The sequence below is a fragment of the Eretmochelys imbricata genome, chromosome 8, assembly GCF_965152235.1.
Source record: "Eretmochelys imbricata isolate rEreImb1 chromosome 8, rEreImb1.hap1, whole genome shotgun sequence".
NCBI lineage: Eukaryota > Metazoa > Chordata > Testudines > Cheloniidae > Eretmochelys > Eretmochelys imbricata.
Genome location: NC_135579.1, coordinates 79,300,278 through 79,366,751, shown reverse-complemented (window position 1 = coordinate 79,366,751; position 66,474 = coordinate 79,300,278). Strand labels below are relative to the sequence as shown.

Here is a 66,474-nt window from a genome sequence, read left to right as displayed (position 1 = left end):
ATATGCGGAGAGCTACAAACAGAACCCTGGTCTTCTTACTCCCAGTCCTATGTTTGAACCACAAGCCCATCGTTTCTCCCAATACCCAGCTAAGACAGCAAAACACAGAAATCCTGCATCTTTTCCAGTTTACTAACCTAGCAACATAAAGCTTTTACTTGTGAAATATTTTCCTGTTTTTGAAGCATGTTAATAGATATAATCTGTAAACACACTATTTAAGGCATATATTCTCAATGCATACATATAACTCCTATCAGTAATAAATTAGTTTAAATGAATGGATTTAAAAGGTGAATATTTGTTATATTACATTTTAAAATAACTAGATCCAAGGGTGCAGAGGATAGAAAACTGGTGGGGGAAGGGGCTTTGGTTTGTGAAAATAAAAGTGAAGGGTTGGCCATGGGTTCTGGATTGATAGCCCTCTAGAATAAAGTCTCCTATTCATCCACAAGAAAGGCGAACCATAGGCAGCAGCGGCATGAGATTTCACACACTGTGTCAACGCTCTTTTGGACAGATCGCTACTCAAGATGAGGAGAGGGATAGTTCATTCTCCCTATTACTTCTCACTTTGACCTGTCTGGGTTGACTATCAACATCAGCCAGGATAGTGTTATTGTGATGTGTTCACTAGGAACTGTACTGAGATCCAACGGTTTTAATGCAGAAGATTAAACAGCCATCAGATGGTATTGACTTTCAATAATCTTGGCACAAAAAGTGAGAGTGTGCTAGTAAAATCTGCAGAGGACACAGAGTTAGAAGGTATTGCCAATATGGAGGAGGAGTGGAATTTCATACAAGAAGATTTGGATGACCTTGAAAACTGGAACAACAGAAATGGGATGAAATGTAATGGTGCAAAGTGTAAGGTCATGCACCTAAGGCAGGAGTGGGCAAACTATGGCCCGCGGGCCCAGTCAGACTTTTTAATCCGGCCCTCAAGCTCCCACTGGGGAGCAGAGTTGGGGGCCTGCCCCGTTCCTGCACTCCAGCTGGGGAGGGGGGTTGGGGGCTCCACACAGCTCCTGGGAAACAGCCAGCATGTCTCCACTCTGGCTCCTACGTGTGGGGCAGCCAGGGGGCTCCACATCCTGCCTCCGCCCCAACTGTCAGCTCTGCAGCTCCCATTGGCCAAGAACTGTGACCAATGGGAGCTGTAGGGGCGGCGCTCAGAGCCGCCTGGCCACACCTCCACGTAGAAGCCAGAGGGGGGCATGCTACTGCTTCCGGGAGCTGCTTGAGGTAAGCACCACCCGAAGCCTGCACCCCTGACCTCCTCCTATGCCCCAACCCCCTGCCCCAGCTCTGATCCCCGTCCTGCCCTCCAAAACCCTCAGTCCCAGCCTGGAGCACCCTCCTGCACCCAAAACCCCTCATCTGCAGCCCCACCCCAGAGCCCGCAACCCCAGCCGGAACCTTCACCCCTCCGACCCAACCCCCTACCCCAGACCAGAGCCCCTCCCCTGCACCCCAACCTCAGCCCCCTCCTGCACCCACCCTGAACCCCTCATTTCCAGCCCCACCCTAGAACTCACACCCCCAGTCCAGAGCCCATACCCCTCAGCCTCCTCCCAAATGCCAAACCCCTCTGCTCCACCCCAAGCCCACAGCCCCCTCCTGCACTCCAAACCCCTCATCCCTGGCCCCACCCCATAGCCCGCACATCCAGCCAGAGGAGCCCTCACCCTCTCCTGCATCCCCCAATTGCGTGAACATTCATGGCTCACCATACAATTTCAATACCCAAATGTGGCCCTCAGGCCAAAAAGTTTGCCCACCCCTGACCTAGGGTCTAACAACAAGACTTTATGCTATACGCTGGGGATGTATCAGTTGGAAGTGACAGAGAAGGAGAAAGACCTAGGTGTATTGGTCCATCACAGGATGACTATGAGTCACCAACATGATGCTCATAGTCATGAAAAATGTTAATGATAGGATGCACCAGTTGACGTATTTCCAGTAGGGATAGGGAAGTGGTATTTCCATTATACAAGGCACTGGAGAGTTCTCATCTGGAATAGTGTGTGCCATTCTGGTTTCCCATATCTAAGAAAGATTAATTCAAACTGGAACAGGTGCAGAGGAGGGCTACTAGGATGAACAGAGGAATGGAGAACCTCCCTTATGAGAGGAGACTCACAGACTTTGCTTGCTTAGCCTAACAAAACAAAGACTGAAGGAAGATATGACCGCTCTCGATAAATACATTAGAGGGATAAATAAATGCTAGGGAGGGAGGGGAGTTATTTAAGGGCCAATGTTAGCCTAAAAAAAACAGTTACTCACCTTCTCGTAACTGTTGTTCTTTGAGATATGTTGCTCTCATCAATTCCAATTAGGTGTGCGCATGCCGAGTCATTGGAAAGTTTTCCCACTAGCAGCACTCATTAGGTGGGCTGTGGAGCCCCCTGGAGTGACGCCTCCATAGCACTCTATATATGACCCTGCAGTCCCGGTGCCTCCTCAGCTCCTTCTTGCTGGCTACTCCAACAGAGGGGAAGATGGGTGGGTATTGGAATGGACATGAGCAACGCATCTCGAAGAACAACACTTATGCTCATATCGATTCCAATTAGGTGACTCCCAAGCCTTACCTAGGCGGTGGGGTCAGAGTTATGGAATTGCTGACTGGAGCACCACTCTGCTGAAAGCTGCATCATTTCTGGCATGCTGATTTAATGAGAGGTGTACGTACGCACCAAGGACAAAGTTGCTGCCCTGCAGATTTCTTGGATTGGGACTTGGGCCAGGAATGCCACCGATGAGGCCTGTGCCTGTGTGGAGTGTGCCGTAAGTGTCGGAGCTGGGATTTTGGCTAACTCATAGCACGTGCAGATGCAGGACGTGATCCAGGAAGATATTCTTTGCGATTATACTGGGAGCCCTTTCATCCGGTCTGCCACCGCTACGAATAGCTGGTTTGACTTCCTGAATGACTTAGTGTGCTCAGTGTAGAAGGCCAGTGCCCACCGAAATCCAGTGAGTGCAGCTTCTGCTCGCAGTTACTGGCATAAAGTTTAGGATAAAAAACAGGCAGGTATATGTCTTGACTTGTGTGAAAATGTGACACAACTTTAGGAAGAAAGGCTGGGTGAGGCCTAAGTTGCACCTTATCCCTATGGAAGACTGTGTAAGGTGGGTCAGAAGTGAGGAACTTCAACTCAGACAGCCTGTGTGCTGAGGACATGTCGACCCAAAAAAGCTACCTTGTACGAAAAATAGAGGCAGGAGCAAGTCACTAGCAGTTCAAATGGGGGCCCCATTAGTTTAGAGAGGACCAAGTTAAGATCCCAAGCAGGGACTGGCTGTCTAATCTGGGGATGGAGGCAGTCCAGGCCCTTGAGAAAACATCCCACCATGCGGTTGGCAAATATGGAACATCCAGATACTCCTGGGTGGAAGGCCGAAATAGCAGTGAGGCGTACCTTGATGGATGACGCTGATAGACCTTGTTGTTTTAGCTTAGGAGGTACTCTAGGATGAGTGGTATAGGCACCTGGATTGGAGGTGTGTGATGCTGGGCACACCAGCAAGTGAACTTCTTCCACTTAGCTAGATAAGTGGTCCTGGTGGATGGTTTCCTGCTGCCAAGTAGGACCTCCCTTTCAGTTCAGAGCACAGAAGTTCCATGGGGTTTAACCATGAAGCTTCCAAGCCGTGAGATGGAGACTTGAGGTCTGGGTGGACCTGAGTGAGCAGGTCGGGGTGGAATGGCAATGCAATTGGGGCGTCCACTGACAGTTCCAAGAGCATAGTGTACCAGTGTTGTCGAGGCCACCGGAATTACCTCCGCTCTGTCCCTGCATACCTTGAGAAGGACCTTATGCGCCAGAGGGAATGGGGGAAAGGCGTACAACAGGAAGCCTCTCCAGGGTAACAGAAACACGTCCGTGACCGAGCCCGGGCTGTGATTCTGGAAGAAGCAGAACATTGAGCACTTCCTGTTGCTGCGGATGGCAAATAGATCGACCTGGGGAAACCCCCACCTTTGGAAGATGGAGTGTATGACATCCAGACCGCTCGTGATTACAGAATGATGTGTTGAGGTAGTCTGCCAGCTCATTCTGAGCCCCTGGGAGATAGGATGCTTGCAGGTGAATGGAGTGGGCTATGCAGAACTCCCAGAGCCTGAGGGCTTCTCGACACAGGATGAGGAATGGGCTCCACCTTGCTTGTTGTTGTAAAACATGGCAGTGGCGTTGTCCGTCCCCACTGCCATGCACTGGCCTTGCAGCTGGGCCCAAAAAGCTTGGCATGCTAGACGTACCGCCCTGAGCTCCTTGATGTTGATACGAGGGGAGAGCTCATCCCAAGACCATAGGTCCTGCATTTGTAGATTTCCCAAATGCACACCCCAACCCAGAGCTGACGCATCCATTACCAGGGACAAGGAGGGCTGGGGGCTGTTGAAGCGGACTCCTTCACATACCATCCGAGGGTCAAGCCATCATTGGAGGGACTCGAGTATGTACTCTGGTACAGTCACTACTAAGTCCAGGTTGTTGCGCCCTGGGCGATAGGCCAACACAAGCCATGCTTGCAGGGGTCTGAGCTTCAGCCTGGCATGCCTGACCACAGAAATGCAGGCTGCCATGTGGCTGAGGAGACGTAGGCAGCCCCTTGCAGTAGTGATTGGGAAGCGCCTGAGGCCGTGAATGATGTTTGACATGGCTTGGAATCGTGTGTCTGGCAGAAACGCTGGTGCCTGCACAGAGTCCAGCACAGCTCCAATGGACTCTATCTCTGGGTCAGAGACAAGGTTGACTTGTTCACATTGAGGAGGCGGCCCAGTCTCTCGAAAGTGGATCTGATGAACCAGACCTGAGATTCCACCTGCTCCTTGCATGCCCCCTGAGCAGCCAGTCGTCAAGGTTGGGGTATACCTGTCTCTTGTGAAGGAAGGCTGCTACGACGGACATGCCCTTGGTGAAAACTCGGGGGGGCTGTCGACAGACCAAATGGGAAGACCATGAACTGATCGTGTTTGTGGTTGACCACAAACCTTAGAAATCGCCTGTGCACCGGGCGAATGGCTATGTAAAAGTACGTGTCTTTCACGTCGAGGGCGGCATACCAGTCTCCCGGATCCAGGGAAGGGATAACTGTGCTCAGGGAGACCACACGGAACTTCAGCTTCACCATGAATTTGTTGAGTCCTCGCAGGTCTAGAATGGGTCGGAGACCTCCCCTTTGCCTTGGGGATTAGGAAATAGCAGGAGTAAAATCCCTTTCCCCCAGGGATCTCAAATACGCAGCCTGCGGGTTCTTTCGTGCTGCCCGCCAAGCTCCCCGTGCCCCCCCGCCCCTCTGCCTACCCCGTGGCACCATGAGCCCCGCACCACTCCCTGACGTGGCCGGAACCATGCCCCTGCGGCCCTGGGGGTGTCAGAGGGCTCCGTGCATTGCGCTCGCTTCCAGGCACTGCCCCCCGCAGCTCCCATTGGCCGGGAACGGGGAACCACAGCCAATGGGAGCTTTGGGGGAGGTACTTGGAGGAGTGGCAAGAGCAGCACATGGAGCTGTGAGCCCCCCCCAACCCCCAGAGACATGGTTCCAGCTGCTTCCTGGAGCGGGGCAGAGTGGCGCGGGACCAGGGCAAGCAGGCAGGCAGGCAGCAAGCCTGCCTTGGCCCCGGTGCACGCCACTGCCACCCTGGAGCCACTCTAGGTAAGCGGCGCTGGGCCGGAGCCCGCACCCTGATCCCCTTCTGCACCCTGCACCTCAACTCCCTGCCCGCCCCTTGCTGCACCCCGCACACCTTCTGCACCCCAACCCCCTGCCTGGAGCCCCCTGCCACACCCTGCACCCCAACCCCCTCCTGCACCCCTCACCCCAACTCCATGCTCTGAGCCCCTGCCACACCCCGCAGCCCTCCTGCACCTCCTGGGGGTAGGGAGGGGGCAGAGCTGGGGTGGGGATTACGGGGAAGGGGTTGGAATGGGGGCAGGGAAGGGATGGGAAGAGGCAGGGGAGGGGCAAGGTCTCATGGAAGGGGTGGAGTGGGGACAGGGCCCAGGGCAGCAAGTGGGGGGTGTCAGTGATGCGGCCCTTGGGCCAATGCACTAGTCCTCATGTGGCCCTCGTGGTCATTTGAGTTTGAGACCCCTGCCTTAGCTCCTGAGGAACGTCTTTCACCACTCCTATGGTGAGAAGGGACCACACCTCCTGGGTAAGGAGCTGCTAGTGAGAAGGGTCTTTGAAGAGGGATGGGGAAGGGGGCTGGGAGGGAGGGTAGGAGCAAATTTGGAGAGAATATCCCATTTCTACCATGCGAAGGACCCAGCAGTCCTATGTTATTTGGGACCAAGCACAGTAGAAGAGAGATAGATTATTCAGAAAACATGGGGAAGGATCCGGTGCTGAGACTGGTGCTCAAAATGACTGCTTTGAGCCTGATGAAAGTAAAAAGTCAGGCCCTAGCTCTGCCCAGACTGAGGATGGGAGGGCTTGCGCCTGCCATTTCTGCCCTTGCGTCTGTAGGGATCCTGCTGCGGCTGAGGAGGATATGACTACTGTTGCTGCTGTTGGGGCTTAAAGGGCATTCTTTGGGTTGCCAGGGTGTGCATACCCAAGGAGTTCATTGTAGCCCTGGAATCCTTTAGGCTATGCAGCATCGAGTACGTCTGTTCAGCAAACGGACCCACTCCATCGAAAGGCAGGTCCTGCATAGTTTGTTGAATCGCGGGCAGGAGCCCCGAGGCCTGCAGCCATGAGCTACTCCTCATGGCAATTCCTGAGGACAAGGTGACTGCCGCCAAGTCCACAGCATCCAGTGAGGCTTGTAAAGAGGTCCATGCCACTGCCTTGCCCTCCTCGACAATAGCCCCAAACTCCTCTTTGGACTCTACGGGTATGAATTCCTTAAACTTCAGCACAGAGTTCCAGGAGTTGAAGTTGTATCTACTCAGGATTGCCTGCTGACTGGCAATCCTGAGTTGAAAGCACCCTGTGGAGTATACTTTGCACCCAAATAAATCCAGGCATCCTTGGACTTAGGTGCTGGGGTTGCTGCCCCTGCCTCTCCTCCTCATTCACTGCAGCCACCACCAGGGAACAGGGCTGCGGGTGCATGAATAGGTATTCGTACCCTAGGGGGAATGAAATATTTCCTCTCTGCCCCCTTGGCGGTGGGAGGGATGGAGGCCAGAGTCTGATAAATGGTCTTTGCATTTGCCTGGATAGTTTTGATGAGCAGTAGAGGGACCCTAGATGGTGCTTCTGGTGCCAGGATATCCACCATAGGATCCTCAGACTCTACCACCTCCTCAGCCTGCAGGTTCATATTCCGTGCCACCCTGCATAGGAGTTCCTGGTGGGCACAGCTATCTATAGGGGGAGGCCCAGAGGTGGAGGTGCCCGCCACAGCCTCATCCAGGGAGGATGACGAGGAGGCTAGAGGAGGAACTGGGTCCTCCTGTCCTTCCTGGTCCTCCGGTACCTCCTGTCCTCCCTCTAATCCAGGGTCAGGCTGAGGAACAGGGATGTGTTCCGGGGGAGGTGGTAAGGCTGGTAGCTCCTCCGCAGTGGGATGACTGGCTGCTGCCTCTGGGACCCTTGCCTCGGATGCCACCGAACGGGAGCCCCTGGACTGGATTCCCTGTACCTGGTTCAGGGGTTCAAAATGGCCCCTGTACTGGCTCCTGCCACTGTGCGGGCCATGGTGCCACACCAGTCTGGTCTGCCCCTTGCCAGCTTGCATTGGGCCTGCTCCCCATCTCTGCCCAAAGATGTGGACCGAGACCACAAGGGCCAGGGCCGTGCTGGGGTTTGTTGCGCTGGGGAGCTGTGCCGCGAGGCTGGAGAGTGGTGCCACAAGTGGGGTCTGCGCAATGACCGGGAACGGTCCCAAGACAGACTGCACTGGGACTGGGACCTGCTGCACGACGACAATCGATGCCATGAACGGGAGCACTTGCAGGACTTGGAGCGGTGCCGCGAGTCAGACTGGCACCATGAGTACAACCAACCAATGGGTTCGCCGGGGACTGCAGTGCCGTCATGTCTATGAGGTCTCTCACGGCCTCAAATGTGTCTGGGGTGGAAGGCAGTTGTACCTCCACCACCACCTAACACGGTGAGTCCCATTGCACCGGACTCAAAATCTCCCTTTGTGGGACCGAAGTCGACGGTGCTGGCTCCGAAGTTTTTGGCATTGGGGGCTCCTCCCTAGCACGCGCCCCAATGGCCAGTTCCGAGGGGTTGGGTCCTGAAGTTGGGGAACCACTGCTCACTTGTTTCCGGTGCTGCTTCTGACCCGGGGAATGGGACCGGTGCTGAATCGTCTCGGATTGCTTCTGCACCAGAGAGCAGAGGTGCCGCGGGTCTGGTCCAGAGTCCTTCTGCGGTGCCGTCTCCGCCGCTGCCGAGGCACTACGCGCCGCCGCGCTCAGTGCTGGGTGCCGCCGCGCCGATGCTGGTTGCGGTCTAACTGCCGCCTCCATCAGGAGCTGCCTCAGTCTAAAGTCCTGCTCCTTCTTTGTTCTCAGGCTAAACCCTTTGCAAATCCTGCACTTATCCACCTGATGGGTTTCCCCCAGACACTTTAAGCAAGTGTCATGGGGGTCGCCCATTGGCATAGGCTTGTTGCAGGACTTGCAGGGTTTGAATCCCTGGGACTTAAGCATGCCCTGCATCCCCAGAGAGAGCACAGTTGGGGTGAAGGGGGACCCCCCAACTCCCGACAGCAAACTATTAACACTACACTACCTAATAACTAAACTAACTAAGGAAACGAACACTAAATTAAATAGAGCTAGGGAAAGGTGGAGACCTTGCTGAGCAAGACACCACAGTTCCAACAACCATCACTGGTGGTAAGAAGGACCTGAGGAGGCGCCGGGTCGGCAGGGTCATATATAGAGCGCTATAGAGCCACGACTCCAGAGGGCTCCACAGCTGACCCGATGGGTGCTGCTAGGGGAAAAACTTTCCGCATGCACACGTAATTGGAATCAATATGAGGAATCACTTGAAGAACAACAAATGGATATAAGCTGGTCATCAATAAGTTTAGGTACTAAATTTGACACAGATATCTAACCATCAGAGGAACGAAATCTGGAACATCCTTCCAAGGGGAGTAGTGGGGGCAAAAAAATTGAACTTGTTTCAAGATTGAGTTTGGAAAATGTATGGAGGGGATGGTATGATGAGATTGCCTACAATTGCCTATGGCTCATCTGTGACTACTATTAACAAATATTGCTAATGGCCGGAGATGGGACACTAGAGGGGAGGGGTCTGAGTTACTATAGAGAATTCTTTCCCAGGTGTTTGGCTGGTGGATCTCGCCCATATGGCCAGGATCTAACAGATCACCATATTTTGTGTTGGGAAAGAATTTTTCCCAGCTCATATAGGCAGAGACCCTGGAGCTTTTTCACCTTCCTCTGCAGCATGGGGCACGGGTCACTTGTTGATGGATTCACTGTCCTTGAAGCCTTTACAGTCAAGATTTGAAGACTTCGGTAACTTAGCCAGAGGTTATGGACCTATTACGTGAGTGGGTGGGTGATGGTCTGTGGCCTGCGATGTGCAGGAGGTCAGACTAGATCAGCGGTTCTCAAACTTTAGCAACCCGAGGACCCACATTTTTATTTAAATTTTTTCGTGGACCCCCAAGCCGCCCCGCTCACCCCCAGGCCCCGCCCCACCTCTTCTGAGCACCATCCTCTTTATAAACACTGCCCTAAACTAAATACCAATGCAATAATTCACTGCCATGCAGCAGAGCTGGAGACCAATGCTCCAGACTGGACTCAGGTTAAAATCTCCAGAGAAGTCAGGCACAAAGAATGTGAGGGCAATGGAACTTTGCTGAACACACCAGGGCATGGTGCAGACTGTCACTCCATAGCACTCCCCACTTGGTAGTTTATTCAACAGCTTGTAAGTAAAGATGCCATATGCCCAGCCTGTAAACTAGTGGAATAGGCTAGATTACCACTTTCCAGAGTACAAAATATATACCAAACTAAGGTCTGCCCGTGCCCCTTTCACCAAAGCACACCTTTATGCTTTTATCCCTCTGCACCCCTCACCCCCTTTTCTCTCTGCCTATTATTGCCATGGTCACAGGAGCTGTATGCATGCTACTCTAACACTGCCAATCTGTTCCTGTTCTCCCTACACATTACTCCCCACCCCACACACACACAAATCACAAGCAGGAACCAGGAGAAAAAGAGCTCAATGTGAGGGAAAGACTGAAGAACTGAAAAGCAGGGAACCTTGTTAACCAGAGGGCATTGAGAATGAACAAAGGATGGCTTAGGGCAGTGGTTCTCAAACTTTTGTACTTGTGACCCCTTTCACATAGCAAGTCTCCGAGTGTGACCCCACTAATAAATTAAAAACACTTTTTTATATATTTAAACACCATTATAAATGCTGGAGGCAAAGTAGGATTTGCGGTGGAGGCTGACAGCTCGTGACCCCCCATGTAATAACCTTGCAATCCCGAGGGGTCCCAACCCCCAGTTTGAGAACCTCTGGGTTAGGGGGAACATCTCAGCTGCCTTTCCAGGCTGAATAACATGGCAGGAGAGGCCAACTGGGAAGAATGGGTGGAGAAAAGGAACACCCAGCCCGGGAGCTGGATGAATACAAAGAAAACTGAATCCTTTGACTCCTACTGGCTGATTCCCCACTAGAATTTACTCTGACCAGCTAACAACAACAACGAACTTGTCTTCACAGGATTTAATACATATTAAACATATTAGTTAACATATCTAAAATACGCCTTTTTACTTAGAGTAGATGTGAACTCTAATTTACTTGCTTAGCACTGTTACCAGATAAGATTGGAAGATGATTAGGTGGCGGGAGGCCAAAAAGAGGCTGACGAGGTGAGATGTTGTGGCTACGGCTTGTCTAGTTGCAGGTAATTTTTGACAGGGCTGGTTTAACATGACAACAATGCTTTAAGAAGTTATTGCACATTTATGCTCTTTGAGCATTTGATATTTTATAGCTTCTCTTTCTTTTAAAAAAAAAAATCTGAGAAGGATGGAGCATTTTCCATCCAGTGTAACATGTAAAAAGTGCAAAAGGTAATGCTTATGTGCCTAGAAATCTGCCTTCTTATGCTAGTTCTGAATCAGTCTCTCTCTCTCTCTCTCTCTCTCACTCACACACCTTCTCAAAATAAAGGGTCTCCTTCCTACAGCTCTTAATTTGAGGATGTTCTCAATTTCTGGCAAGAGGAAGCCTGCACTAGGTCTACACCGCAGTCATGAGTTGAAAATTATGTCATCCCTATTCCCTCCTTCCATGGCAGCTAGCTCAGAAAAAGGTTGGAAACAGGAAGATCATTACAACATATCATATTTTGAGGTCAAACCACCAATTTCTAGAGCTCAATACCTTCAGTGTTTCTCCCCCCACCCCCGCTCCCCCGAGATTGAGCATTACCTTCAGCAGTAGTATATGTTGCTCAATAGGATTTTTTTCCACATTGGCAGGACCATAACACAGCAACACAAAAAAGAACTATACACTTTCAATTATCTAACAGGAACTGCTATACCAGATTAGAGCAGAGGAATCCTGTTTCTGATGGAGACTAATACCAGATGCTTCAGAGGAAAGTGCAAGAAACCTCACAGGCCACAGTCATGTAATAACCAACCTCTTGAGGAGGTTTCTTCCTAACCCCCATCAGCTGGACCTTGGTTTATAAGCAGAAGGATGAGGGTTTTCTAGCCCTTTTCTTTTACCTGTGTAATGTAACTCTGGATAATCTCATTGCCATAATAGTTTGGATAAACACGGAGTGCCCAAATCAGCTTCTCACACACATTTAGCCAAATTCTCAGTCCATTTACACTAGCAAAATCCCATTTAAAATCACCAGAATAAATATGGGGGGATATTGTCCCAGTATGTTTAAGAGCTGTTGTAAGGCTTCAGTGTGGTTAAGTGGTTAGAACACCAGAGTAGGAGTTGGGAGACAGTGTTTTATTCCCTATTGTGACAGACTCACTATGTGTCCTTAACCTCTCTGTGTCTCTGTTTCACCATCAGTAAAATGGTGATAATAGATGGATATCTACATAAATAGAGACATACATAAAGCACCTGGAAATCCAATGAAGAAATGTGCTTCACAAATAGAAACTATAATTTATGGCACTGAGTTGTCTCTCTATTTTGGCCCAATAGCTGGGACAAGCCTCCTGAACTCTCATACCTCACGGTTCTTCTAATTAAGCAGTCATTCGAGCTTGCAAAGCAGTGTTGAGCGCCAGTGATATCTAGCCACATATATGGGTAAAGGTAAAACTGAGAAAAATGTTAACAGGGTGCTGCAGATGGAGCTCAGAACATTATTACTGAAGAGATTGCCTAGGCAATCATTGTCCAAACTGCTATTGTCAGAACTTGAGGTTATGCCTTAGGGAGTACTGCCTCAATGAGAGATCTTGCTTGCATAGTCATTCCCAGAAAAAGAAGCTTTCTGTCTCTTCTACTTCACAAAGATATAATGTGCTTTCAGTCTTTAAGCTGCCCTTCATTTTTCTGGTTAGAAAATTGATGCCATAGCTCCTTTACTTTCCAATGTTGTAAAGACATTATAGAATGCCCTCCTCCTGAGATTGGTTTCAAAAACTGAAGTTTGGAAAAATGAAGACTGGTAGGGACCACACAGTTCAATCTACATATAAAAACAATATCCATTTACCCAAGTGTGAGCTAATGCGTTTTCTAAACTCCACCTGGACGCATATGAAATAACCCAACAGCATGATTGCACCAATAACCCAAGAAATGCATTCAGCTCAAAAAGAACAAAGAAGGGTGTGTAATGCAGCAGAAGCCAAAAATGTTAATATGTAACCATAACAGGGAATTTAAAGAGGTAAACACTTTGGGGTTTGTTTTTTAAATTAACTTGATCTTTTAAAAATAATCAATGAATAGATTACAAGTACAACTGAGAGAGAACGTCTCAAAACAAGTTTCAATTTACAAAAATCATGACCTATCTATTTGGAACTAAAAAACATGTAAGCTCATCCCAGAATGTCTCAGAAGTTAAGATAATGGCTTTTCTATGTTACTATCCCTGGGAGTTGACACGACCTTTGTATGGAAGAATCTGGAGAAGCACAGGATCTCAGAAGATTCATTTTTAGCATCTTAGTTGATACCCTTAGAATTCCCTGTGGTTGGATTTTGAGATACTTAGTCCATTTTTCATAGAACTGGGAATATACTTTTTAAAAAGCATTATTTAAAAAACACAGCTTGCACAAATTGGAATACAAAAGGGCTGTAAAAAGTGTAACCAGATAATATTTTAAGCTCTTACTCCTAACCTTTTTATGTCCAATTTTGAATAGCTTTATTGCTGTTTCCATTAAAATGTTTCACCTATGTAATATTAATTTGGAATTATTCTCTAATTAGAGAGCCCTAGATTCCTGTGACAACCCTATGCATTTCTGAGGTAATGCAGTTTTTTAAAGCATACTTTTTTTCTTTTTTTAGTTAAAAATCCATATGGCATCACAATTTGATGTATGAACAACATAAGTCATTTGTCCTTGAGTTATTGTCTTTGGTGCCAAACATCTGAGGTTTTATTATTTAGCAAATAGCCTTGTATTGTACCCAACATATGTAGAGTCAACAAAGGTCCTTAAGAAAAGACTACTAGGTTTCTATACCCTATTCTATCCCAAGATAGATTAAAGATCAAAACTAAATATGTAATTGCACGGGCCGTCAGAGCAATGCTACCAGCCACCCACAGCAACTTGTACAGAAGACTGATAATGATTTATATCTAATGCAGGTAGCAATATTATTGGGACTCAAGTGGAAAGTGCTATTCTGTGCAAATGATACTTCTGTTCCTTTATAGGAAGTTGCAGACTAAGATGGAAGGTCTAGAGCTGCAAGGCATGTTTAAAATAGCGTTACCAAGGCAGAGCTAGTCTGAAGTTTAGGCTCTTTGAGCCTTTAAACTTTATTAATGTCTAGTTTAAAGCTATCTTATCACAGAGTCATTTGCAATGCTCTGATCCACTACAGAAAACTGTTAAAGGCAGATACCCAGTAACTCACTAGTTACCACAAGATTAGGTTCCAGGCTTTGGTAATTTAAGATCTTCTGAAATTATGGTTTAGGAAGTCTCCATATGAAGTCCAAAATAAAAACTTCATAGCAAAGCTTTCCTTTAAAGTCTTCCCAAGTGGGGCTCTGAAAGGAGCTGGCAGGCTATCCTTTAAATGTGGAAACAATCACCGCATTTTAAATATTTAAAAGCCGATCAGACAGCTTTTATATTTTGTTACATTTTTTCAGGCACATTTAACAAATACCTGTCCTCTGGCTTTCAAGCTGTAGCGCACACATACCATTCTGTTCTTCCGTCCTTTCTGCCCAACTTACTGATGATCAACAATTCTACTTTTTTAATTATTTACTGTTTTGTGCATAACTAATGTACAATGAACACCCAACCCACCCAGAAACAAAGCCTCCCTTAAAAGAAAATGTAATCAGTACAATTAAACTAATGTGATTCTTTGGATAGGGTTGCTTTTATCATCCCTCAAGGAGATGACTTTGATCTATGGTAGGTACATAATTGTAGGTGACATAACATTCATGTCTCCTCAGCTCTGGCTTTTCCTCAGAATCATATCATTTGAAATCAGAAGATATATGGCCATGAATCTGACTTATTAGGAGAGTAACTATAGTTCAGGGAGGAACAGATAACTTTTCCTTACATGCCCACCCAAAAAAAGGAAGATAAAATATGCAAACCATTTTCCAAAGCAACTTCCAGTAGATTTGGTCTTACTGTGTCTATCTTCTACTACATCACATATATGCCAGGGAAAACATTGTCTTGATTTGTGTCGTGTGCAGCACTGATCCATCAAACTCAGAAGCTGTATTTGGGTAGCTGATAATGTACAATTGTGTCCACTGGGGGCGGGGGGAGGTTCCAGATATTACTGGACTTCACAATAGCATCAAGAGGGCAGGCATGCAGAGTCTGGTTTTTAAACACACAGGTCTCTCACATTCATAGGTACTAAAACTAGGGGTGCTTGAAGTGATTTCCATCAGATACAGTGTTTACAGTTTGGTTCAGTGGCTCTCAGCACCCGCACTGTACAAATGATTCCAGCACCCCTGCTCACATTACTGACAGAAACCAATAAATATGATCCCTTCATGCTGATAGCAGCTGTCTTGTTGCTGAATGCTCCTGATTAAATTGCACTGAAATTAAAATAAAAACCATTGACGGTGACCTAGCCAACTCTCATTTTTGCACAATATCACATTTTCTGTCATACTTCTGAGAACTGTATAAAAGGAGGACAAAAACCAAAATGCTTGCCGGTTTTCTCAGTGTTATAGCACAGAAGTTACATGTCTGGCTACAAATGGCCATTCTGGATTAAACAGCGTTCCAAGCGTAAGGAGCAATGTATTACAGCCCATACAATGTTCTCTTCTAAATTTTCATTACAGCAGGATGGATAATATGCCTACCTGCCTGACCCTCCATTGCAGAGAAAAATAAAATACGAAGAAGCAATGTTTCCTCAAGTACACCCTTGACAAACATATAGCCAATTAACGTCATTGCTATTTTTCAATTTACTTTTCATTTGTGGAAAGTTGCCACATTCTTTAATGAAGCCCAAACTTGAAGCAGCAATTTATCTAAAACAGCTAAAACATTTTATTTGGAGTAAAATAACATAACATAATATTGTAGTGACTAGTCCGCTGATGCATGAGTTTTGGAAATGTGATACCGTAAATTCAAATATTTGCATAATAGACAACCGAAAAATATATGGTCATATTTACATTACGTTGTGTAAACTAATCACTATCGCCAGCGATGATAAGAGTGTTGCAACAGTTATTTGTGCCAAATCATGCAATAATTTGTAAACAAAGAACGACAATTTCACACAGCTGCTAGTGAGTATAAGTCTTTAAAACAATGACTTGTTTAAATAAGTGACTTGCCCTTCCATTCACCAGTAAGTGGTATAGATTTCACAGTACATTAGTTCACATCATCTTTTTAAATTATTAATTTATTCTTAACAGGTCAACACAGGAAGCACACGTTTTGCTGTTATGGCTTAATTGAGTGCTTACACTAAGTAGTTTATTTCATAGTCATAGCATTAATAATTTTATCAAAAAGGTACTCTTGTAATGTGCCACCTCTGCTGCCAGTATCAGTATCAGGCTTTTCAGAAAGGTAGGTTTGAAATAAGGTGCGAAATACTTGCTCCTCCTAGTGAGATAGTGCTTATCTATCCTGACAATGGGCAAAACGCTGCAGAACAATGTGTCTAGAATAGAATTACAGGTGATTAGATTTCTGAGCACAGATATTCAAGTTATCCGAGAGCAGGTACTGATTACGCCTTGCATGGCTTGAGCTATTTGTTCTAGCTATCCAGGTTCTCATAGTGCACCCATCGCTGTGCTATCACTGCAATAACGAATAACAAAGTGCCTTGTACAGGAGCAGAGATTTTGGTGGTCAATTTCCCGCGGACAGATCAGCCACTACCTGTGTTTGACAGTCAAGGTACAATAGTCAACGGTTGGGCTTTTCAAAGCAGTGCCGGGGGGGACCTAGGTCCATAGCTCCCTTCCAACGTAATACCAGGGGAATATTACACACCCACCCCGCCCCGGCCTGGATTTGAAAGTTTCAGCCACTGTCTTAGGGGCACTGGGTGAAATGCTGGCCCCACTGGCGCCAGTGGGTGTTTTGCCAGTGACTTCACTGCGGGCACGACTTGCCCCGGAGAGGTCCCCAGCACATCCCACTCCCCGAGCAGCCGCAGAGCTGCGGCCGGCCAGGGCTGGACTCCGCGCGGCCCCTGCCCAGAGGGACTTTCCGCAGCTGGGCTCGCGGGCTAGCGGCTCCGGCAGCCCAGCCCGGCCGCGGCACCCCCCGCCCCGGCCCCGGCAGCTACTCACCGCCGGCCACCTGCTGGGTGCAGTCGCCGTCCCGCTTGCCCCGCTGGTGGGAGCCCGGCGTCTGCCCGCCCCGGCATCCCGCGAAAGGGGCGGGGGCAGGACGGGCGGGGGCCGCCTGCCCGCGCAGCGCCAGGCGAGTTTGGCAGCAGCGCCCGGCTCCGGCCGAGGGCGTGAGCTGGCTGCGCTCACCCCTCGCAGCCCGGCCCCGCCGGCGGGGCTGGCTGCCCAGGCAGGGGAGGCGAGGGGAGTTAACCCTTGCGGCGCTGCCCACGCCTGCTCTCTGGGAGCGCTGCAGGAGCCCGTGGGCTGCCCGGCCCGCGGAAGCGCTGGGCGTTCGACACAGCTGTGGTGGGAGGGCGGGAAACGCTGCGCCTCCTCTAGCGGCCACGGGCATTGCACTGGGCAGATGCCCCCTCACCGGGGCCTTCCAAGCCAGGCCTGGCGGCCTCCCCCAGCTCCTTTCCCACCACAGCCACCTTCCGTGATGGTTTTCCGTCCCTGCCCCGTCCTCCAGCAACTCCCAAGCCAAGAGGAGTATCCAAAGCCCAGCCTTCCCTGCAGGGGGGTGGTGAAGGTGGGCAGGGCCTGATATTTCCTCAGTAAAGACCCCAGGATCTGGCTTAGGGAAAATAGCACTGAGGGTGACATTCTGCTTTCGGACATTTGCTTGGAACAGCCATTAATATCAATGGGATTGAGCCTTCCCAAGAGAGGTCAGAATCACTGAGCCCAAATTAAGGGACTAGTGATAGGCAATGGCACCACCATTTATCTCCCAGAACACCCTGGCAAGATGTGGAAGTGGGAAAGTAAACCTTTAAGGAGCTACTTATTGTAGTTGTTGAATCACATTTATCATGCTATCTACGTAACTTTACCCACAATATTAGGTAATTCATTGTTCTCTAATCATTTCTCCTTGACTTAAACAAACACTTCAGGCATAAACTGGCTTAACTAAGGAAGGCAGCAGCTAAATGGTATTTTAAAACTGTGCTGTTTTCATGCTTTCAGAGGACAAGGCAAAAATTAATGCAGCCAAAGGATCTGTGATGCACCTACTGTTGTTACACTTCTAAATGCAAACGTTTAACTGACCTTCTAGTGACATCAGATGACCATTCTGAATGTGGACATAAGGGCATCTTATATTTTTTTCCAAAATGTTGTTATTAAAGGCCTCCTGTCTGAATGAATTCCCTGTGCATCACTCAGCATAACATCTTGGTGGAGTGTGCGGGGGAGTGGAGGGGGTTGTTACAAATGCTTCAACCCTTTATGACTATACAGAATAATTAAAAAAAATGTGAGAAGCTTGATTGTCCCTCCCCCTGCCCAATTTCTCAGACGTCTGATAAACATTGGCTTCACTCTGGCAACAAAGTACATGGCTTTTTTCCCTAAAATGTTGTGTAATTCCCCAAATGGAAGCACACTGGGGCATGAGGAGGTAGGTTTCTATTTTAGTGGGTTTCTTTTCTGTTCCATTTGCTATTGTGTATGTGCAGTGGAGGCTAAAGTGATCTGAATTGTTTGGTGAAACTGACTCTTAGGTGTGCACTCTGAGCCAGTTTACAGCAGCAGGTAATGATCAGAATGTATTTGATTCAAAACAGGAGGCGGCTCTGCCTGCTCAGAGGAGGCAGCATGGTTTATGAATTGTGAAGTGTGGGGTAGTGGCTGAATTGCAGGAATACTTTCAAAAATGCTGCCTTCTTTAAGTTTTGAGGCCTGAGACACTTTGGATGTGGGTACTTCAAGATTAAGAAGTCATTATTATTTAGACCTGGCTTATAATTAGCCTGTGGAACTCATCACCACAATACACTATTGAGTCCATCTGGTACGGATCTCTGTCAAAGACAAGTTATCAAACCACTGGTCTGATCCCATATGGCAGTTAGTGACAATACATGAAGCCAAACTTATCAGGAATACTAAAGATGGTGAATGTTAAACTTACCAGTAATGGAGCAGATTGGTTCTCCAAAGCAGTGCACGCAGGAAGGATGCAGAAGAAAATAACTCCAGTGACAGATAATATCTGCACAACACAGAAGAGGAAGCAACAGAAACACATACAGGAAGCTAAGTAAAATATGAAGTACACAAAAGCATTACTCTCATTCCCCAAAAACTCAGTGATGTGAAAAATGTCTGCAAGGATATCAGCTACACTTATGAGAAACCAAAACCTCCATTAGCAGTTAGCTTTGAAAACCACATCTTCACATTTTTACAGAACTGTGGGCATGACTATTTCCGTCCATCTTGGACCTCCGTGGCCAATTATCTGTTTGCAAAGGGTTTTGTGTGTTCACAGATCAAATGCCATAAAATAATAAACATGTCTGTTGACACCTGGAAGGGTATTTGTTTTATAAGTGCCTCATCTTTCTTTTCTCATTGACTAAATTTTTACTGGGAACGACAAACTTTGTTTCTCGCCCCCTTTTTTGCCATTGCTTCTCCAGAGAGTTTTGTTTTTAATGAGCAAAAGAATATATTAAAAAGAAACTTGACAAAGAGTAAGTTTTAAAATCCATACACAAGATAGAAAATTGGGAAAATCTTTCATTCCTGACCCCACTCATAGCAACAAACTGCTTTATCCCAGAGTTATCCTCCCTCTTTCTGCCCAATTCATTTAGTCACAGCAAAGTCCAGCATAATGGATAAATCATCATCCTGGCAGCAGATTTGATGCCAGACACTAGCTGTTGGTTTTGGGGAATAAAATGGGCAAGAAGAGCATTGGCACAGCTACAGTGTTTTAAGTGTAGACCTGCCCTCCGTATATGGGCACTAGTGAGACTGATGCTGGAGTACTGTGCACAGTGATCGTGTTCACACACTAAAAAGGATGTTGAAAAAATTGGAGAGGGTGCAGCATGGAGCCACAAAAATGTTTCAAGTGCTGGAGAAAATGTCTTACAGTAAGAGACAAAGAGCTCTGTCTGCTTAGTTTATCAAAAAGAAAATTGAGAGGTGACTTGATTACCATGTACAAGAACCTTCAGTAGAAGAAAATACCAATACTAAAGAGCCCTTTAGTACTACCAATCAGTTAAAGGCCTAACAAATACCAATGGCTGGAAACTGAAACCAGACAAATTCACTGGTACAAATAATTAATATTGTTCTGATATTTAATCGCCTTCAAACTTCCAAGGGAAGTGGTGGACTGTCTGTCTCTTGATGTCTTCACATCAAGACTGGATGCTTTTCTGGAAAATATGCTTTAGCCAGGCAAGTTATTGGGCTCCATACAGGGGTAACTGGGTGAAATGTAATAGCCTGTGATATACAGGAGGTCAGATTAGATCATCTAACAGTCCCTTCTGGCCTTGAATTACAGTAACTCCTCGCTTAACGTTGTAGTTATGTTCCTGAAAAATACTACTTTAAGCGAAACGATGTTAAGTGAATCCAATTTCCCCGTAAGAATTAATGTAAATGGGCGGGGGGTTAGGTTCCAGGGAAATTTTTTTCACCAGACAAGAGACTATATTTTTATTTACACACACACACACACACACACACACAGAGTATAAGTTTTAAACAAACAATTTAATACTATACACAGCAATGATGATTGTGAAGCTTGGTAGAGGTGGTGGAGTCAGAGCGTGGGATATTTCCCAGGGAATGCCTTACTGCCAAAATGATGAATTCGCACTGAGCTGAGACCTCAAGGGTTAACACATTGTCGTTAATGTAGCCTCACACGCCAGAAGGCAGCACAAACAGAGAGAGGAGATTCAGCATGGCAGTGGCTGCAAATATTCCCTATGGAAACTGAACGTGATGAACCACCCATGCTATCCCACTGGAGCGCACCCCTCCCTCCCCTTTCCAAAGTGCTGGTGGGGAGGGTGTGAGTGTGAGAGAGACAGAGAGAGACATAGACACACACCATGGGTGTGTGTGAGAATGTGAGAGAGAGACAGACACACCGTAGGTGTGTGTGTATAAATATATACTATATATAAAACAGAGAGAGACCAACTGAGTGTGAGTATGAGAGAGAGAGAGAGAGAGAGATACATGGTGTGTGTGAGTGAGAGTATGAGTGAGAGATGCGCATTTCCCCTTTAAATACTCTGAGCCCACTCTAAGTACACTGCCTTTTTAAGTAGAACAGCAAATTGAGACAGCAGCTGCTGCCAGCAAGCTCCCTCCATCCTGAGCCCTGTTGTGTCATCTGTAGAGATGGGGTAAAGAAGCGGGGAGAGGAGGCACACTGACATTAGCACCCCTCTTCCCTGCACTTGCACAGCAAGCAGGAAGCTCAGGGAACAGCTCCAAGGCAGAGGGCAGGAGCAGCACATGGCAGTGAGGGGAGGGATAGCTGAACTGCTGGCAACTGATAGCCTGCTGGGTGGCTGCTGCACAGGGAACTTAGGGGAGCTGATAGGTGGGCTGCCTGGTTCCAAGCCCCCATCAGCTAGCTGCATCGGGCTGCTCTTCCTACAGGCAGTGGACAAAGCAGGCAGCTGCCAAACGACGTTATAAGGAAGCATTGCACAACTTTAAATGAGCATGTTCTCTAATTGATCAGCAATGAAACAATGTTAACTGGGACTTAAGTGAGGAGTAACAGTATCAATCTGTGAACCCGCACATCTGTTTTCTGCTTTTGTCTATTTAGGCCCTGATTCTGCATTACGATCCAAATTGACGGATTGTTGAACCCATATGGGGGCCTCACTGACTTTGATGAGGCTCTGTACCGATCAGTCAGGGCTTGGATAGAGAGTTCTTTGGGACAGTGATTGTGCCTTCCTAAAATGGTGATTTTTTGTTTTGATTTTTTAAAAATAATGTAAACAGTGCCCACATATTCAGTAATAACAAACACTACAGCAACCTGATTAAATTAAGACTTCATGGTCTAGATTCAGATCTACGTGCTTTTGCAAATATATCCAGGGATAAAGAAACACTGGGAGAGAAAGTAGGTCAATTAGTGAGGGGGATGCAGTTCATGACTACACTGATTGACATATTGAACTGTTTATTTTTTGTTAGTAGACACAAGTTTGGGCAATTAAGAAGGGCAAAGAAAGACCTTGTAAAAATAGCTATTGATAAAAAGTAGTTAAGGGAACATGAAAAAGTTGAATATATAAAGAAGTAGGTCAAGATTTCATGCAGCATAGGCTAAGGGGCTCTACTAACAAAACCAACAAGTATTGTTATTAATATTAGTTATTTCTGAAGCCTTTTGGAGGACTGGGAAAATACAATACAGATGCTCAAGAAGAGAGAAGAGGAGCGATCCTAGCAATTTCCATGTGGTAAAGTTCACTTCAATATTATGTGAAATTACATCTGTAAAATCTGATAGAGTAAGGGCAGCACGAGCAATAATCACTCACTCAGATTGAGCAATATGTAGAAAACTGGACGTTTAATATGTGTTTGATGAAAAATGCCACCCCTATTTTTAGAATATAATTTCTGAAAACACAAAGCCCTGGTATTAGTTCTATCAGTAGTTTGGGGCTTTATTATGATCTATTATTTGTATTGTGGTAGCACGTAAGAGCCCCTACCATGGACCAGGACCCCATTGTGCTAAGGACTGTACAACAGAATGAAGAGACGGTCCCTACTCCAGAAAGCTTACAATCCAAGTAAATTCTCCCCCCACCCCACCCATGTTACACCAATGCATCTGTCTCTTTTTCCAGAATCAGCAAAGTAAGGGGTCTAAATTAAAATTTAAAAAGCAGGGCTTGGGGGCCAAAGAAATCTGGGAGTTTGCTAATGTAAGACATAAGATGAATGTGGAAGTTTACACAAAAGCTGCCAGTTCTATAGTCCACCCTGCTGAAGTCAAAACAAAAGAGCAGAGCATTCATTTGCAGCATGAAGGCATCTTCCTTCTCAGAAAGGCGAGGAATTGGGAGATTTTAAAGAAAATGATTGTTTACAGCCCATGTAAATTGTGCTCTGCTCCCAAAAATGTCATGATTCATGACCAACCACCACTGAGACATTAATATAGGTTAATTCTAAATAAAAGGTCCCATTTACACCTGTGCCATCAGCATAGAACATGAGGTAATACAGCAAACACCACATAAAGACTCTAAATCTGGGCACATACATTCATTGTCCACCAGGTCAACCCAACACTTCATTGTAGATAGTGTAATACCTGTGCATGATGCAGTGAGCTAAAAAGTTTAATTCTCTCTTGCTGATATTTGTAGATCACCAATCACCGTGGTATCTAGGCACTAGCTTTCAGTGCTACCACTGCCCTTCCTTGCTTTGAAGTATGTGTCAAACCCTATGTATTTCTTTAACTTTCATTAATTTATTTTTTTCTAAGTAACATCTCAATAGCTTTGGAATAATGTTACCTTGCTTGTTAATGGATGAGAGTAACTTTCTTGCTGTTTCAGGTTCATCAGCATTTTACTTCTACATTATGACGACCTCATCCATTATATTTTATTCCTAGAAGTGCACTTAAAAAACCCCCAAAATCAATAATGCTAAACTACATCATCAAATGTCAAATGCAGACTCTTACTAAACCAGGAATTTAGAAAGTTGCTGTTCTTCTTAGCTACGCACTGCCCTGCACCTCCCTCCCTGACCTGGAACAATTAAATATTGATACCTCCACCTTGTCGCCCCACCCACAGATATCTAGAGAAACCCATCACTTCATCCTGCTTTGCAACCATCATTGTACTCACCTGCCAGCCAAGGCCACTGGAGACTGCAGAAGTTACTGTTAACACCTCTTCAATATTTACCCCTCCACTGCCGGAAAATAAGACCTTGTCTGCAAAGGAAACTTTTTCGGTATAATCTAAAGGTTTGAATTTAAACTGACAGTTATTCTGGTATAACTCTGTTGACACCCTTAGGCCAGGTCCATACTGGAAGCACTTTGCTGGCATAGTACACCAATATCCATATCCAGGCAAAACCTTCTTAAGCACAGGGCTGGCCTTGGTAAGATTATCATGAGGGCTGCTGCCCTGCACTTAAAGGTGGTGGTGTCACACACACACACAGCCTGCAAAGGACTGCTTTAAATATTGGCCTTGTGGTTTTCAGTTCTTTATGATGTATAAAGAAGGCCCAACAACGAAATAACAAAATTATGATTCTGTGTGGCTTTCTTACCTTAAACTCAGGAATATGAAGTCTGGTCTTTGCTGGCAGACCACTGGAAGGTAGAAAGGACATTTATTGAGGGCTCTGAACACTGTCATTGAAGGGCTGCAGGTGTTACACTTCCTATATTTAAAGTGCTAATCATGACAAATGGGTGTTACAATGAAGTTTGACACAGTATGGCTAATAATCCCTTCCCCCACCAAACAGTTTAGTTTATACCCTCCTGGCTCTTGTGCTGCAACTCTTGCACTACTGTTCTAGCCATCAGAGTCTGCCAAAGACAGGAGCTGAATTTCTAATATAAAAAGCAGCACAAAAAAGGATTTATTTTTCAGAAACTCAACCTTTTGCTACTTCTTGATGCCTTAAAATGTACCACAATCAGGCACAAGCCAGGTTTTTTGTTCCTTTTCAGGACATTCTAAAAGTAAGGTATGAAATACTATTAATTTGAATAATTTCTCTCTCAAAGGCAGGAATATGTCCAGTACCAGCCTACGTGTCTCCCCAGTCCATCATGACAGAGCCAAAAAACCCCCTGTTTGTTTGTTTGTTATATTTATGTACTTACAAGAGATGCACGGAAGGCAGCCAACCATCTAGGGCAATCCAAGTATCGGGAGCATGGTGGGAAAAGGTCGAGAGTCAGGAGTAGGAGAAGGGTCTGGTGTGCCAGATGAGTTGAGGAGCACAAGTAGGGAAGTAGCAGGAGTGATAAGAGGGGGCTTGGAGACCAGCACTATCACATATTAGGATCACTTCACCCACTTTATATGGCAACAACCGTCATCAGTAGCACAACAAATGGATCAGGTTTTTTTTATTCAGTCTTTAAATGCCAAAGACGTATTAGAAAGTTATATACAATTTGACATTGCCTTCTCTAACAAATTGATAGTAACATATATATTTAAAAAAACTAAAAACCCTACCAAAACAAAAAACTCCACCACACATGCTACTCCCCATTGGGAAAGGATGAGAAAATCACCACCACATGACAGACATATGGCATGTTACTTAATGCTCTACTGCAATGCTCTCATTCTATGGCAGCGGTTCTCAAGCTATGGGTCGGGACTCCAAAGTGGGTTGCAACCCAGTTTTAATGGGGTCGCCAGGGTTGGCGTTAGACTTGCTGAGTCCTGGGGCTAAAGCTTCGGCCCTGGGTGGTGGGGCTCAGGTTACAGGCCTCCCACCCGGGGCTGAAGCCCTTGGGCTTTGGCCCCCCTGCCCAGGGTGGCAGGGTGCAGGCAGGCTTAGGTCCCCACTCCTGGGGCCATGTAGTAATTTTTGTTGTCAGAAGGGGTGACAGTGGTGCAGTGAAGTTCTCTGTTCTATGGTGATGAGCATGGTATAAGAGCCTACAGGGGCTAGACCAGCAAAGCATTCAGGATTTTGGTTATGCTCATTTTCAAACCCTCCTTGCCTTTCTCTCTCCTTCCACCCCACAACCAAGAGCCCAGGGATGCTCAGCATCCTCAGCACTTATGGATTATGTAGCTCAGTGCAAGGCCCAGCTGCGAATGCTGTAGCAACAGGGTTAGCTCCCACAGCTTGAGAGAGTTCTTTCGGGAGTGCCAGCCTGCAGCTTAGGAGGAACAGTACTTAGCTTTATGTAGCACATTCCATATTCACCATTTCCCTAAGGTGCTTTGCAGAGCGAGGAATAAAGTTAATAAATCAATCTATTTTCTTAACTCCAGTAGTGGGTTTGCCATCGGAGCATCCGTCAGTTAGAACCTGGGTTCAGACCATCACAGCTGTCATTCATTTTCTACCAACATTAGATTGTAAGCTATTTCCAGGAGGGGCAGTAGCTCAAATCCAGTTTACAGGAGTAAATCCAGAGCAACTCTAGAGACATCAAGGGAGTTCACTCCAGTTACACAACATAAATTGTACATTGTACAAATTGTACACAGGGAATTTACCCTGTACCGCCTCACATGGTATGTTCATAAAGTGCTGTGCAAGTTACCAGTAATTCAAGAAATAAGAAAACAGGTTTGGTTTGATTTTTTGGCAACACATCTTGCAGGACCACCATCTTGGTACAAAGGAACACATATGTTCAGGGATTGTTTAATCAAGGTGCTTCTGCTGGAAAACGTGGGGTCTCGGCTGCCCAGCCCCAGAATTAATATATGCATCACTTAACAGTCTCAGCAGAGTTTCATCCTTCGTCTGACAACTATTTGTAAATAAATCACAGCCAAAATTTCCTCTTAACTCGCTAGACCATATTTAAAGGCTCTCACCAAGACATGAGTTACAGTCAAACAAAATATGGATAAACATTGTGTTTGAGATTTTTAACAGTAACTAGAAGTTCCATACACTGAATACTGATTTTAGCACTTCTTTATGGAGATTTTTTAGTAAAAAAGCTTTTTAATGCAGAGGATGGTATGCCTAACTGGGGGAGACAGCTTCATAGTAAAGTGCCCATTGCCTATAAAACATTTCATTTTTTATAGCATCTTTTATCCAAAGCTCTCAAAGAGTGTTTTACAAATGCTTCTAGGGGTCTCAATGCTCCCGTTACATCAGATGTAAGCACTTTCCTTCCCACTGGGAAAGAGGACCTAAGGTCAGTAGCAGAGCCAAGAATAGAAATGCAGAAAACCCAAGTCTCAGTTTGTTGCTCTGATCACCAGAGCACACAGTCTTCCTAACTTGTGACTAACCACCTTTGCCATCAGGCACTGTATGCTTGCTCAGATTAATCAAGACGCTTGAAGCAGTAATCCATCTCATCTGAGGACTGTGGTTACAACCAAGATTTTCAAAAGTGAGTAGTGATTCTGAATGCTTCAATTTTGGGGTTCCAGGCTTGAAACACCTTAAGAAACCTGATTTGCAGAAAGTGCTGAGCACCCTCCCCTCAGAAAATCAGGCTGTTTTAAGGGGTCTCAGGTTGGGCACTCATATCAACACAAAATCACCAGCCACTTGAAAATCTTGGCCTGTATGAACAGTCTTTGAATCTGCCACTATATATTCTCCTTCTCTCAACCTGTGCTTGGAATAGAAACATCAGTAAATCAGTGCCCCAAGTAATGTACTTTTAAAAGGGATTTATTCAGTATGGAACTACCATGTCAAACTTGAAGGGTAAACTCGGCAGAAATTAGGTGAGTTTTCATTAAAAAGTTATCCCTTGTGTGATATCTGTGCTGAAAGCTTACATTCACATCATATGTGACTTATTTGCCAATAAGTAATGTGATGAAGTACCCAAACGAATACACTATGCGTCTATCACACACACTGAAGATTTTTTATATAATGGAGTAAGCCCACCGCCAGAAGACAAAGGAAGTGGGCAACTACAAATTGCTTTTGTTTCGTACAAACAAACTGGTAGGCAAGTTTAGCGATATATAAATGGCTTAACAATTAAATCAATCAATTTAACGCACATGAAGACAATTATTTTGCATTTTTGAACAGCTCTGCATTACACAAATTTATTTCAAGCAACTGAATCATGTTTTATGTCAAATAGGAATTACAATCTCCATTTCCAATACATCACTTTAAATGAATGACCTGAAACACCCCTTACCAATAACTGCAATATTCAACATTCTACTTAAAAACAAGTGTGTTTAATCCTTTTTAAATATGTTCCTTAATATAAATATTTAAGAATCAGAAGATTAGTTTGGGGCCTGATCTGAAGAAGGTGCTGAGCAAACGACAGCTCCCACAGACAGTGTCTCTCAGGTTCAGGCCTCAGACGGTAGAACACAGAGTGGGAATGGTCATCAGTTCATCATTCTAGTCCAAAGAAAGGTAGCTTTTGAATTTCCAATGTGGTCACCCAGCTGACACCAACCATTAGCAGCTTTTTGCCCTGCTCGCCTCCCCAAACTATTGAAGTAAATAGGATCATAATGTTTACAAGGAAATAGCCCCAAATGACAGATCTTCTTGAAATCTGGGGGGCTGTTTTTCCACAGCTGTTTGTTCCTTCTGAACATTCTTGAGCAGTGAATTTCAGCAGTAGGTTGTCAGTTAATAAGTATCAAGTTGTCATCACTTCCTCGTCTGCAAAAAGGGGGCAGAGAGAAGAAAAAAAAGAAGTTGGTATTTTTAAATTCTGTACTTAATAAGGACAACATAAAATCCTTGGTATATTTAAAGTTAACCATGCTGAATTTCTCCTCTCCCTCCTTAATCATCAAAAAGAGAATCTACCTATACTCCTTGCCTTTATGACACTCTCAGAAAAAGGAAACAGGTTTTTTATGGATTGGCCTTTTGCAAGAAAACCGAATATGCTAAGTACCCATGAAATCAATTCGGTCCCGGTAATTTACTGTGGTCACTAGCAATCTCTGATTAGCCTGAAGTCACAGCACCCGATTTGTTCATTCATCAGCCAGATGGATGTTCAGAGAAACAGAAAGTGCTAAAAGTGACTAAGCTGCACAACTGAGACAACAGATCCACCAGTCCGAACTTGTTGTACCATTTAGGGCTCCCCTGACTGACATGCTCAGCTAAAGACGTGTGGAGGCGTATAGTTTAAGAAAATATGCCCTTCACTGGGCAGCAGTACTGTAAGCCTGCCCATCTTGGTAAATGCAGCAACATGCCTTGCTCCCTACCTCCAGGGCAGGAGATAATCCCCCTCGTACCCTGTTGCAATTTGTAATTTCCTACTTCAGCGCCGCAGCGCCCAGCTCCAACTAGTTTCTATACCCAACAGCAAACCAGTGCACTGGAAATGCTGGGACACCAAGGAACCCAAGGCTCTGAGCCCAAAAGAAGTGCCAGGTTTCAACCCAGCTGCAGGTCTCCTGCTGAGGAAGCTGAACTCGTTTCCTTCTTTCAGCGAACAGTCCGTTAAGGAGAAAAGGATCTAGAAGCTTGCTTGCAGCCTGCGAGAGTAGGTTTGAAGCTGCACTTAAGTTCACTGTACCTCCACCTTTGAAGTGTCCACAGCAACTATCTGGAGATTTAGGTGTTCTTTTATTCCCCTCTCCCCCTCAAGCCAGCAGTTTTTCCTCAACTAAAAGACACTTCAGCCTCAGCCCGGGGCACAGCAAAAGCAGAAAGCTGTGGCTCACAAGAACCTTACTGTACAAGATCCATTGGTATAGATTTAGGAACACAAGATTGGCCACACTAGTTTGGGTCAGTTGATCACCCAGAAATGCTACACTCCTCACATGACACCATGCCCTCAGGCTCCATCTGCCTCCAACCCTGCTGTGTATAAACCTCAATGCCATTGCCACCAGTGCTACAGCTGTCAATGCCAGCAGGCAGCAATCCACAGCCATCTACCTACCACTTTAACAGGGATTAAGAGGTGGGAGTGAGCTCAATACTATAGGATGAATGGTCCCTACTCCTCTTTTTCCCCACCGAGAGAGAACATGACAGCCTGCTACTGGCCCCTTAACCCCTATAGGGGTCTGAACCGGATGAAATGCCTTCCAGTCCCATCCACATGGTCCCAACACAGGCCCTGCTCATAAATAATGGGCACTTCCAGGCAGTTCAGTGGAAGTGACCAAGGTTCTCAGGGAAATGCTCCCATTAAAACTAGAGGGGAGATAGCTGGGAATAGTTTCATCAGACAAATCTCAAGGTTTGGGATGGGGGATGGGTCACTTAAAATGAAAGAACAAGTTCTCTCTTGCTCCTTTCTACTGCTACCTGCCAACAGGTCTCCCACCTGGAAGTCAAGGTGGTCTTGGAGCCTAGCTTTGCTCCTAACAGTTTTCAGTGCTTCCCTGACCTGATCAGCACAACTCACTCCTTTAGAAATATGATGCTATTTAGCTCTTATATAGGGTTTTTCATCCGTAGGTCTCCAAGGGCTTTATAAAGATTACAGCCAAACTCAAAAAGGTATCTTTCCCTGCCCCCTCCCCTTAACAAATTCGCTATTTTCTAATGCTAAATACAACAGAAAGGGATAAATATATTTAAGAGTCTGAACATGCTATAGTTAGATTTACGGGCGTGCCTACCATAGTGAAACCCATACTTTCCAACGGACAGCTAACCTCATGGGTACTTATGAGAATTACATAGCTCATGGAATCACACTGCCATACTGACCTCCTACAACAGCAGATGAAAGGCATGGAAGCCTGTGGTTCTTTGCTATAGTCTGTGCTACTGCATTCTTTAAGGAATTCATGAAGATCTGTTACTGGAAAGCCGTTTTGCTGGTATTTCTGAAAAACAGGACACCTTATTTCCAGTGCATGAAAAAACCATTCCTTTTGTCATTGCTCGAAACCAGCCTCCATTCCACACTGCTCTCCCACACTTTTATCAGCTTTAACATCTAGATTAATAGTTGAATCAAACCGTCACTACCGCAGCAAACAAAGTGAGGCTAGGAGAGTGTGGTCGTGGGAACAGAAGAATGAGCTAAAGGAAACTTATATTGAAAAAAGAAAAGACACTGTTCAGTTATTTCTTTTCGCAGGTTACTTGCATAACCATCCAGTTCATTCCTGCGTGGTTCTATTTAACTGTTTATATGTTGACTTTTTTCCTCCTACATAGTCACCATAAATGAGTGAGTTCTCCATAAATTAAAAATCCCAAGCTCTAAAGACCAACAGATTTGAAGCAGAGATAAACAGCAGCCACTTAGAAGTTTAGTCAACATTTTCATTCAGAGGAACTGCTATACAAAACAGATAAATCAACCTATTCTTCTCTGGGAAGTTTTGGGAAAATTCTATGGCCTGTGTTATACAGGACGTCAGACTAGATGATCACAATGGTCCCTTCTGGCCTTGGAATACTGAGCGGCTTCTCCTTTAAACCATTGGATCCACCTGAGATGATTAGGCAAGGGGAGAGAGAGAAAACAGAAGTGATCTCACTTTGAATATCAACAAAATTACTGCAATCCTATACCGAGAAACTTGCAAAACAGAGTCCTTGGTCAGCTGGATAGTTGTGGTCCAAATACTGCCACTATCAATTTACCACTATGCTGCACATGTATTCCCATGAGAACTAAAACAAAGAGACAACAGCCAAAGGCCAGTTACTGAATGCAGCCTTCTCACTGGTCACTCTAACCACCAGGACTTAAGTATATAGAAATACAAGTGACTACAAATGTAAAGAAAATACTGATGGAGGGCAAGAATGCAGGGAAGAAATCTAGAGAAGGGGATGTTTTTAATTCCACTCCATCTTTCACCGGAACTGGATAGAGTGGTTCCAGATCGCAGTTCATTAGTACTAGACTCAGTGGGTCTCTTTCATACCATGCACTCTACTAATTATCGAGCCAGTAATTTCTGTGAAGCACAGGGAGCAGAGGTATTCAAATCTGTACTGCTAAGCAATTTTAACTGAACCGGTTACCCCCTTGCCTCCTTCTCCCCCAGCAGTGTTAACAGACATCTTTCAAACATCACTCTCTCCTGGCCTCAACGAGACTTTTTGATACTGCAGGAACACTCTTGCACTCCATGAAAGAATTCTCTAGCTGTAAGCAATTGCATTCAATGATTTTAAGCTTAATATACCTCCCTGCATCCCACTCAAGTCACTATTCTGACCCAAATGTAATACAGCCAGAAGAATAGATTGTGGGAAATTGGGGGGGGGGGGAGGTGTGATACCTTAGGTAAGTTTTCCAAACTAATGCCTGGATGGAAATCACTTAAGGGAAATTCTCTTCTATTTTTTACCAGATCTTAAGCTAAAAGCTTTGAATATCTTTACCATACATCATAATCAGTCAACATCTGAAGAGAGCTTCCATTTGTCCAGCTTTATGGTTTAAACTAACATGAAATGCTAAATAATTGATTAGAAGAAAAATACCACAAAAGACAAAATGATTTACCTTTATGGTGTCATAAGAGTCTGTAATGAGTGCAATAAAAAGGCTGAGGATCATGTATATAAATAGGCTAATGAAGGAATACAGATATAATCGACTGAACAGCCACACCAAGGTGCTCTTCTGCTGGATTTGAGCAAATGTTGCAAACATGTCATCACCATTGACCAAAGAAAACAGACATTCAGCAACTGTGTTCAGATCTTCAAACTAGACAATATTGAAAGATTAACATTAGAACCCGATCTCCACATACAGTCAGGTTAAGGGAAATAAAGACAGACGTTTTCATTAACAGTTTTCCCACAAATTTTTTACCCACAGCCACTACTCTCCTGCCCCCACCTCCCCAAAAAACCTCCCACAACCACAATCTCTCTCTTTTGTGTATTTTGTACATTTAAGACTGGCATGATCATTTGGCTTGGGAGGCAGAGAATTCCTTTTCCATCTGTACCTGAGTGTTTTGCATTGGCATCAGTTGTAGGAAAGGTGCCAAGGGGTAAAAGCATCTAATAAACAACCACCACTAATGTTTAATGCTTTCATTAAAGGATCTCAAATTACACTATGCATGCGGGAAAGTATGCCCAATTTAGAGATGAGAAAATTAAGGCAAAGAGAGATTAAGTGACCTAGGTCACACAGTGAGTATGTGACAGAGCTGGGAACAGAATCCAGGTCTTCTGATCCCCAGACTCTTCTTATTCTTTCAATAAAATATTTTAAAATCCCCTTCCAGCAGCACATTGGTAAAGATCAGTTTCGTTTTTTCTGCACTTGGGAGAAATAGGACATAAGTGGAGCCACTACAGTTCCTCTAGCCTTTCTGTGGCGAAATTAGAGACCATACTTCTCTTTAACAAAAATACTGATATTTGAAAGAATATCCTCCAGCTATATTATCTCATTCCATTATTTGGTGAAGGGGTTGGGGATTATCTTGCAAATGATCAGGTACATTTGAACCCAAATTTAGGTTTTATTGATAAAAGGTTTTCTAAATCCCAGTATAGCAGCAAGAAAGAGAGTTATGGCAAATGGTAAAGATTTTATTCAGTGGGTTAGGGTGCTAACGGCCCTTCATAGCAATAGCTAAAGACAGTGCGAGCAGGTTCAGGCCTTATATCAAGCTCCACTAGGCAATCTCCAATTTTGCCTTTTCACTTTGCCTTATCCAACTCTACCTACTATCAAAACCGCCCATAGTTTCACATTTTCTGGGTCCAAAAAGAATGCTGGATAGTCCAGAAACCCTAAGTAAACAGCATTTACGTCAGGCATTCAGAGTAGCTGGCTGATGCCATGTCAAAACATGTCTTCAGAGAAGATCAAATGCTATATATGGGCAATTCCCATATGACCTATGAGGAATGGTTGAAAAAAATTGGGCATGTTTAGTATAGAGAAAAGGCGGCTAAAGGGGACGTAACGGTCTTCAATATGTAAAACGTTGTTATACAGTGAGCAATTGTTCCCCAGGTCCACTGAAGGTAAGACAAGAAATAATCTGGTTAATATTCAGCAGGGGATATTTAGGTTGGATATTAGGAAAATCTTTCTAACTATGAAGGAAGGATAGTTAAGCACTTGAACAAGTTATCTAGGGAGGTTGTGGAATCCCCATCACTGGAGGTTTTTAAGAACAGGTTAGACAAACATGTGCCAGGAACGATCTATGTATATCTGGTCCTGCCTTAGCACAGTGGGGGCAGCAGGAGGACTAGATGACCTCTTGAGGTCTCTTCCAGTCCTACATTTCTAGGATTATGTATTCTATGAAGTGTGGGGAAGGAGTAAGACAAATTTGCTGTAAGGGATAATAGGAAAGGGTGATTTTAGAACACGAGTGGTCCAATACACTGCCATCTAGAGATCCATGTTCAGCTCTCTTGCTTCTGAGCTGGCAGGGCTGCTCAACAAACCATCTCGCAAAAGAAACAGCTAAGAAGGCTTCACCTTGCTCATGGTCACTCCTTGTAGTTGTCACATGGAAAGGGCAGAATCCAGCTCTTCTCTGCTGAACAGAGATTCTCTAGTACATGAGGCCTGAGAGAGGCTGGGTAGAAATAGAAGGGTAACCCTTGGGATTTTGAAACTCTTCATGAAAAAATTAAGAGGGAATCTGTAGAGTACTTTTCCCCACGCAATTCCAAGTGGCAAGGTCTGTAGCTGACGTAGTAGACGGTAGCTGATTCAATATGACTTGTGGGAGGACTGTCCTGTTTCTCTTACTTCTTTACTACTTACCAATCCTCCTTTAATTTTAAAAATAATCATCTACTACTCACTGCTTCACATGAAGTTACTTGCCTGCATATCCTACCTTTGCACTACACTTCAGGAGACAGAAAATGTAACTGACAAGCAGGGAGTACTGCTTCTGGGAGTGTCAAGTTGGTGGAACATGAAACTAGTACAACCACTAGACAGCATTAAGGGAATCTGAGCACAAAGCTTGCAGTGGCCCTCTTGGTTAGTTAGTATGTATGAGACTCAAGTGTCATTCCTACTTTGGGCTGCAGTTTGGAGCATTCAGAACAGAATGGGAGCATCCTCCTTTCAATTCTGCTCAGTCTGCTGTACATGCAGTCAGTCAGTTGCCACAAAAACACACGGTAAAGCAAGTGCCTATAATAGGCTGTTCTATACAGTACAATACTGCCATCTAGTGAGATTTGGGGCAAGTTGCTAGAGCCTCAAACAAAATGAGCTGAGCCATAACATTTAATGACGAGAAAATCATACAAGACAAAGTTTTGACAACACAGTCAAACATCTCATTGACTATTCTTTCACTTACTCAAATCATTAGATGCTTGCTACTCGCCATTTAGGGTAAAAGTGATATTTACAACAACATGTCAGCTAAAAGTGACAGGTCCCCAGAATATAATCTGAGGGATGTATAGGGTATTATGGGATTTCTGCAGGAAATTCTAAAAGCTTTTAAGAAGTATTCAGTCATCAATTAAAATGCATTAAGAGCAAAGGATAAATAAATGTAACTTTTTTATGTTTGAGAAATCAAAGTTAAAGGTTTGTGTTGTTGCACTAAATTTCATCATATTGCACATACTCCAGTCAAGAATGAAAACCAGTATAGACATTTCTTATTACTAATGAGCATTAGTAAATATGCAAATTCTAAATGTTCATAACACCAGTCTCTCTTTTCTAAACTTGAACTGTTGTTCTTTCCTGTGCGAAGAGCTTTATAAAAACATGCTAAAGCCTTTAGCTTCCCACATTTTTGAATTACGCAGGCACAAAAATTTAGTTTGGAATCTAGGGAAAAAAGAAGTATATGTAATATTTTGCATCTCCATTGAAAAAGAAAAAAACCACAAGTGATTTTGATTAAAAACTTTCCAGTTCACCCTACATTTGGGTCAAGATCAACTTTGCCAAGTTTCACCCAGAGGGGAAGGTCTGGCAAAAGCTATGAGCAATACAAAACCCTGCTGAGGCAACACAGGGATCAAAAGTATCAGTGCGCAGGCTATGGTAGAGCGCTCACCATTGACAGTAGTGCTGAAGCCACACCAGCACTGGAACAACAGTGGGGGAATTTCTGAAAATCCTCAGTGTAGTGTTTGGAAAGGCAGTGAGAGTTTAACATATAAAACTTAAAGCTGTTGTTATGGCTTCATAACGAAGGCTGAGTTATGTTTTACACTTAAGCAGCAGGAGTATCTTCCCCCAAATGATAGCACTTACTCCGAGTATGGAATGATTATATATGCACATTTAGAAGAGCTTACATACCTTTTCATGATAAGGCCCTAATACAATCCAGCCACAGAATGTATAGCCAAGATATATCATCCCAGCACAACAACAAAATCTTAGAACTTTGGGTAATGATGCTTGCATTGTTAAAATGAGCACCTGCAAAGGGTTGGGGGAGAAGGAGAAAGAGGACAAGACACACATTAAAGAAGTTAGAATAAAAACAACAGAACAAAAATAAGCTGAAGCTATTGAATATTTGATTCTAGGCTTACATTGTATGTCTGGAAATATCCCAAGTATCGGATGACTCCAACCCAAACAAACAAAGTCGATGTTCCAAGTAAGATGCTGCAAACATCATAACTTGTGAGGTTCTGAGGAATGCCAAAAAAAAATAAAAATAAAAAAGCAGGTGAGTGAAGTAACACCTGTTGATAGGTATCACAGTTTATGACTATACAGGTAAAGAATGATACATGGAAATTTTTTAGGTCAGATTTTAAAATTTCAGTGGCTTCAGTTGAATTCTAATGCCTAATGGACACAGCCACATAACACCAAGTCAATATGGTTCCTCAGGAGAGGTGACTTATACAGAGAAGCCGTGGTATTGTGGAGATGGGAAAAAGGTGCACAATGATATAAAGAAATTTGCATGAAGCCTACAAGCACTGTGTGGATTTCACTTTGGTTATAACAGGCAGTTTTGAAATTAAGTTCTCAAGGAAGTTCATTGTTTGCTATTTTTAATCATATGGCAAACTAATTTTCATTCACTACTTAAGCACTAGTTCACAATTAATAAGAGGGAGACTTTGTGACTAAGGCCCTGTCTACACTACAACTTTAAACAGCATTTGTTACCAGCTGCTGGCATGGTCAACTTTCACGAGCTTTCTGCCCACACACGTGGTTAATACTGTTTATAATCACAACAACTAGTAGCTCATTGCTCTTTCTTCAGGCCGAGGCTGACACATGGCGGTAGCAAGTTTGTAAAACTTATTCTGTTGTATTTGCCTTACTGTGCCTGTGTAATTGATTTGGCCAATGCTTATTCCTCCCAGCTACCTGTGCAGTAAGACATTTGAGAGTTTGGGAAGCATGATCCACTGGCCCACATTTTCCCAAAATGCCCTGAGAGACACATATCAGTACATGTGATTACACAAATTTTGTCAAAACATGGTTGAGCTGTGGGGAAAAAAGCTGCTGAGAACATAAAACCATATTTATTGTAACCGAGACAGATTGATCAGAGCGTGGTGACAGACACTGCTTTACTTGTAGATTTGACAGTCCATTAAGAAAGTGGATTACAGCAGAGATATTCCCATTCCCACAAGCTGCTGTTTGGGGACAGTTTAGAGGAGACTCCTGTTTGTTAAATGTTTCTTGATTTTCTTGTTCAGAATACAATTTTAGGTAGTGAGTGACCATCAGCTTTTAAAGGAAAGAATTATGGGCAGCATTCATTAGTTAAGCCCTCTGGGGCAGGAACCACCTTTTCATTATGTGCGTGGTGTGTGTACTGTGCCTACCACATGCAGGCCAAGATCCAGACCTGTAGAGGTGACTGAAAAAAAAAAAAAAAGTGCTATTTACAGCAGCAATTTCAGGAACAGAAGCCAAGTAAATGAGATGGAATGAACTTCCAGATTCTACTGTACCAAGAATTTTATGGAGAGGCAGATTGGGGTCAGTTCTTCTCAAGAGATCCTGGGATCTTTTGGGTGAATGCTACTGGAGCCCCACTCTCTGCTCAAAGAGCAACATTTCTCTCACCCCAAATGAGAGATGCTGAACAATCCCTCTCCCTGAAAAAGCAGTTCCACCCTTTTGAGAATATCCTCTACCCACATGTTTATCCTTCCTGTTTCCCTCAAGCCTCACCTTAGGACTCTCCTGGAGCAGAGCCAGGTCTCTCCATTTCTTCCTCTTCCTCCCTCCCTGAAGGCTGTTGCTGAACTGCAGCTTTAAACTGCAGCTTATCTACGTGAACAAATTCCACATACACACATGTGGAACTAAGGCGAGATTACTGACTAGACTGTATTCTACGGCTACTATAGCATCTTGGTTGGATTGAGCACTTTTTAAAGAACATAAGTGACTGCTGTTTCCCCCCCACTCCTGCATTCATAAAGCTCACTCCTTCAGCTTTGGTAGCAAGGTCTGTTATGCCCATTTGGTACTTAACGTTACATGGCCTAATTTGCTGCATCTTGCACTTAGGGGTGTTCTGCATTGCCATCCTAGGTTTCATGGCAAGTTTTGTTTGGCCATGACTCTATAACTTAATGACAGATTCTTTTTGTGTACTTATATATAGCCTAGCTTGCTATATTATATTATATATATATATATACACACACACACACACACACACACACACACACTATATATATATATATATATATATATATATATATATATATATAATACACATATACATACATACATACATACACACACACACACTCACACACACACACCCCCCATTTATAATTATAGCTTCTGCATTTTTCAATGTCGTTTTACAGATGCAATACATATATGTTTTGTAAATTCGCTTTCCTTAAAATTATATAGGGATGTCCTTTTAGAAGAGTATGACCTATATTGTATTCATCATAAAAGATGTATGTTGTTTCCTCTTAACACTGAGGATGTAAATGTAAGAAATACACTATGGGTTTTTGTTTTAATTTGAAAAAAAACTGTTTTAAAGAAATAGCTACTGCAGAAGAAAACTTATTGAAAGAAGTGCTCAGTGTCAGTATTGTGCACTTGCGTGTGGGGTTATGCCTATGATGGCCACTCAACATAATGAGCGCCCTACCAAATTCACGGCCATGAAAAATGGGTCACAGACCATGAAATCTGATCTCCCCAGTGAAATCTAGCTATTGTAGGAGAAGGGGGCTTCTATCGTGTGCTGGGCTGCAGCTGCTAGCCCTGGCTGGGCTGGGGAGGGAGAGGACTTCCTCTTCCCCTGCAGGGGCCAGACCACCTCCAGGAACCTCCTCCAGCTTCAGGAAGCTCTGTGCTTGTTGGCTAGGAAGCCAGCTCTGAAGGCAGTGGAGAAGTATGGGTGGCAATCCCACAACCTCCCACAGCTCCCTTTTAGGACCCGCATGGTTACAACAGTGTGAAATTTCAGATGTAAACATCTAACACTGTGAAATTGACTATTTTTAAAATCCTATGACCACGAAAAAAGACCAAAATGGACCGTGAATTTCGTAGGGCCCTGACCATAACATACAGTAGGTGTCTTCCTGCCAGTGGCATTTGACTCAAAGGATGCTGCTATGAGCAACACAATTTTGGCCATAAAAAGAGTTGTTTGGTACTCAAGAGGAAAATGGGAGTTCCAAGAGTGAAGGGGCAGAAGACCTTCAGGAGTTTGACTAAACTGAGCTGGTGCCACTGACCAAGAGAAAACTCATATTCCAATGATAACAGACAACAAAAAAACAGGTACTGGCAGAGGGGAATATACTACCAAAAGAAGAGAAACCAAACCAAATCACTGTGGCAAAACAGTTAATTGGTCACAACTTTGGTTTTCCTTGCATTAGTTTAAATTAAAACCATGCTTAAATACAGTGATGAAAATATTAAGATGTGTTAACTCTCACCTTGGCTTTTATTTCCATTTTCATTATAGATCCAATGATTGTCATCACATCACTGATAATCACCAGGACATACCATCCATTTATAAACTCCAGACGATCAGCATGACAGACATGACGTTTGTACTTTTCCAGGAAGAAATTCACAAATCTCTGTAGTAAACATTTAGAGATTTGGTTACAGAACCTACTTTTCTCCAGAAAATAAAAGGAATCTCATACAGGTGCTGCAGTTCTTGAGTACAGCTCAAGTAGAGTACTTAAGTTGGGTCTGTTGGAAGAATATGCCCTAGCAAATACTGTAGAAATCATGTGTGGGTAGCATTAGCAATAGCAACAGAAAATAATTATGGGACATTCATACACAGCTCTGTAAAGGGTGACTGCTATCATTATTATTCGTTATTACCAACTTCACTTTCTGCATCTTGCATGCCAATCCACAGACTCTCTCCTGTCCCCTACTGATGGGACAGCACTGCTCTCTCAATCCCTCAAAGTCTGACAATGTCCCATTACCTTTTTGATGGTTATAAAAAAGCACAGTGTGCGGATTAAGATAATTGGATATCACGTATCCTGTGCTCTCTTCTCCCCTCCCCTGTGAACACATTTAGGAACAGATTCCGAGGTACGGAACATATCAGTGTGTCTCACATGTGCATCAGAGGAGAGTGGGGCAACAACATGACACAAAAAGCATGAGGCCCTTTGAGTTCAGGAATTTACCCAGTGAACATTTAAATATCTGGCTTTTTCAGCCTTATAGGGAAAAATGTTAGCCATATTTGGATTTTGAGGGTGCATGGTTTGCGCAACTTCAAACAAACAAGGACTTGAAGATTTGGGGTGAAATCCAGCACAAATGAAGTCAATGGCAAAACTACATTGACTTCAGTGGGGCCAGAATTTCAACCTATGGATCTGAAATGAACATATTTGTATTACAGTATCATGCAGATACTCCAATAAGGACTGAGACTTCATTGCGTACTGTACAAGCATACTAAGGCTCCTTCCTAAATATCATGTTGGCTATAATACAGATGCAATACACTCTTGGAGAGATATTTTCCTAGAACAGATTCACTACTTGATAATCCAAAACATAGCACCACTTAGTGGAACTAAACTATGGAAAGCAAATGGAAACAAAAGCAGAGAGAAAAGGCAGACAACGTTGTACTTACTTTTTGCAATTTCAGAGCAAGAACAATGGATCGTGTGCAGAGTATAAGGGAAGCAAAGCAACTTACGATGACAAATCCATCAAAAACCAAAATATATTGAGTGTTTTTCTGAACTACTATAAAAAAAGTACAACAGGAAACAGTTAGATCTTTACATATTTCTTCTGGCACAGAATTCTTTTCATAAGCATTTGAAAAACTAACTAACTATATAATAAAAGCTCCCTGAAAGTTTATTATGACAAATTTTGCAACACTTGGTATACTGTCATCTCACTACGGAAATAAGCTATATAGAATACAATACATACATATGGAGTACACAAGAATCCTCCTGAATGTAGATCTGTAATTCAAATCACTGGGGTATTACATGCAGAGGGTTTGCGGGACTGTGCCCCAAAAGTGAAATGAATTTTTTCTTTTTAAAACTATTTTAAATTAGTAATTCATGTACAGGCCAAATTCTGCTCACACACCAAGAGTAATCTCGCTATCTTATTGACTTCACTGAAGTTGCAAAAGCAAGGGCAGAATTTGGCCCATTGACACTGTTTACCAAAAAGCTTTTCATCAATGAAGATCTGTAATTAGAAGCCTCCATTTCACCAGTTGCAACTGAGACCTGCTGTAGCAGTTAGTGGTAAGGGAACAGTATTCCATGCACAGCACTATGAGTAAGTGACAACCTACATCTTTTCCAAGGGGATAAGCAGCTCTCTGAACTTAGTTCTTTACAGGTAAGCAAAGGAGGGATTGATTTTCAATTTCTATACACATATATAGAATTAAAAATAGATTTTGTAAAAATTTATGTATTCTGGTAGATCCAGGGTCTTAAACAGCTTTTGTAAAAATAAATAAATAAATAATTCGTTCAGAGCAAAACAAGTCAACCATTTATAATGCAGGAGTATTTTAACTCCGTGTTCTCTGATCAACTACTTAATATGCAGACAGAGTACAAAAAGTGGCCAACTGAGACACCATTGTAAGAAGTGATCACACACACCAAGTTATTTGGGCTCAAATATAACAGTACACAAATATAGCGAAGATTTGGCTAGGAGGAGAACACAACACATTGTTCCTTAACCAGGATCTCATGTAAGGCTCCACAAAGTTTGATCAACTATACCACAGCCTATATTGTAACTGTGATGGCCACATTCATAAATGGTTAACAAATAGGTTTATCTTATTCTGTCATACTGAATCTGCTCTGAAGTGGAACCTTCAGTACTATTGTCACTTTAGAAAGTGATCAGACAAAGGCTTAATGATAGAAATATAAAGAGGATGCCATTCTTTATTTGTAAGGATCATCAAAAGAACAAGCAGGGAACACTCACTGCTTCTGATAAAGTCTTTAAAAACATAACAAGCTTCAACTAGTTAAAAAGGAATTATTTTGATGTACAGGAAGAAAAGGTGTCATAGGTGTATGAGTTTGGGTATTTATTATTGGTTAAAAGACCAGGCTAGAATTTCAATTTAATGTATTAAGCTCATTCAGAGCAACAGAAGGGTCAAAACGTATTTTAAAACATTAAAATTTCCCTTGCAGGCAGAGTCTTGTTAAATCCATCACTAGGTAGGTTATAGCAAGGGATATTTATGTCATCTTGATGCTTTTATAGAAAGGAGTTAAGCTTATCTGTTTCTTCATTAGAAGCAATGATTTGCTTAGTCATTAATAATAAAAGCAGACAAGTTGCAAGTCTCAGTATCCACTAGATATTAGCAAACATCTGTGCCTTCCTCCTCTAAACTCTTTTCATCCCTCCAGATAGGAAGTTGATGAGCTTCAGAAAAATATGAAACAAAAACACAGATTGTCAAGATCTTGGGATCTAAAGACACACTAATATTTACTGACTTTGAAAATATGTACGTTGCTATGTACAAGACTTCCTGAACCCAGTGACATGACATGCTGGTTAAAATGAGTAAGCACTCACCAACATGTCTTATTGTCAGAGAAGGTACAGACCATGGCATAACCCCTTTTATGCAATGCATCTGCATGTGTCTCAAGATCACTATACCAGCAAGCAGGGCCAATTGCTTATTGCATCATGTGGACACAGCAGGACATACAGTGTAGATTCATAATGGTTAACCTGCATGCCTCAACCACTCGTCTGAAGTGGTGAAATAACAAAAATAACTGATGGAATAAAAATCTTATACAATGTCCCAAGTCCATCGACGTAGGTCTTAGAAATATCTAAGACAGAATAACATACTTATTTAAATTTCAAGTAAAGACAGTATTTCTAAACAGTTCTGATAAGTAACACTCAGCATAGTGGATTCGTCAAGAACAAATAGTGTCAAACAAATCTAATACCTTTCTTTGACAGGGTAACAAGCCCTGTGCATAGGAGGGAAGTGGTAAATGTGGTACAGCTGGACTTTAGTAAGGCTTTTGATGCTGTCTCGCATGACCCTCTCATAAACAACCTAGGGAAATACAATCTAGATGGAGCTACTATAAAGGTGCATAACTGGTTGGAAAACCATTCCCAGAGAGTAGTTATCAGTGGTTCACAGTTAAGTTAGAAGAGCATATCACGTGGGGTCCTGCAGGGATCAGTTCTGAGACTAGTTCTTTTCTATGTCTTCATCAACGATTTAAACAATGGCACAAAAAGAGTACACTTATAAAGTCTGCAGACAATACCAGGCTGGGAAGGACTGCAAGTGCTTTGAAGGATAGGATTAAAGTTCATATCTTTTCTGAAATTATTTTGGCCAAATTGGAAAAAAGTCCAGAGAAGAGCAACAACAATTATTAAAAGCCTAGAAAACATGATCTATGATGGAAGATTGAAAAAACTGGATGTGTTCAGTCTGGAGAAGAGAAGACTCAGAGGGAACATGATAACAGTTTTCAAGTACGCAAAAGGTCGCGCTACAAGGCGAAGGGAGAAAAATTGTCCTGTCGTCAGAGGTTAAGGAGAACAAGCAATGGGCTTAAATTGCAGCAAGGGTGGTTTAAGCTGTACATTAGGAAAAACTTCGTAACTGTCAGGGTGGTTAAGCACTGGAATAAATTGCCTAGAGAGGTTGTGGAATCTCCATCACTGGAGATTTTTAAGTGCAGTTCAGACAAACACTCGTCAGGGTTGGTCTAGATAATACTTAGTCCTGCCTTGAGTGCAGGGGACTAGACGAGATGATCTCTTAAGGTCCCTTCCAGTCCTATGATTCTTTACTCCTGTTCTGAAACAGTTACTCAGGCTCACTCTGATGGTGCAATCCAGCTCTAAAATAGCATAAACCTGTCCCTTAAGGATTTTAAGTGCACTGTCAGACTAACCTCCTCAGAGTGCAAGGGGGTGGCCTCGGTGTTCCTACACTCATGATACCCATATGAAGGAACAGTGCCTTGGGGTCATAAGCAAGGGGCTCTATTTCCTAGAGCTGTGGACTTGTTCAGATCACCCTCAGGATACAGGGTCCAAAAAAATATGACATAAAGCTCAGCTAGATGGGAGAATCTGGTCTGTGGTTATTGGGCTGCTTCTTTTCATTATACTGGTGTTAAATAAAAGTGGGTCTAACATTTTGTAACTGACATGGGAGAGGGCATAAAAAGCAAACACCAATATCACAAGTAGAAACAGGAGAGCGAATTGGGACATGGTGCAAACGCTAGCAGGGTCAGAAAAAGTGGTAATACAGAGTCAGAAAATATGAGATTTAGTGAGACAAAGGCAGAGCCAGCAATAGAAGCCAGATCTCAACTCCCAGCACAATGGGTTACATCTACTAAATACAAAACAGGTTTCAGAGTAGCAGCCGTGTTAGTTTGTATCCGCAAAAAGAAAAGGAGGACTTGTGGCACCTTAGAGACTAACAAATTTATTTGAGCATAAGCTTCCGTGAGCTACAGCTCACTTATGCTCAAATAAATTTGTTGGTCTCCAAGGTGCCACAAGTCCTCCTTTTCTTTTTGCGGATACAAACAGTGAGGGATAAATAGTACAAAGTGTTCACATGCATTTGAAAGGTGCAAATACCAATGTGGTACATGGAAGCATAACTAGGAGGAAGTCAAAATTTGGAAGAATATAAAAAAAATATTTCCTAATGCTAATGTTTCTGTCAGGGCAGGGATGTAGGCTCCAAGCTTGAACCATTTAAAAAGCACATCAGATAACATACTAGACTGTGTGCTGCAAGGAGTACTCCTATGCATCATTTCTATCTGTAGCTTATATTATCCACTGGTCAATGCTGCCCTAGTGTCCAGGCATTTCAGTAACATTTCTAAAAATGTTGACACTTTAGCCATTTATTTCTGAATATAGCCACAGTTCACATTTGTATATTTGGCTGTAGTCACCATATATATATTCAGAAGTGGAACAGAAGGATATAGATTTACTGGAAACACCAGAGTTTCACCATGCAGAGCACATATGCACCATACTTACTAGATCCAGATATATGCCAGTCTTTGCATTCTTGAATATCAGCATCACTATCAAAATAAATTTTTACTTTACCACTGTGGGCTCTGTTGTTGAAAGTAATCTGCAAACACAAGTGTAAAGATTTATAATTTGATGAAAGCAAAACTAGCAAAAATTAACAGTGTCAAAAAATGCAGAGTCAAAGTCTAGATTGATACCCACTGGTACTACTCAATCTAGATAATCTATAAATAAAACTATCAGATTAATATAGCTGGAAAAATATCTGAAACAATATACAAGTGCAAAAGCAATCAATGATTTTACTTCTTATGAAGAACAAAACATTTAAAAAATTTGAAGGGGAGAACCATGTTTGAGGAAAATAAATAGTTGCTTGTTAAAAGAGGTCTGTCTCATTGACACACAAGCAATCACATCATTTTGCACGGGTGTCAATGGAGAGTGCACACTGAATTTCTTCTATTTTGCAGTCAGGACACCAATAAGAAATATGCTGGATTCTAGAACACTTGTTTCCATGTGTATACAGGTGAAATGCACTTACAGTATTCTGAAAGGCGTAGCAGTCAGGCAATTCTCTGGCATGAATTGTTTGTAGATCAATGCCTTTAAGTTGAAAGGAGATTTCAACCTGTATAAGCCTGAACAGTAAAAATAAAGGCAGTAAATTATATACAACAGATTCCAATATTTTCATGTAATTGGATGGGTCTTCAAAACTCACTTTACCTATAAAATTCGAAGTTGAAAAATGATGAATTTATCATCTTCAAATCACCAGATCTCGTAGTGGCTAGCATCTGTGGCTCTAGGTGAATACAGTCTGTGGGGGGGGAAAAAAAGATTTTTACAAGTTTCGTTCAAAATGACTATTTTACAAATGAAGTAAGGGAGAAAACGGAGGTAACTGGATACTAGTGGACACAGATGTAGGTCCTGATCTCGCAAGCTGTGTTGGATCATATTAAAGAAGTTATGTATTAAAATCACAAATGAGTTTGATTCCCCATAGTTTAAATTCCAGGGTATTACTAATTAAGAGGTCTCTTGGTTTTTGGTACTGTTTCTCTCCCTCTATGTGTGAAACTTGCAAGCTGCTAATTGTGTTAGTACATTCTAAGACAGAGTCTGTCCTCAAAGCAATTCACAGAGAGAGAGACTCAAAGCAATACTCTAACAACAGAAACAGCACCCAGAGACTCCCCGCCCTTTTGTTGTATTAACAATTGTGATTAAAATAGAGATAGAGGATGTATGTGGATGGATGCTTGGTGTGGATAATAACTGAATTATCAGGGAGGTGCCAGCCTAAGAATCCAGTGTCCATTGGCTGAAGAAGGCGTCTAGTGGAAATAACCAGAGGACCCCCCCCCCCCCGGAGGGCAGACTGGAATCCACCCAACAGCCTCAAGAATGGGAGAACCAAAGAACAAGATAACATCTTGGAGCTGTCAGGAATGTGCTATCTGCGGATTGATTCAGCAACAGCATGATGAAGCAATTCCCATAGACTGGCATAGGAAGAAATTCCTATAAAAATAGACTCTAAAAAGTGAGAACTTTGGGGTCTGATTCTGCAAACCAACTTCCAGGAGCATCAGATGAGCATCTGACAAGGCCCTGCTCCCTCCTCATGTCCAGGCCACCTGGCCAGTGGCTTGGCATGAGCAACTCTAAGGCTGGTAACTATGATAACAACCTTGCAGAACCTGTGTGTGTGTGTGTGTGTGTGTGTGTGTGAGTGTTTGTATGAATGAATGTGTGAATAAATATGAGATTGGATGGAATGTTATAACTATAACTAACTGCTTACTATGATTCTTTCTGTATTCACAATAAATGTGGTATTTTGCCTTTTTCCCTTTAATAAGATCCTGCTGGTTTTTATTTTATTGGTATAACAGCTGCTCATTGTGGGCAACTCCCTATATCTGTGTAGAGCCCCACTCAAGTTAATGGGGCCATGAGAAGGAGCAGGCCCCAATACTGAAAGGTGCTAAAAGCTCCCATTGAACTGAATGGTGGTTGACAGCATTCAACACCACTCAATATCTGGCCTCTGATCAGCAGCTTCTCTCATACAGAAGGTCAACAGCTGAAAAGTCTTCAGAGAAAAAGTCTTACTATGGTGACCTACAATGCTTATGCTGCGAAGTAGTAATTTCTAAGTGGATATTAAAAAAATAAAATAGGGGAGAAGTGAGTTAGTTTTTCCTAGGTTAAAGCATGATTGCCACACAAATAAAATACTAACTTACTCTTGATGATTTGCCATTACAATACATGGGAACTTTTTTATTTTTAAATTTACAGCTGTACTGTACCTGTTTCAATGGCAATGTCTATGTTCAGCGAATCATTGGAAGGAAGCATTGTGCCTTTCTTGTACTGTTGTTTACAGATCTGTAAGCCTGACACATCGTCTTCACCTTGTTCGTAACCAAGTGTGCCCAGGGATATCGTCTTTAATTGGCGGTACTAATTTAAAAATAAAACACACTTTTTCAGTTAACTTAATTATCCTCACATCAGCCTATTCACAAAAAATTACTGATGCCCATAACTATGTTTTCTTTGCCCACATTCATTCAAATTTGCTTCCCCCTCCCCATTAACAAATTTAATGGTCCACAGTACCAGCTTTTCATACGCACTTTGTATTTCCATAACAAGTTTGATTCCAGGATCTCAAAATTAGTCAAGCCTCAACAAGGCAGGTGAATATAATTATACTCTACAAGGACATTGTGACAGGTTCAGTCACAGAGGCCCCCCTTGGGCCGGCCACCTGATGTGCTGAGACTACCTCGGAGCCCGTTTTCCCTGCCAGCTTGGGCCTTCAGAACTCTGCCTTGTTGAGCCAGACACACCAGTCCGCTGCAACACAGATCCAGGTCTGAACAACGTCCCCCAAAAGCTGCAGACTTAACTGAAAAAAGCTTAAGAAGTGCTCCTGTCTCCAGTATCCAGATACTCAGTTCCCAATGGGATCCAAACCCCAAATAAATCCGTTTTACTCCGTATAAAGCTTACACAGGGTGTGGCAAATTGCTGGTATGAATATGATGGGTCCTGCGCTTCCTCTTCTCGGTTAGGGGGGCGGGGGGGATGTTCAGGGCGCAGTTCCCTGCCCCTGAACTAGGGTATCTACTGTCCCACTAGTAACCCAGAGAAGGGTAGTGGAGAGGGAGGGACCCATGCCCACCTTCTAATCCGGATCCCAACCCAGGGGCCCTAGGGATAGTGGTAAACAACTCGAACTAGTGCTTCCTTCCCCTGGGCTACTTCCCTCTCCTGCTCTTCAGCTTGTGGGGCTTCCTGCCCTCTCTCTCTGCACAAGCTGGGTGTCTCTTTACCTAGGATCTTGGTCTTCTAGCCAGCCATGGAACTTCTCCAAACTCTCCTCTGCTCCAGCGCCTTCAAACTGCTCTCTGCTCCAACTCCTTCCCCTGGCTGATTGAAGCAGGGGGTTTTTATCAGGTGACTAGCTTCAGGTGCTCTAATTGGCTTCAAGTGCTTTTAATTAATTTATAGAAACCTTTCTTCCCTCTACAGGGAATAAGGCTTCTCCTCATCCTGGGACTTACATCTCTCTCCTATATATCACTCTCCTGCTGCCTTCTAACCATGCTGTATCACATATCCTCCCCCCTGCTCAACACCATGGGGTTGGGCTACTTGGGACGAAAGGCAATGCTTTCAGGACAAGCCATCTGCATTACTATGTTGGCTTCCAGGCCTATGCCATACTCGGAAATGAAAGGGTTGCAGAAATAGGAACCATCTAGTCGCTCTTGTATTCTTCTCCTTGTTTCTGTGCATCCACTGGAGCGGGGCGTGGTCTGTCACCAGGGTAAATCACCACCCCAGTAGGTAGTAGCAGAGAGTTTCCATGGCCCATTTTATCGCCAGACATTCCTTTTCAACAACGACGTACTTTTGTTCCCTGGGGAAAAGCTTCCGGCTGAGGTACAGGATCGAGTGTTCCTCCTCCCCTACCATCTGCGAAAGGAGGGCTCCTAGCTCTACTTCCGAGGCATCTGTTTGTAGGACAAATTCTTTCTTGAAATCTGGGGCTATGAGCACTGGATGGCAGCAAAGGGCTGTCCTTAAATCTGCGAATGCTCCTTCTGCTGCTTCAGATCATTTTACTATCTTGGGGCCCCGAGCCTTTATCAGGTCTGTCAATGGCCCTGCTCTTGTGGCGAAAAGAAGGATGAATCTCCGATAGTACCCGACTAACCCGAGAAATGCTCTGACCTGCTTTTTACGGACTGGCAGAGGCCAATCTTGTATTGCCTCCACTTTGTTCCATTGGAGTTTTACCAAGCCTCTCCCTACTACATACCCAAGGTATCTGGCCTCAGCTAGTCCTATACGCACTTGAGAGGGTTGGCAGTGAGGCCGGCCTTCCGCAGGGCGTCTAGTACTGTTTCTACTTTCCCTAGGTGCGTTTCCCAGTCAGGGCTATGGATGACTATATCGTCTAAATAGGCGGCAGCATACCTGGCATGGGGTTGCAGCAATTTATCCATAAGTCGTTGGAATGTTGCAGGGGCCCCATGGAGTCCGAAAGGGAGGACAGTGTATTGGAACAGGCCATCAGGTGTGGAGAGAGCAGTCTTCTCCTTGGCGTTCTTGGCCAGGGGAATTTTCCAATATCCTTTAGTCAGGTCCAGAGTGGTTAGGTATCGGGTCTTGCCTAACTGATCAACTAGCTCGTCGACACATGGTATCGGATAGGCACCAAATTGGGATACTTCATTCAACTTCCGGAAGTCGTTGCAAAACCTCAGGGTGCCGTCAGGCTTGGGTAAGAGGACAATAGGGTTGGACCACTGGTTGTGGGATTCTTCAATAACCCCAAGTTCCAACATCATCATCTTCACTTCTGTCCTAATTTCCTCTCTTTTAGCTTCCGTTATCCAGTACGGTCTTATCGTCACCCTTATTCCGGGCCTGGTGACGATATGATGTTGGACCAGTGTCGTACGGCCCGGCTGTGTACAAAACACATCTTGATTCCATTGGATCATATCAATGACCTCTGTTCGTTGTTCTGGGGCTAACTCGGGGGACATCCTCACCTGCTCCTGTGGGTCGTCCGTCTGAGGTGGAGCTCTCCGAATGACCAGGCACGTCTCTCGGTCATGGCAGGGCTTCAGTAAGTTTACGTGGTAGATCTGCTCTGGTCTTTGGCAGTCTGGTTGTCTGACCTTATGGTCCACTTCCCCAATGGCTTCCACTATCTCATATGGCCCATGCCAGCTGGCCAGGAGTTTGCTTTCCGCTGTCGGCACTAGCGCCATTACCCGTTGTCCCGGCTGAAATTTCCGTACTTTCACTCAGCGGTTATAATATGTCCGCTGGGTCTCTTGTGCTTTTTCCAAATGTTCTCTTACTATAGGGTTTACTTGAGCTATTCGCGCTCTCATCTGTGTCACGTGTTCAAGGACATTCTTTCCTGCGTTGGGTTGTTCTTCCCAGTCCTCCTTGGCGATATCTAATATTCCACATGGGTGGCGTCCGTATAGTAGCTCAAAGGGAGAGAAACCGGTGGACGCCTGGGACACTTCCCGTATTGCAAACATTAGACACGGTAGAAGGGTCTCTCAGTCTTTTCTGTCCTGTGCTACCACCTTCCAGATCATACCTTTAAGTGTGCGGTTAAACCGCTCTACCAGTCCACCTGTTCATGGATGGTAGACTGAGGTCTGTATGGCATGGATGCGGAGCAGGGTATATAAGTCCTTCATTAATTTCGACATGAAAGGGGTTCCTTGGTCAGTCAGGATCTCCTTAGGGATGCCCACTCTGGCAAAAACCTGAAGTAGTTCTTTTGCAATTGCTTTTGATGTGGGGTTTCTTAAAGAAATGGCTTCTGGACACTGTGTGGCATAGTCAAGGATGACTAATACGTTTCGGTGGCCCCATGCTGATCTTTCCAGTGGGCCCACTAGGTCCATGGCTATCCTTTCGAAAGGGACTTCAATAATAGGCAAAGGTACTAATGGGGCCCGCAAGTGAGGTCGGGGGCTATGCAACTGGCATTCTGGGCAGGAGGTACAATAGTGTTGGACGTCTGCGCGTATTCCTGGCCAATAAAATCTTCTTAGGACTATCAGGTGTCTTGTCTACTCCTAGATGTCCCCCAAATAAATGACTGTGAGCTAACTCTAGTACCGCCCTGTGTGTTTTCGTGGGATTAAGAGCTGCTCTACTTCTTCCCCTCGACTTTGCACTATTCGGTAGAACAGATCACGTTTGATCACATAATAAGGCCTTTGGTCTTTCCTTCCACGGGTATGCCATTTACTTCCACTACCTCCTCCCTCACATTCACATATAGTGGGTCATTGGCTTGGTCCTACCCGAAATTCTCATGTGCAGTACCAATTTGACCTAACTCCATGGGACCTATTTCTTCTCCGCCCCTTGGGTTGCCCCTACTTGGGCTAGGAACTGCCTCCGAGTCCTCACTGGCCTGAATTGTCTCCTGGCCTCCTGAACGGGTTCGCTTACCAACAAGGGAGGCTTTCTGGCTCTCTGCTAGAATCCTGGTCCCTAGCCTTTTATCTGCCCTCTTTTCCCACCTAGACTTTCGAGGTTTCCCAGGGGATGAAAATAGCTCGGGGGCAAATTCAGCAAAAATTGAGGTGAGGCTATCTGTAGGTGCCTCCGTCTCAGCCCGGGGGTTGCTACTCTCCCCTGGCTCTACTGGGGGGGGAGTAAGTTCTCAAACTCGGGGAAGTCCCTACCAATTAAGACCGGGTAGGGGAGCCTAGGGACCACTCCTGCAGCTACCCTGGTAGTGTTTCCCTGGATCTCAATCCATACTGGGATTGTAGGTTAGAAATTTATGGTGCCATGAACGCATGTTACCCCTGTAGTTTTGGCCCGGGTTAGTTGGTCTTGCCCCACCAGCTTCCCCGAGGCCAGTGCGACAGCACTCCCGGAATCTCCTAATGCTGTGGTAGCAATACCATTCCATCTTTACTGACCCTGTATACCTATGTGAGGTCATTGCAACCCCTACCAGGCCGATTAGGCCACACTCGTAACACCGACTCCTTATCCCGGTTGCCGCCCTCTGCCTGGGGCTATTTGGTCTGCCGCCCCAGCCCTCTCTTCCCAAACCCTCAGGTCCCTTCTTGGCCTTGGGCCATTCCTCAGTGTCTTTCCTCCCAGTTATGGTTTTTCTGTAATTCTTGACAATCTGGGGCCTTGGGTTTTGGGCTGTCTTCCTGGTTTGCCGTGTCTCACCCCCGGGGTCTAGAACAGTTCACGGGCTGCCAGCTGTCTTTCCATGAGGGAGACCAACTCATCGTGGGTAAAGGGGTCATTCTGGCCAAACCAAGCCTGAAGGCCTGGCAGTAGCCCCCTCATATCCTGGTCCAGTACCAGGAGCTCCATCATTTTTTCAGAGCTGAGAGCCTCAGGGCGCAGCCATTTCTGGATCAGGTCATACAATTACGATCAGGGTGTCTTGTCCTCTGTACACTGCCATTCATGAAACCTCTGGGCTCATAACACCGTGGTTACTCCGGATCTGGCCAGGATCTCTGCCTTCAGCTGGGGGTAATCCTTCGCAGTCTCTGCAGCCATATCGTAGACGACCTTCTGGGCCTATCCACCCAGGAATGGGGCGAGGATACCAGACCACTGATCTCTGGGCCAGGCTGCTCTCTCAAATGCCAGGAGATATGCCTCTACATCATCCTTCTGTGTCATTTTCCGCAGGCAGTGGCTGGCCCGTATAGTCCGGGTTCCCTCGCAATTATGGTTCCGCTCCATAAGGGCCTTCATCTGGTTTGCCAGCTCCTGTAGCTCAGTCCTGGGCAGCCTGATTCATCAGCAGCCAATTAGTCTCCTGCTGCACCAGAGTCGCTTCCTGTTGGGAGGTTGCTTGAATTCGGGTAGCCTCCTGCTGGGCCACAGTGGCTTGTATTAGAGCCTTGACCATGTCATCTATCTTGGGGATGGGATGGTTTTGGTTAACCCTGGTTTAAGTCCCCAGTGCAGAGATCCAACCTGACCATGTGTGGCAAATTGCCAGTACGGTTATGATGGGTCCCGCGCTTCCTCTTCTTGATGAGGGGTTTCAGAGCGCAGTTTCCTACCCCTGAACTGGGGTATCTACTGTCCCACTAGTAACCCAGAGAAGGGTAGTGGAGAGGGAGGGACCCGGGCCCACCCTCTACTCCAGGTCCCAACCCAGGGGCCCTAGGGATAGCGGTAAACAACTTGAACTAGTGCTTCCTTCCCCTGGGCTACTTCCCTCTCCTGCTCTTCAGCTTGTGGGGCTTCCTGCCCTCTCTCTCTGCACAAGCCAGGTGTCTCTTTACCTAGGATCTTGGTCTTCTAGCCAGCCATGGAACTTCTCCAAACTCTCCTCTGCTCCAACGCCTTCAAACTGCTCTCTGCTCCAACTCCTTCCCCTGGCTGATTGAAGCAGGGGGTTTTTATCAGGTGACTAGCTTCAGGTGCTCTAATTGGTTTCAGGTGCTTTTAATTAATCTATAGAAACCTTTCTTCCCTCTACAGGGAATAAGGCTTCTCCTCATCCTGGGACTTACATCTCTCTCCTATATATCACTCTCCTGCTGCCTTCTAACCATGCTGTATCAAAAGGGTATATTCAAATTATCTGCCCTCTAACATTGATAGAGATATGCACAGCTGTTTGCTCCCCCAGGTGTTAATTACTTACTCTGGGTTAAATAATATGCAAAAGTGATTTTATTAAATATAAAAAGTAGGATTTAAGTGGTTCCAAGTAATAATAGAACAAAGTTACCAAGCAAAATAAAACAAAAACATGCAAGTCTAAGCTTAATACATTAAGAAACTGATTAGAGAAAATCTCAACCTCAGAGATGTTTCAATAAGCTTCTTTCATAGACTAGACTCCTTTCTAGTCTGGGCCCAATCCTATCCCCAGTACAATTCTTGTTCCAGCTCAGGTGGTAGCTAGGGGATTTCTCATGACTGCAGCTCCTTTGTTCAGTTCCACCCCCTTACATAGCTTAGGCACAAGGTGGGACTCTTGTCTCTCTGGGTCCCCAACCCTCCTTCTAAATGGAAAAGTACCAGGTTTAAGATGGATTCCAGTACCAGGTGACATGGTCACATGTCCTGGGAGATCCCAAGCCTTCAATCTTCCTGGCCTGACTCACAGGAAGGCTTGCAAGTAAATAGAGCCATTTACAACCAGTTGTCCTAGTTGATGGGAGCCATCAAGATTCCAAACCACCATTAATGGCCCACACTTTGCATAATTACAATAAGACCTCAGAGTTATATTTCATATTTCTAGTCTCAGATACAAGAATGATACATTTATACAAATAGGATGAACACACTCAATAGATAAGCTTTGTAATGATACCTTACAAGAGACTTTCTGCATGAAGCATATTCCAGTTACATTATATTCACACTCATTAGCATATTTGTCACAGACATGTCAAAGGTCACACAGATAGTTAGTAACAGGGCCAGTCACAGCTGTACTCCAGCCGTAGGAATTATGATACCTACAGACAGGTTTCACGATCATAACAGAAAGGGGCCATGACCAGGACACACTGCAGTGCAGGGTCAAAGTGAAGGAGCTACGGAACGCCAACCACAAGGCAAACTGCCACTCTGGTGCTGTGCCCACGAGCTGCTGGTTCTGCAAAGAGCTGGACACGATACTCAGTGGTGACCCCAGCTCCACTGCGAAGACCACTGTGGATACTTCCGTGGCTCGTGTGCCAGTTGAGAGCAGACCGAGCCAGGAGGAGGAAATCTCGAATAAGGATGTGGAGGGGGACCCAGAGGCAGAGGATGACTCAGAGGTCAGAGATGCAAGCAACCAAGAGCTCTTTTCTACCCCGGAGGAGGCTAACCAGTCACAGCTGTTGGATCTTGGTGAAGCACAAACAGGAGAGGAGGCCCCTGGTAAGTGAATTTGATTATGGGAATTGCTGAAGCGAGTTGTTGGGGGCAGGAGGGTTGCAGAAAGCAGGCTTGTGTCTGTATGATGCATGTACCACCACATGCCTAGTCTGAGCAACGGAACAGGCGGTTGATTGACTCCCTCACTTCACGGGAAGCTGCCTCAGAGATCTCCACAAAACTCTCATGGAGATACTGGGCAATCTGCTGCCACAGGCTCTTTGGCAGAGCTGCTTTTGTTTCTTGCCCCATTAACGGTAACTTTCCTGCGCCACTTTGTGGTCACAGGGGGGAGAGAAGAACCATTGCTGCACACAGGCAAGCCACATATGGGTCAGGGCAGAAGCCGCAGTCTTGGAGAAGACCCTCCCTTGATTCCCTGCTCACCCTCAGCAGCGAGATATATCTTCCATAATGATCACATTCTGTGGAAAATGTGGAGACAGGAATGATTATCAGGCCTCCCCTACAGGGCTGGCTCTCCCCAAGAGCCACGTGCAGTGTGTACAGTACAGTCCAGGAACACAGGTTTACCCTGCTCCCTGTGGCTATTCACCATTTTGGGGGTCTTGGGAGTCATGTGTGCTTGCCTGGGGTAAGCCAGTTAGTGACAGGTACGCGAGTACTGGCTGTGTTTTAAATCACTGAATCAGTGGTCTGTGCATTGCAAACAATATTGCTTCTGTAAAATATTGCATTTAAACTTCACAGAGATGACCTTGGGAGTACAGCCTCCCTCTTTGCTATCGCCAGCTGAACGGCTGCGCAGAATTAGAAAGCGGCCAAGAAGAACTGAAGAGGACTTTCTGCGTGATGTCATGACGCACCCTGCGGCCGAGACACAGTAATTGAAAGAGCGGCAGGACAGCGAGAAGGACCGAAGGGAGAATGCAGCCCGCCAGAATGAAGCCATGGAGCAGCTCTTACAAGTTATGAAGCACCAAGTAGACACGCTTCAGGCAATTCTAGCACTGCAAACCAAGCAGCTCCATGCCCGCCTTCCCCTGCAGCCGCTGTTGCAAAACTTTCCCATGCTCCCCCCCAGCCACTGCCAACACACTCTTATCAACCTCCTGGCTCCAGTCTGTACCCACATCATTCCATTCCTCCCCCGTAGTCCAGCACTGCGGATTCTCAGTACCCACTGCACTCACCACCCATTTCTCTGCAGTTTGGCCCTGCTGACAGTACCTGCTGCATTGTACTCCAAAGGAGAAGGTTGGATATGATTCCGGAACATATCTTTAGCCGTCCTAGGACCCCTCCTCCTCCTGGGATCTTCCCTTCCCTCATCCCCCTCAGTGCTGATATGGTTTTTTTGTTTGACTCTCTCCTCTGGTTGTTGTTTTTTTAATAAAACAGTTGTGTTGCTTTAAAATCACTCTTTATTCTATTAATTGAAAGCCAGCAGAGCCCTGCAAAGCAGCAGACGGTTATGTTAAACCTTCATATTGCATCGTCTGCACCAATCACAATCACCTCCTAGCACTACAAGCACTGCACTTCAGCACATAGCAACAAATATTAGCGTCCTTCAACTTCAAATTGCTGCCTCAAGGCATCCCTGATCCTTATGGCCCCGCGCTGCACCCCTCTAATAGCCCTGGTCTCTGGCTGTTCAAACTCAGCCTCCAGGTGTTGAGCCTCAGCGGTCCAGCCCTGAGTGAAGCTTTTACCCTTCCCTTCACAAATATTATGGAGCATACAGCACACGGCTATAAGCATTGGAATATTGTCATTGGCCAGGTCCAGCTTCCCACAGAGGTAGCACCAGCAGGCCTTTAAACGGGCAAATGCACACTCAATAGTCATTCTGCACTTGCTCAACCCGTTGTTGAACCGCTCCTTGCTGCTGTCAAGTTGCCTCATGTATGGCTTCATAAGTCATGGCATTAAAGGGTAGGTGGGATCTCCCAGGATCACAACAGGCATTTCGACTTCCTCTATGATCTTCTGGTCCAGGAAGCTTCCTGAACAGGCCAGTGTTCCGAAAGATGCATACGTCATGCACCTTTCCAGACCAGCCTGCGTTAATGTCTGTGAAAAGCCCACAAATGATCTACAAGCACCTGGAGAACCATTGAGAAATACCGCTTCTGATTAACGTACTCGGTGGCTAGGTGGTCTGGTACCAGAATTAGAAGATGGGTGCCATCTATCGCCCCTCCGCAATTAGGGAACCCCATTTGTGCGAAGCCATCCACAATGTCACACATGTTGCCCAGAGTCACGGTCTTTTGGAGCAGGATGCGATTAACGGCCCTGCACACTTCCATCAACATGAGTCCAACGGTCGACTTTCCCCACTCCGAACTGGTTAGCAACCAATCAGTAGCAGTCTGGAGTAGCCAGCTTCCACAGTCTAATTGCCACACGCTTCTCCAACAGCAGGGCAGCTCTCATTCTCATGTCCTTGTACCACGGGGTTGGAGCGAGCTCATCACACAGTCCCAGGAATGTGGCTTTCCTCATCCGAAAGTTCTGCAGCCACTGCTCATCATCCCAGACATGCAACACGATGTGATCCCACCACTCAGTGCTTGTGTCCCAAGTCCAAAAGCAGCGTTCCACTGTGGTCAGCACCTCCATGAATGCCACAAGCAATCTCGTGTCGTAGCTATTATACGTGGCGAGTTCAACATCACACTCCTCTTGACTTTGTACAGTAGTATAAGGAATAACTCTACTGCCACTTGTGACATGTTGCTCAGAGCGAGCAGCATGCTGGTCAACAGTTCGGGATCCTTTCCTGGAGACCGAAGAGTGCAGTACACTCTTTGTGTACTCTTTGCAGTACACAAACCATTGAAAGATGGTGCCAAATGCAGGTGGACACAGGGACTGCTGGGATGCGAAGCAATGCATCATGGGGCATTGGGACAGGACCCAGGATGCCCCATGACCCCCTCTGTCTTCCCACAACTCTTAGTGGCAGAAGAGGAAGAGATACTCTGTGGGATAGCTGCCCAGAGTGCACCGCTGCGAATATCGCTGCAAGTGCGAACACACTATTGTGCAGGCACCTGATGAAGGGAAACCGCTGTTGTGGGTTCACACTACCGCTCTCTGAGCAGCGCTGTAACTCCCGGCACTGTAACTCTGCCAGCGTAGACATGCCCTTAGATTTCAGCCTACTTCTGACAACACCCCAGACACATCCCAACCTGGTGTTAGAACAATTAGTATCACAGAGGGTCCTAGTCTCCTAGTTGCCATGGACAACATTCCTCACAGGTTATCATGGAACACTGCTGACACACTTGGAAAGTCTAGTGTCAGCTGCAGCATAAATCAGTCCTCAAATGGCTGTTATGGACAACTGCATATTTACATGCAGAGCTCTCCTTTAAAGGTGCTCCACAAGGCTCTTTCGATCCTGCTGTTCAATGTCTATTAAAGCCACCAGAAGAGATGATGGACCCAAACCCATTAACAAGCCAACACTACTCAGCTCCGCATCTTCTTTATGGCAAATGCAGCTAGTACCATTTGCCAACAGTCCCAGTACCCACGTAAGAACAGTGCCTGGATTAAAAGTAGATGAATGAAGGTAAGTCTAGGTAACAAAACCAAGTTAGTGGAAGAGAAAAATATGGAGAAATTAATCAACACCATTGCTTCGATAGATGGAGACGTAATCAGTTCTCTGACTGTCAAGATGCTATGCAAATTAGGGGTCCTCTGAACTCCTCACTGTACCTGGGTACCATCTCTAGCAGTGGTTTCCCCACATGCACACTCTCCTAAAGTTGACTATCCTCCTTATGGATGAATTACCCAGCCATGCTGATCCATGAGTTCATCACCTACAGACTGGATCACCAGAACAGGAAGTTAAAGCAAGGTCCCTAAAAAAATTTCCAGCATGTTGAGAAGGAGTTGATTGCAGCACTCTGCGTTCCTTTGTAGGCAAACATATCATCGTGATACCTCTATGAAACCAAGCTTGTTACATTTGATAATGGAAAAATCTTTTTGACATAAATTTCCCCATAATAAAAATAATACCCAGATTAGACAGAAAATGTAAGAAAATCAGTAGAGAGGGTATGTTCTGTCTAATACTTATTTGCAGAAACGGGGAGAGAACCCATGATCTAGTACCTGTAGTTTGTTTTTTTGCAAAAAAAAAAAAAATTCAGATATCATGGGGATTGTCCATTACACATTTAGTCCTCCACAATTATGCAAGACTTAAATTAGTACTTTTCAACCATAGGAAGGCTGCACTCTGTTGCCTTAATTTTCAGAAAGTGCTGAACACAACCTCTGGGAAGAAAAAAAAAAAAATAGCCAAGCCAAGCTCTTTTAAGGTCTCAGTTTGGGTGCCCACAAATCACTGACCTCTTTTTTGATAATCTCAGCCATATATATATGTGCCGAACAACAAGTTAAAGCCTGAAAACCTGCAAAGCCCTAAGAAACCTAAGCTACATTGACTGGAAAAAGCTCCTCTATAAAGGTCTACATTTATAGAATATAGACATCATACAAAGAGACCTTTATATCTGATGCCTGTATCGCATACTTGACTCCTGCTCGATGACATAAATCTATCCTTTCACTAGTCTTCTAGCTGGGGCTTCAAATCTGCCTTAGTGCCTACAAAAGAAGGAAGAAAGGAAGGAAGTAGTAAACCAGGAAGGAAAGATAAAAAGCAAAGAAATAACAGACTAAATGTAAAACAGCAGCACAACTGAAGAAAATTCTCAAGGAGAACTGAGAAGGAGACATATACAAGTCAGCCACCATTTTACACAACAGGCCAGTCTCACTCTGTCTCATTCTGCCTACTTCAGCAGAAACAGTGGATTGGCTCTGCAGAGGATTTCCCATAATTTGTGGGGGTTGCCAGAAGGCAAAGAACCCTGAAGTGGGGGCATGGCCAAAGGAGAAGGGGTATGGCCTTTGCATTCCACCACTTCCTGACTGGTATAATGCCTGCATGGGGACCATTACCAGTCTGCAAAATGCTGAGCAGTCCTAAAGCTGCTCTAAATTGAGCCTCAACTGGACAAGTGCCCATAGGTCTCCGAACTGGGAAATCTCAAGTAAGGGTGACTTAAAGCCCCATACTTCTGAACTGTACTGGACCACAGAAGAGACCTGGGCCCTCATGTGATTTAAAAACCATCAAGAAAGGACTGCAATTTTTTATTTTCTACAGGAGTATAACCTTTTGTTTTCCCATCATTTTCTATTTTATGTGCATGTTAACACAATCTGTTTTTTTATTTTAAAATTTTTAAAACAATTATTTAAGGGAGTTTTTTATCATATTATCCAAATTCATTTTAAAATACCATACTAAACTTAAGGCTGTGTCCTGATATTCCTGGAAGAACTGCATTCCCATGTTGAGACTTCTGGCAACAATGCTACAAAGCTGTTATTAACCATAATTGTAAGCATGAATTTTTGGAATGTATCTATATTCAGGTCCATTTCTACTTAAAGTAAAACCCAAATCATCTGCCACAGCAAATTTGGAAATTAATAATCTAATATTAACAACTTCAGTGTTTATGTTGTGGCTAATAGTCAAAAAATGAAGATTAAGCATATACATGAAAATAAATACTGAGTGAAACTTAACTTTGACTGTTTATTTTAATCAGATGATGACCAGTTAGGACATTTGCAATCTGAATGAAACTAACCAGAACAGAAAATGGAAACTGAGCAACATCTTATTGGCTGTGACTTTTAAGCAGTACTCATGCTGTTTATAACACATAGAAACACACAAAACACTTACCTGATTAATAGCAAAAAAAATGCTGTCATAAACATCCTGCTGTGTGTATACACTGCAACTATAATCATCTTCATCAACTCCTGAGTAGCCTTTCAGAAACAGATGCTTAAAGGCAATAGTGTTCTCCTCTTTGAAGGAAACCACCAGCTGGTTACTCAAACCAAAAAGAATAAGCTAAAACAAATTAAAAATTCAAGTCAGAATACAATGCCATCATTAACATACTAATGATAGTAACAGCGATTAACATCTTCAAGTTATAATCAGCACAAATTGGAAAGTAAGAAGTTTCTGTATTGTGTCAGTACCAGACTCCTTTTTAAAAAAAAAAAAAAGTTAACATTACAATTAGGGCTGTTGCGTGATTAAAAAAACTGTGCAATTAATTGCACTGTTAAACAATAATTGAATAGCATTTATTTACATATTTTTGGATTTTTCCACATTTTCAAATATATTGATTTCAATTACAACACAGAATACAAAGTGTACAGTGCTCACTTTATATTTAATTTTTGATTACAAGTATTCGCACTGTAAAAAAACGGATTTTTCAATGCACTACTGTACTTGTATGAGGTGAAATGTCTTTGTCATGAAAGTTGAACTTACAAATGTATAATTATGTACCAAAAAAACTGCATTAAAAAATAAAACAATGTAAAATCCTAGAGCCTGCAAGTCCACTCAGTCCTACTCCTTGTTTAGCCAATCGCTCAGACAAACAAGTTTGTTTACATTTGCAGGAGATAATGTAGATAAAGAAGAGGGCAGCATTATTTCCTGTAAATGTAAACAGACTTGTTTGTCTGAGCGATTGGCTGAACAAGAAGTAGGACTGAGTGGACATGTAGGCTCTGAAGTTTTACATAGTTTTGTTTTTGAGTGCAGTTATGTAACAACAACAACCTACATTTGTAAGTTGCACTTTCATGACAAAGAGATTGCACTACAGTACTTGTATGAGGTGAACTGAAAAATACTATTTCTTTTATTTATCATTTTTACAGTGCAATAATAATTTGTAATAAAAAAGTATATACACTTTGATTTCAATTACAACACAGAATAAAATATATATGAAAATGTAGGAAAACATCCAAATAAATTTCTATTGGCATTCTATTGTTTAACAGTGCGATTAATCACGATTAATTATTAGCAGTTAACTCACATGATAAATCAAAAAAATTGACAGCCCTAATTACAATACAAGATCACAAAAGAATAGTAAAGGGTCTCTTTTGCCAAAGCCTGGAAAACAAAATCCCACTTTGCATAAGCTGATGCAAGCTGAAAACAAGGGAATGAAAAATACCGTTTATTTCAGTGACAGGCATGCCATGAAATACCAAAAAACTCTTACTACTTTATTTTGGAGCTTAGCCACTTAGTGCATAATCATTATCAAGTACAGCCCAGGAGATGCATTTTCACTTCTTTTAACTACGTGCACAGTAATTTTATTCATAGTGCAAGTGTTTGAAACTATTTGAATCAGCAAAGCTACGTTTTCTGTGGAAAATCCAAAACCAGTTCATTCACCTCATGGCCTCTCTGAGTAGGAGAAAAGTCATTCAAATCTGAGAAATCACTCTGAATTTGAAGAGCTTTGATGATTAAAAGTACAGTTATAGTGAACCAAGTTGACTACAAACAACATAACGTGGTTTCAACTTTATCACACAAACATTTCCTTATGAAGTCTACTTAGTTTTTTTCTAACTCACTTTGAGATCGGAATGTCAAACTGTGTTCTGTCACTTACATCACCAGTAATAAGGTTTCTGTAATTAGAATTTAGCTGACAGTTTGTTGATGATGCAGGAGACAGAATAGAATCCAGTCCACTAACCCATAGCAATGCAGAACCTTTATAGATTACAGAGTAAAACAATTTTTTAAAAATCCTGTTATGTAAGAAGATAAGAATCTGAATACACATGGGGAAAGAGCTATTGATCAAAAACTTACTATTTTTACTGAGCCAGTTTCCTATCACCACACTTTAACCCCTTTTTTAAAAATAATTTTCATAAGAAAAATGTAAGTGGTTTACTCCACATATATTTTGGTATGAAAGAAGAACAGTGTAAGGTAATTGGAATCTCACAGTGGAAGACCAGAAAAAGGAGAGAGCAAAGGAAGGAACCCAGAGCTTGAAAAATAAACTCTCTTACTTGTTAGTAGCAAATATGAAGTGTTTGGACTCATCTGTTTCTGCATAATCTAACCTTTCACTGAAGAAAGAGTACTAGCCTAGCCTGAAGACAGAACTGCATTAAGGAGGCTGTCTTCCTGAGTCTGCAGACAGCTCTAGTTTGTCTGCGCCGAGCACTGCACCAGAATGAAACAAAACTATTCAGAACCCCATGGGCACCATTGAAAGTGACAAAAATGAAGTTAATTTCATAAAGGTACTCCTTGGGGAAGCTATAATTAGCAGCAGAGGCAGGTGCTGAAGTTGTTCATAGAGATTTATGTAGACTAGCAGAGATTCCCCATATCCCTTCCATAAGTCAAAGGAAAATACATAAATGGACCCTCTGAACAGAGATCCCAAGTGATAGGAATCCTAGCACTCTCCCCAAACCCAACAGCAGGGGTGTAAGGGACCCAGTGTCCCACCAGAGCATTGTCTCTTCCTCCCTCCCTCCCTCCCTCGTTTTCATCTCAGCCTCTGATTAAAAGGTTTAGTTCTTTGGCTAGGCCATGTATAATTTTTCAAGGTCAGCAAGAAACCAACCAAACGAGGGAGGAGAGAGCGAAAGAGAGAGTGTGCAATGAAATCCCCACTAAAAGGTAAGCAAGCCCCTATTCTTGTTCCTAGCATTAACAGTATATGAAATCTGAATTGCTGTCTGAGAGCCTCTCTTTAAATATAAAAATAAAATCTATTTATTTTTTCTCCAGTGAGTACTTTCTGGTCTCTTCTAGATGGTAACTAGTTAGCTCTGGGCTAAATGAGTACACAAAGCAATGCTATTCACAGTGAACTATTTATGTAATGTGGCAGGTTGCAGCCAGGATGACCGGAACAGGGATTCCAGGTCATCGGTGCCTGGTTATATCCACACAGCCTTTAGAACAAATGTTGAATTCTGGCCAAAAAGTTTGCAAGGTTCTTCGGGGGATTTAGCAATTCTACTTGGATGCTCTTTGGATTGCAAAGCTGTTAACATAAGTTCTATGAATGAATTCATGGCAATGTTTAGCCAATATCAGTAAATTAGAGCCTTTCCCCGGAGTACTGCAAGAAAAAGAAAAAGGCGGTCAGTCTTGATTTGGAAAGCATGTGGAATCCTTAGGGGGCCCTAACACAACTTTGCACTAAAATATACTTCTGCAATCCAGCAGAGAAAGGACAAATTACCTTCACCTTACCATAAGGAAGAACCCACTCCAATTAACAGGTTTAACGTACTGAAACTCAGTGGTTTCTCATCAGAGTCAGACAGCTAGTGACAGGGACAATCCTGTAAGAATAAGCATGAAGTACACCAAAGTCACCCCTAAGGAGCTTGGCCTCATTCCAAAACACAAGGATGGTCATTAGGACCTGCCCATATGCCTGCTACGAGTGTGCAAGACTGTCCCCTTTAAGTAGCAATATACTTCCCTTCAGTGATTCTGTTGCTTCCTCACCCTGGCTACCCAATCAGCTGCTGAAGCTGGACCAGTAGTGACAGCCACTTATTTCACTGCACTGCTGAAAGGTGCCAAAAAAAAAAAAAAAAAAAAAAAAACACGCAGGTACCTGAATTGGCTGGTGGCATCAGAAAGCAAAGCAGCACTGCATCTCTTCTGCCCCAGGAGAGTCAGGCTCAACACAGAGACCAAGCAGAGGAGAGATTGGGACAGCAAGCATGGCAATCCAGAAGTTTAATCGCCAGCACAGGCACTAATGCTTGTGGGTTAGGATAGACTTTGAGTGGTGGTGAAGGATATGGGATGGGTTAGGATGGGCTTTGAAGCAGTGTGTTGCCTCATTCCACTCATGATTAAGCCCCTGTGTATAAGAGCTAGACGGTAGTGTGATAACCTGTGTCTCCCTGACCTGGACAATGGGAAAAGGCTTTCACTAACAGCTCAGTAGAATCAAGCAAGACAATATTACCTCTTAGCTTGTGATAATATTCTGAAAGAAACCCTGATGGAATTGGCATCCTCATGACTGTGCCCATACTAGTCTTCCCCACTCCACCTCACCCAAAGCAGTCCTACCCACTGTTCCACAATTGCTAGCGGAGCTTTGCTGCTGTTGAGGAGCACTAGTGTATTCAGGACTTCAGTTACCAGTGTCATTTGAGCCAGTCTTGTCTAGACAGCATAGTAGTTAGAATGCCAGCCATTGCCTGGAGCTCGGTCTACGTTAGTGCTTCCTCTGCTGCTACTCCTGCACTGATGTTCGCAATGGTGGAGATTTATATTAAAAGAAAAAAAAAAAGAAAGGCTGAGATCACCCTTTCTGGCTAGATGGGGGTCTGGAGGATATTAGCCAGAGGTAATATCTGAAGGTATTGCTTGACTCCGGCAGGTCTGTTAATTTCAGACATTGACCCATGCAGCTCAGTGTATATTTCAGCTATATATGTAATGCCACTTTGTTAAATCTCACACTTGAGATTCCTATATTTTAGGGATCAAAACAAATTGCTGATTTGACTCTGTATCCAAATTAATGCACTGTCTGTAATCCATCACTTGGGGAGAGAAAGTGGCTTAGGATTTTAACTACCTAGTCAACAATCTGCTCTTGCCAATTAGAAGAGCATTTGCAAATACAAACCAAACATTCAGAGTTGCAGGTTACATTAATGCAGGCTCTGCAGTTGCTGGCTGGAACTCTGGTAACAATACCAATACATTGGCCTCTATGGGGGCGTTACGTGCAGTGATGAGCAGAAGGCACAAAGGGCATTGGCAGTGCTGTGGCATAAAGCCAAACAATTCAAAACCATATGATCCATAATGAGGTGCTTGATTTAGGGGAAAAAATTGTTTTGAAATCAATGTCTTTGGCAGTATCTGACCTTCTATTTCACTGTTAACCCCTCACTGAAATTGCTCCAGTTAGCACCAAGGTGGTGACCAAAGAACATTTAGGAGTTTAGTTTATATTATCGTTTCCTGCCACCACATCCACTCCTATTCCTTTAAGAGTGTTCTTTCCTCACCTCTGATCTTGATTTTTTTTCCAGGAAGGAAGTTTATATAGTTAAAGAGTAACCAATGGAAGCAACACTCCAAGACATTGATTTTCTGCTCCACCTACATGTGTTATTTTTTGTAAGAACATAAAAAAAATATATTTATTACCTGTGTGGTAACCATAACTATCTTTAGTATCTGCAAACCAAGTTTCCAAGGGATTTGACGTCTGGCTCTGTATTTTTCACATGGATTCATGAAGTAAAACTTCAAATCCTCCTTTAAAGCATCCTCTTCTAGATCTGAATCTGGTTGAGCCATCATACGTCTGCCATAAATAATATGTTAATTAGAAACCCACAGAATGTCTTGGCAGAAACTTTACATATATTACAGATTCATCTCACAGATCTCTGTTTGACTTAGATGTTTGTACAAACTGGAATGAAGTTTTTAATAGTAAAATGGAAGAGACATTGTCCTATTACAGTGTAGTTACCAATCCTATTTCATCACACTACGCTATCCCAACTGCACATCTCAACACAGCATTTAAATGACTATTCTCCAAAATACCTACCTCCACCCAATAAAATGAGTTTCTATTCACTATAAAGATTA

At 43.9% G+C, this 66,474-nt stretch overlaps 1 protein-coding gene across 1 annotated transcript; it reads right to left on the bottom strand.

The window, feature by feature from the left end:
* Positions 1 to 26,974: 26,974 nt before the first annotated feature.
* Positions 26,975 to 66,256, bottom strand: MCOLN2 (mucolipin TRP cation channel 2). The gene is made up of 13 exons (XM_077823915.1): positions 66,022 to 66,256; positions 60,703 to 60,876; positions 47,327 to 47,480; positions 45,732 to 45,825; positions 45,547 to 45,643; positions 45,000 to 45,099; positions 40,555 to 40,670; positions 39,368 to 39,517; positions 35,996 to 36,097; positions 35,757 to 35,879; positions 31,992 to 32,198; positions 30,230 to 30,348; positions 26,975 to 28,201 (listed from the first exon to the last, which is right to left on the bottom strand). The coding sequence occupies exons 1-13, from the start codon at positions 66,175 to 66,177 to the stop codon at positions 28,165 to 28,167; spliced, it is 1,629 nt and encodes a 542-aa protein (XP_077680041.1). The 5' UTR covers positions 66,178 to 66,256; the 3' UTR covers positions 26,975 to 28,164.
* Positions 66,257 to 66,474: the final 218 nt, after the last annotated feature.

Bases quoted from the DNA above. Each gene is read 5' to 3' on its own strand.
- MCOLN2 (XM_077823915.1), bottom strand. From the start codon at position 66,177: ATGATGGCTCAACCAGATTCAGATCTAGAAGAGGATGCTTTAAAGGAG. The intron at 45,644-45,731 runs GTAAAGTGAGTT...TTTACTGTTCAG, and splicing joins TTCAACTTCGAATTTTATAG to GCTTATACAGGTTGAAATCT. The intron at 32,199-35,756 runs GTATGTAAGCTC...AATATTGTCTAG, and splicing joins TAGGGCCTTATCATGAAAAG to TTTGAAGATCTGAACACAGT.